This window comes from Enhydra lutris, unplaced genomic scaffold, assembly GCF_002288905.1.
Source record: "Enhydra lutris kenyoni isolate GAN:26980312 unplaced genomic scaffold, ASM228890v2 scaffoldscaffold7, whole genome shotgun sequence".
In the NCBI taxonomy this organism is placed as follows: Eukaryota; Metazoa; Chordata; class Mammalia; order Carnivora; family Mustelidae; genus Enhydra; species Enhydra lutris.
Genome location: NW_019154091.1, coordinates 16,675,650 through 16,747,738, shown reverse-complemented (window position 1 = coordinate 16,747,738; position 72,089 = coordinate 16,675,650). Strand labels below are relative to the sequence as shown.

Sequence of the window (72,089 nt, the reverse complement as noted above, 5' to 3'; positions counted from 1 at the left end):
GGGACTCCATCCCAGGACACCACAGATCATGACCCAAGCTGAAGGCAGATGTCCAACCATCTGAGCCACCCAGGTGCCAAGCTTTGACTCTTAATCCAACTGTGTAATAGCTAAAGCAATGGTTTATGTCATAAAAATAATTTGCAAAGTCTAATAAAATAAAATTGCATATGTAGTTCTTTAGGTAATAAAATATTAACCATAACTGAATATTGACTGTTTACTTTTTGATCCTCACAAAATTCAACACTATATATATTATTATTAAGCCTATTTCCAAATCACTTTTGTTAAGTAAGTAATAACTGTATTAAATGACTGAGTGGAGGAAGAAGTGAAAGATGACAGATTGTGTGAGTAGATTCACTTAAGAATGAACTGCAAATTGCACTTGTACATTATTCATAGGTCTTTGTCATCAACTACATTTTTATATAGGATGAAAATAAAGCATAATCAATTTGATTAATACTGATATTTTTAATAGATATAAATAACTTACCCATTAAAAAGACCCTTACTTTTACTCAATTCAACTGAAAACAAACTATCATGTAATTGACTGAAAAGTTGAATCAAGATATTTAGCTATTTCCATTGATGATGTGAGGTATTTGTTACTTAAGTTTTTTTTCTTACCTCATAGAAACATTGCTTAAACATCTAGTATTTGCTAGAGTTAAAACATTGGTCCTTTCCAACAGCAAGGTGTCTTATAAGAACACAATATATACTTAGTAAATTCTTTATAACAACTGTCCACAACAAATATCCACATACTGAATTTGTATTGCCATTGGAAAAATAGTTTTGCTTTCTGGGCTATAAATACCTTGTGTTGATATAATTATTTGAGTAATTCCAAATGGTTTCTCAAGGTTGTTACAAAATAAAATCTTAAATTTTTAAAGTGAAGGAGTTGGATTTTGATTTCTCCTGATTATTTCAAAAGTGTGGATTTTTCCATGGTTTTTTGCTTGTGGAATAATTACAACAGTTTTGCATAAAAAAATCTTCTTGTACACAACTCATGCATACTTAGTGATTCTTAACCACTTGGGGGTCCTGAAACTTGAAAATATGCTGAAAGCACAGACATTCTTTCCTGAAAACACACACACACACACACACACACACACACACACACACACACACAGAGTTTGTTTTAACTTTTGAAAATTTAAAGACCCAGTGTTAACTATGCTTGGGTTTACCTTGAGTCATAAACACCAAGTCACAGATCTTTCGATATGATTCTCAAATGATACATGTTGACAGACCAAGAGATTATTTGCTATTAGCCCTGATATGCTTCTAGAATGTAGCTGTCAATGAAGTAATGTCCATCAGTAAGATTTGAATAGATATTACCAAAGTTCAAAGTTTTTTAATGGTATTGCTGATGTAATTTAGATCATGGTCATTAAAATGGCAGAGAAGATCTTGGATTACTGTCTAAGTAGGATCTTGGAGAGAAAATAAGAAATAAAAATGTGTGTTAAACCATATAAGGAGTTAAAATCAACAGCATAGTGTTACCTCATTGTGATTTTGATGTGAGGTGGGTGAGGGGTTGGGATAACTGGGTGATGGGCATTTAGGAGGCCACGGGATGTGATGAGCACTGGGCGTCATATGCAACTAATGAATCATTGAACATTATATCAAAAACTAATGATGTATTATATGTTGGCTAACTGAATTTAGAGTAAAAATAGGCTTGGGATGCTTGAGTGGCTCAGTGGGTTAAGCCTTTGCCTTTGGCTCAGGTCATGATCTCAAGGTCCTGTAATTGAGCCCCATGTCAGGCTCTCTGCTCAGCAGGGAGTATGCTTCCCCCTCTCTCTCTGCCTGCCTCTCTGCCTACTTGTGATCTCTGTCTGTCAAATAAATAAATAAACTCTTTAAAAAAATAGGCTTGGATTCACTATAAATATAAGAATGTTAATGAATATATACAAATCAGTATTCCCTACTATGCAGCCATCAAAAGAAATGAAATCTTGCCATTTGTGATGATGTGGATGGAACTAGAGGGTATTATGTTTAGTGAAATAAGTCAATTGGAGAAAGACAACTATCATATGATCTCCCTGATATGAGAAAGTGGAGATGCAACATGGGGGGTTTGGGGAGTAGGAAAAGAAAAAAATGAAAGAAAATGGGATCGGGAGGGAGACAAACCATAAAAGACCCAATCTCAAAAAATCTCATAAAAGACGCAATCTCAAAAAAAAGACTGAGGGTTGCTGGGGGGGGGGGGATCGGGAGAGGGTGGTGGGGATATGGACATTGGGGAGTGTATGTGCTATGGTGAGTGCTGTGAAATGTGTAAACCTGGCGATTCACAGACTTGTACCCCTGGGGATAAAAATACATTATATGTTTATAAAAAAAATTAAAAATTAATAAAAAAATCAGTATTCCCAATAAACGAAGAGTATAAATTGTGTGCCTATTCTAACAAAGAAAAAAAAAAAACCAGAGTGAGTAAAACAGAGAAAGTGGTAAGTTAGGAGGGAATTTGCTTAAAATAATGTGTACAAATAAAAAAAAAAGGATTGAAAGTCATTGGATATACCAAGAAAAAATTGAAAAAGAGTCATGCTAGATATATACTATTCATAACAATTGCCCCAATGTTATACTCCTAAAATACCACTGTTTTGTGCAGTTCTTAGGTTATAATTAAGATTATGGCTTAGAAAAATCAATTAATCAGAAAATAAAATAAGTTGGAGTAATATAAAAGAATGACTGGTATTATAATAGAAAAGCAATGCCAGTATCGATCATCTAATGAAAAATTATGAAAAGATAATAAAACTCCAGTGATTAGATTTTATAATTAGACAAATGCTACACATTGATAGAATTTACTCTTCTCATCTGTTATACCACTGAAAAAATTTGTCACAGAAACTTTCTAATCTAACCCCCAAATATTCTATTTTGTAAAAATGTAAGACATGTATAATGTATTTTCTGTGTGGTTCCATAAAGTTTTAACGGTTATATTGGCCATAGAATTATAGAATAATAGTTAAGGAGATAATTTAGAGATTTTTATACTGTGAAGAACTAATAACATCATTCTATTTCAAGACCTTAGGAACTTCCCTAAGAGTAGATTGTTATCTTGAATAAACTATGTTTTAACCATAAGGACACCCAGGTGAGGGAAACTGACTAGATTAGGGCAAATATATTTACTGATAAAGAGAATATTAACCATTTATGGGAGGTAATATACCCTTATCTGATACACAGCCCAGAAAAACTACTCTTTTCTGAAAACTGTAATTACTTTTTTCCAATATTGTAGCTTGGTTTTAAACTTTCACTTACTTTTTCTTCTGACATTTCTAAGGTAAAAAAGAAACAGTTATCAATAGCTATATATATATCTATAGGTATAGATATATATATATAATTTGTAATTTGTTCCTTCAGAGTCAGCCATATGGGTAAGCAGAATTAGTTGCCACTTAGCTAATGTCGTTTGTTAAAAATCTTCCATTCTAAAATAGGTATCCCATCTGTGGGTTGATGTTCCAAATTCCTATTATTAGGCTCACTTTTCAGGTAAGATAGTAAGGCTGTAGAAAGCCCTTGAGAAATGCAAATAAACTATCACTGACCTTCCTCAGATTGTTATGGAGTGCTTGGAACCTTTTATTCTCTGTCAGATGTGGAGGTCACGAATTCCTCCTGGTACCCCAGGTGAAAGCTCATGAAATGTGTATTAACCTCTTTAGACACATTTTTCTCTCAATTAGAAAGAGTTGTCCAATGTTACAAGAGAATTCTTCATAAAATCTATTGCTTTTAACATTTCTTATTGCTTTCTTACTATTATAAAAATCATAAACTTGACAAAAAAGGTCGTTGAACAAGTGGACAAGGAACCATTCTAAGAGCCAGAGAAGGAATAATTATGAATAAATGTGAATTTCATGAAGTGAAAACTTGAATCTGAAACTGAACTTTTGTATGTTGCATGATTAAAACTTTCAGCTAAGTATTAAATGAAACTCACTTAAAATTGTGACAAATTTTTCCCAATTTTTTTGAGTCATGGTTCATGCCAAATCTATAGATCTAAAATTATCATATCTTCATTCATTTGGATGGTTTCCACATGTAAAAATAGATTTTCATAGAATATCTCTGTTTAATGTAGGCACCCAAGACTGTCTTATAAGTCTATAGTAAAAGAGGAGCATGCCTGGAATGCAGAAGGACACTTAAAAAGAGCTGATAAATAAATTACATTTAATTGTATCAAAAAATTGAAAGGGTCAATGCAGTTTTTGTTTTTCCCATTATCCACAAGTTTTGCATTATGGTTATATTATCTGAGATTGTATCCAAAATAATTTCATAAAACATTCACTTTGTATTATCAGAAAAATAACAATAATACTAAGATTAAAAAAGTGATATTCTGGGGTGCCTGGGTGGCTCAGTGGTTTAAAGCCTCTGCCTTCGGCTCAGGTCATGATCTCAAGATCCTGGAATGGAGCCCCGCATCGGGCTCTCTGCTCAGCAGGGAGCCTGCTTCCCCCTCTCTCTGTCTGCCTACTTGTCATCTCTGTCTGTCAAATAAATTAATAAATAAATAAAATCTTTTACAAAAGTGATATTCTATTATTAATTGTGAATCTGAAGGCCATTCCCTATCTATTCACTCACATTTACTCCTATCTAATTTGGTCATATTCTCTCATTTTCTTTTATTTTTGCTAGGCTTATATATGAAGCTGCAGGTTTCTTTTTTCTAAAACTGACATATAACTTTCTCTAACACCCATCACCCATCATTTACTAGTATGGAATTTCTGGGGTTACATAAGAAGATAAGGGTACTTAATCAAGGTAGTCTTTGTAATCACTTATTAGTGAAACTATTAAACCCAACTGTTCTATTCTACTGTGCACTTTTAACTACATAATAAAAGATAGTTCTTTTTAAATCTTAGTTCTTTGAATCATTTTTTTAAATTCACAGACTTGATAAATGGAGCATTTAGATTAGATGCTGAAGAAACTATTGATTTGTGTCTTTTCTTTTATAATAATAAACAATAAATCTTCAGACATTTGTTAAAATTTCTGGCATTTCAGATTCATTACCTATCAATCAAAGGTAATCAACTATAAAGTCTTTGGTTTTAAGTGGTGTTTGACAAAAATGTTTCATTTCATCTTAGAGGAAAATGCTATTTCTTTTAAGTGAATGGGAAGTTTAAAAATTATGTTGGTTATCTTGAGACTGTCAGATAACTATAAGAAATCTCTATACATTATGTTTTAGGTATGTAAAATCCATAAATTTAAGCTTAATGTCTGATATTCCCACTAATACTTGCAAAGACCAACTAAGCGATACAAATGAATGTTCCTGAAACTCTCATTTTATGTAGATCAAATCAGAAAAATCACATGACTCCAACATAAAAAATGACCTCACATTCTTATTTAAGAGATCTTTCCGTTCACGAAAAATATTTCATTTTAACTAGAGATTTTGTGCAAAAAATTATGAGAATAAGACAAAACATCAAAATGTAGTCTCCAAAAGAACAAGGGACCAGATTTTTTTTTAACAAGTAAATTTAATTAGATAGACATGTTTCTTTTTACGAGATAGTATTGAGAATTTGTGAGCTGGAATTGATGTAGGAGATTCCTTGGAACTATGTGTGGATGGATGCGTGAATGTATGCATGTTTGAACATAACTTGTTACCTTTCCTCTTCTTGACTCAAGCAGCCACTACTAATATACTTCATAGGTGTTTAAGTGAACACCTTAATCTTTCTGTTAGGGTATATATCAAGGCTTCTATCAAGTCACCTCAAAGTCTCTAAACATGCAGTGCAAGCCAATGTGTTCTCTGTTATCTAAAATTTGAAAATTTGACAAATACATTTTAAAACACCCAGTTTCCTCAAAAAAGAAACACAAATACATTAGAGATTTGAATAATATGGGCTGTGACTGCATGAAGAAAAACACATATGTTGACAATTAAAAGACTTATGAAAAAAAGTCCACTGGAAAAGTTGAAAGCAAGCTTAACTAAGTGGGAGTTTTTCTCCCTCATTCTTGAATAAGTACACCTAACTTTAAGAGAGGAAGGTACTTCAGCTTACAAAGAGCATTGGATTGAGAAGCATTGCTCTACATGTTCTTGTATTTTAACAAGCGAAAGATATGGCGCCATGAGATTTTATGTAGTAGAATGAAGATCTGTACTTTCTAATTGGTAAGATGTATGTGTCAAGACCCATATTAAAAAAAAAATACTCCTTATATGGTTTTCCTGTAACTAGAATTCCCGATTCCACAAGAAGACATGTACAGTCACTTCAATAAACTTGACAAAAGCAATAGAAAGTTGGCTGATACTTCTATTTTTTCAATCCAACTATAATTATATTGACATAACCTAAAAGAACAGGGAACAATGAGGAAAATCTACACCATTCACCTTGTTTCTTAATCTATGGCCTTTCCAGCATGGATAAATGATGAACTTTGGAATTTCTTGCGGTACAGTGATTCTCAATTTTACAGTTGTTCCTAATTTTGATTGTACATTAGTATCACTTAGGAAGAATTTTCTTTTTAAAATACTGATTCTTCGAACTCTAGAAAAATTATGCTAGACTCTGATAGTAGAGTCGAAGAATGGGTAAAATGTTTCCGCGGTGATGATAACAAGCAGCCAGATTTAAAAACTACTAATTTAGATAAATATGAATAGAGAGTCATAGGGTTCAGAAGAATTGGGTTTAGGATTTTTATAACAAGGTCAGAAGTTTGGTTCATCTCTACTGGGTGAACTTGACCAAACTGCTTAATTCTAACCCTGAGAGACCTCATCTGTGAAGTAGGAATAATAGTCATTTCTACTTGACAGCGCAGTAAGGATTTAATGCAAAAAAGTTCAGGTGCCACCAGGATCAGTGTTGACTGGAATACATTAAAAATGTCAAGACCCGGGGCGCCTGGGTGGCTCGGTGGGTTAAGCCTCTGCCTTCGGCTCAGGTCATGATCTCAGGGTCCTGGGATCGAGTCCCGCATCGGGCTCTCTGCTCAGCGGAGAACCTGCTTCCTCCTCTATCTCTCTCTCTGCCTGCCTCTCTGCCTGCTTGTGATCTCTCTCTGTGAAATAAATAAATAAAATCTTTAAAAAAAAATGTCAAGACCCATCTCAGACCTACTGTTAAGAATTGAGTAGCTTGGCATATGCATTTTCAATAAACTATCTAGGTGATTCTTTTACGTGATGAGCTACTACAATCATGATTTTAATGGGTAATGGAAGTACCCATTAGGAGAATACCCAGTATGTATTAAGCACTCAATAACATGTAAGCTCTCAGTTGATAAATGAAACTTTAGACTTTGTGTTTTCTAACCTAATACATCAGCTGAAATGTTAAAAATTCAGTTAGTCAGGGCTCTTGGGTGATTTGATTTCAGCTGAGGTCATAATCTCAGCATCGTGAGATGGAGCCTTTTATCAGGCTCCACGCTTAGCTTAAGATTCTCTCCCTCTGCCTTTCCCTGCTCTCCTTAAAAAATTCACTCACTCTCTCTCTTAAAAAAAAAAAAAAATCAGTTAATCAACCAAAAATGTTACACAAATGTTGCCAAACTACCAATTTGCAGATTTGAGCCTGGTACTACAAAAGACCATCATTTAATGCATTAATTCAAATTTGCAACTTTTAGAGTCCTTTAATGCACTCAGAGTCCATGAGTTTGCTTTCTTAAATAACTGAAGTTAGGGGAAAAAAAATTAGACTTCCAAGCTGTAGTTGCCTTCAGTGAAATACATTATGGAAGCAAATGTCTTAGATGTTCAAATTTTAAAAATTGAGAACAAATATTGTTCTTGAAGGGACTTCTAATTATCTAAATTCATTTTAAGACTTTATATTACTTAATGCAGTCATGTTATCTAGATAAACACATTATAGCCATATGCATTGTCAATATTCTCTTACCATAACTAGAAGGTGGTTAGGAGTATAGACTTTTGAATTACATGGACCTGAAATAGAATCCTGTCTGTCACTTACTATATGACTTTGGACAAGTTACTAAAACCTAATTTCCCCATATGTTCTTAGGGTTAATAATAGTTATATTATATTTATTTTTATATATTATTATATTATATATAATATATATCATTATATCACATATTATATATATGTTATTATATTATATTAATAATAGTAATATAAACCAGATTACTATCTCAAAGGATTGTCCCTTTACCTGTTATATAAGAGAATAAAATGAACATGTAGTCTTCTCACTGTGACTCCTAGTTGCTTAGAACATGTGGCTTATGTGTGAATGCTATTCTAGATGTTGAGCCTACATTAAGTGATCTGTAAATTAGAGAAGATTTATTTTTGTTTCCTTTTCTTATCAACACAGATGACTTTTCTTTGGCTCTAAATAACTTAGTTTCACTCTGTGGCCTCCACTTCTACACTCCACTAAATATGAATTATTAACATCATGATTTCATTACCCAATTTCTAAAGAAATATTATTAATTCGCTAAAATTAATTAAGTGTTAATAGGCAGAAATGAATGTCTTTCCTAGGTCACTCTTTAATTAAATGGGACAAAATTCAAAAATTCTTCTAGTGGTTTAGTTTGCATAATGACCAACATTTGGTTTTTTTATATTTTTATTTCTCTCCAATAGGTTGACAGGCCATTTCATTTAGAAATGAAGCAACTGATGAATTCTGAATCATCTAGGAGATTGATTAACATAATAAACTCTATTAAATCATAAACTTGAATTTATCATGAAATTGACAGAAATTTTTTCTTGTGAACTGGAAATATAACCTAAATTATTGGGTCAAGCCATTAAAGTGATTATGAATTAGACACATTACTTAAAAATCCTCCTAGACTACTTTAAAGACTTTTTTTTTAAAATTTGACAGACAGCGATCACAAGTAGGCAGAGAGGCAGGCAGAGAGAGAGAGAGGAGGAAGCAGGGGGAGTGGGAGAGGGAGAAGAAGGCTTCCTAGTGAGCAGAGAGCCCAATGCAGGGGTCCCTGGGATCATGACCTGAGCCGAAGGCAGAGGCTTTAACCCACTGGGCCATCCAGAAGCCCCTCCTAGACTACTTTAAAACCCATGAATGCTTACTTAGTATAATCTCACTGTAACACTACCATATATTTCTTTTTATTTTTAAGTCTGCATGGATGTAATTGTCTTCCTGTGTGCATTCATTTCAATAAATTATCTGTGAAAATTAGTGATTTAACTAATTGAACTTACAGTACTTTGAATATTCGAAATTTGCAATGCTTTTACAATTCAGATAGTAATATGCTTTGAAATCAAATGGGGAAATTTTAAGGAATTTAAACAAAAACAATGTTCTACATTATAGTCCACATGGCTAGATCAATAAACTTATTAATCTAGAACGTTGACATGGTATGTAAAGCTGGTTTCTTAACTTACTAAAAATGTGTTTTTGTACTAAACAATGTCCATTTCTATGACTCCTAAAACCTGTGACTAAAAAAGCAAAACCAACTGCATATGGGATTAAAATAAAATTAAACAGTAGCCTGGTGTGTTAAGTAAAATCACGCCTTGCAAAATCTTATATTGTGAGATCAATTACAATCATTGTTATTAAATTTACTAATGAAAATCAGAAAAACAGTAAAATTTTATATATTTATAATAAATTGCATTATTTTTATAATAATAAATTTACATTAATAGTAACAGTGCAACTATATTCATAAGAATACAATAGGCATTATCAAAGTAATTTAACAAATGTCACTTTCTTCTTCTAAAACAAAATATTAAATGTTAGGGTCACACTGTATGAAGTGTATTCATGATAGTTATTTTCAGTAGTGCATCAGATCATTATTTATTAAGCACCTTTTTACCTGGTGGTATGCTGATTAATGATGTGTAGCTTTAACTACATTAAACTGGTTTGGCTAATTGAAAAATCTACCAAAAAGAAATACTGCAAAATATATTTACTTTGAAAAGATGGTCAACTTAGTTTGCTTTATCTAGAAGGGCACTTACATTTTTTAAAATCAGTTTTATAAAAAACACATGACTGGTTACAGTAGGTCAGCAGAAAATTAGAGGGTAGACATACACACTTTCGCTTGTGGGTTTAAGTGAATGTATCTCCAACCATTAAATTATGGATACTTCAAATACACATCTAAGTCTTAGAAATTTTCTTTACTATAAGTGACAAATTTCTCAAGTAATGGTCCTGTAATTGCTTCTCTTAGATTTTTAAGGACATTAATGAGGTCATGATTTATTACCAAATTATGGTAGATAAAGGTCTTACAAACAATAAACAAAATTCTTGTGTCCAGTCACATATGATTTAGAGCTTAAGAAAAGTTGAATATTGAAGTTAAAATTGCATTAATGGGATTTTTATATTTTTAATTTGGGTATTGACTTCATAGGAGAAAGCCTCTTTACTGTAATTCTATACAAAGCGAAGGTTATAGATATTTTCATGTAAGGAAAAAGTACCATTCACTTTACTAGCACAGATCAGTTTACCCTTTTGAAAATAACTATCTTAGGCTGATTTATAAATCAAGGAAATGACTTTTTTAGGGAACTATCCTTCTTATATTTATCCCTTTATTTACAGTCAAATTATTTGTAGGTAAAGAATTATAATTAAAAAATAGATCCAATGTGATATAAAAAGATAGGTATAAGTCTTCAATATCTTTTTTTTACCTCCAATATCTTTCAATGGTATTAGTTGTTGAAGTGCAAAATGTAGTTTAAGTCATTGAGTTTATTTTGTAATAGTAGGGAATAACTCTTACCAACTATTGACATCATCTCATGTGGTCCCATTATGACCAATAACACATAAATATAAGATAACCAATGTAACCTGTAGTCAAAACCAGATTACTGTAAAAGATAGGCAACAGTAAAGGAATCAAGGTCTCTATTTTAACTTTTTGGAAATGTACTCCTCTCACTGATAAAGTAAACAGTGTGGAATACCAGTGCTTAAGTATGGCAGAATATTAATATATTTAAAAGTAAGTGGGAACTGTATAGATTATTTAAAGATGGGAAAATAGAACATACCAAAAAGTTAAATGTGAAACTTTTCATGGGGGGAAAAGATACATTTAATATTTTAAGGCTTTTTTCATACATAGTTTGGGACATACTGCTGAGAAAATAATACTTTATCATGGTATAAGAAAATTGACTTAGAGGAAATTACAAACCAGACATTTATTAAATGTCTGGTTTGTAATAGAATTTAAAAACTTGGGGTTTGAAAATGGGATGGCCATTTATCTCTGCACAGTACACAGATGATGAAGTGAATGAGGAGATAGAAGAGAAAAATTCCTTATATTTCTTCCAGACTTTTGAGTACACCATACATTAAATATTTTAAAAAGTTCTGCAATAGTTGGCTTTCAATTTTGACTGCTAACTTTACTTATGAACTGATTTATTTATACATTAAAATCATATTTATCTGCAGCTAGGCATAATAATTGTAGGTTACGTTGCCTATTATAGTTTAAGTTGTAGTGACACATAGTATACTGAAATTATAGGCTAAGTTTCTGAATACTGTTTATTCACTGTCATTGTTCATCCTTAAATAATCATTAAATAAAATAATTTCCTTATTAAAATTTTCCTTATTAAAATCAATGAGTATATGGCTTATAAAATTTTTCATTTAATAAAAAATTATCGAGAATCTTATCAATGTATCTTTAATTCAGCTATTGGAAGAGATGGCTATGTAGGGTATTGCTTTTCTTTCAATAAGACATGAAATCTGAACAGACTCTATTCTTAGTGTGATTACATTTTTCTATGAGCGTAAAAATCTTACTCATTTTATCACATAATAAATTGAATTTTTGGGTAAAATTTTGAAGAGAATATCTAGACAGAACAAAATGGGAAACTGAAGCAATAGTTCAAATAAACTACTTTGATCTCAAATATGTAAATATGTATGTTTTTCAGAATAGATGTTTAGATCCAATTATCTAGGAAATGGCCTCAAATCTACATTTCAATTTCAATTCTCAAAATAGAACATTAACCCATCTTAGAAGATTTTGGAATTAATGAAGTGAGTACTACTCTGGACTTCAGTCAGAGTAACTGGGCTGAGCAGATTAATGAGGTGAAAGGGACAAGAATTTTGGAATGGTATGACCTTGTTTTCATAATATTTACAGTTTAGAAAGAGAATGCTTTGCAATGCATGTTTGAATCTTCAATAGTTAAGAAATACAAATAAATTTAAAGCTTAAATTCTAAAGGTCCTGTTTTGAGAGATTTGGGATCTTCTAACAAACAAATAAGCTTTAAGGAATTTGAAGAATCTAAAATGTCCAGAAATTTCTAATGAGTTGTGATTTTTCAGAGAATGTGATGTATAAAATATGTAAGGACACATAATCAAAAGCCAGTTCAGAAGGGAGACACAAGCAGGAAAGCAGTGTTTTAGGAACACTAAAGCCAAAAATAAGTGGAGGTGTGTTTGTCAAAAATAATGCTAAAGAGGGGTACCTGGGTGGCTCAGTGGGTTAAAGCCTCTGCCTTCAGCTCAGGTCATGATCCCAGGGTCCTGGGATCAAGCTGCACATCGGGCTCTCTTCTCGGCAGGGAGCCTGCTTCCTCCTCTCTCTCTCTCTGCCTGCCTCTCTGTCTCCTTGTGATCTCTGTCTATCAAATAAATAAACATTTAAAAAAAATTCTAAAAAAAAAATAATAATAATGCTAAAGATACAGACACCTCTCCTTCTCCTTTTTTCCTCTTTTCTCTTGCTCTCGCAAACACACACACACATACACAAATACACATGTATTCAAATATATACACATATAGTAATATCTACATGTATACACACATATGTCTATGTATACATATAGATATACTCACACACACAGATCTATCTAGACATAGATACACACGCCCATATATGCAATGATACAATAATTTTGGAACATTCAAAAACAAAAAGTTAAAAGCAAACAAAAGACAAAGAGCAAGAACTAACCAAATTACATTTTGTTACAACCTTCTTCCTTCCAAGAATAATACTGAAATTAACAGAGAAAAAATTCAAAGTAGAAATCTAAATAATGAAACTCAAGGTAGACAAGGAGAAAGGAAGCCTGTTTTCAAGTTTGAACATCACAGCCCAGGTAATTTATAGGCTAGTGCACTGATAACTTTTGCCAGTAACGGAAGGAAATAAACAAAAGAATAGAAATATGGTAATGAAAAAAGAAAGACTCGGCAAACCCCAGCTCTGTGAGCTTACTGGAGATTCTGGGCAAAATTTTAGAAATTACAAAAAGACTTTCTTTCTTAATTTTTCAAAATAAATGAGTTTAGATTTCTTAAATAGAAATCATTAATATTTACAATGGGAATATTAGGAATAACTGTTAAAAATTTTGAATGAGGTTTCTAAAGTAATAGAATGACAGGAATACAATAGATTGTGATATTTAGGAAGGTATTTACATAAGCCTACATGACATTCTTTAGCAACATAAATATAAAAAAGTGCTCTGGTTGACATTTCTAGTGGATAATGAAGTTGATGATATTGCTCAGGATGAAGGCCTCTAGTAGTGTTTTGAAGGGCCATGTCCTTTTTTTTAACATATATAACATGGCTAAAAAAAGAAGAAACATTTATTTCTTAATTGATTACTTTGTTATCTTCTTTTCAGCTCTAACAGCCTACAAGGTAAAATAATTTAAACTTCACAGATGAAGGAACTAAGATTCAAAAAGGTTAAATAACTTTCCTCATATCTGGAGGTCAGTAATTGCAGAACTGGGTTTCAAACTCAGGGGTTCATGACCCTTCAACTGTATTTCCTGAGAGGACAAAAGGCACACATACCAAATCTGTGGTACCAGAAAGCTGGGGAGTTATGTTAAAACACTTAATGATGGAATTAAAAGCTGGAAGTAGGGAGTCATCAGTCAAAAGAAACAATGAAATTCTCTGGAAATTAATACTAAATTTTACAAGAAATCTTCAAAAAATCCATTGAACATTTACCAAATGGCAAATCAGGTTTTATCAAGAGATCAAGAAATAAATGTCATGAAATTTGAGTGTGAGCTTTATTAGTAGTATGGTGATAAAAATAAATGTAATCTTAAACAGTATTAATGGAAATACTGATGAGGTAAAGAAAGAGGATCACACTGTTATCTTCAGATGCTGGATGACACCAAGAGTAGAGTTCTCCAGGATAATCCTGGGTGTCATGTTCTAATGGACATGTTGACAAACTGGCGAATATTGAGTGACGTTTGCCATACAGACATTTAGAATAGCAAGTGTTTTCCCTACCATACCTTGTAATTTGTAAATATTTGTTTCACTTGGGTGTCATTATTGTACAGCATAGTTTTTCTATGATAGCTTTATAAAAATTCCCAGAGAATAATGGTTCAGTAAGAAATGGAATGTTCTAGTCTCATAAGTGTAGCTGTGTGAGAAAAGTAGTTCTAAATGATGTTTGGTTTTTAAATTATATTTTTATATGTGGAAAATATCTATCTTATAAAAGTTATATTTTTTGATGATAATGCAACAGTGCTTATATTAACACTTTTAATGTATTTTTATATCCAGACACGTTATTGCTGCTATAACGTGTATTTTCCAAAAATGTATAATTTCCATGTTTTTATTGTGCTTTCTTGAATGCTTTTCTTTGATGTTTATAAATGCTGAAAAGGCTCCCTTCAAGGAGAAGAAATTTAAATGTAAATAAGCTTTTTTGTCAGTTTAAAGTAACAAATTTAGACGTTATTTAAGGTACATATCATATTTTGTGCTTGAACTCTATCAGCATCTTATTCAGGTAGCAATTAAATAACTCAACTTTTGTATTACATTCCAGTGTTTTTCAATGGATATTTGTAACAAAGAAAATAATATATATATATTTTTTAAAAACTTACTGCAAAGAGACATTGATGAGACATAATGCTTAATAACAGATTGAATGTAATTAAACCTAATAACTGACTTTTTGCTCTATGCCTCTGAGACAAGATTATAGTAGCCATATTCAGAATTTTTAAATACAGGAAATGCAACACTGACTCATATAAAGAATGATTGGTCAGATTATCTTTTATAAAGAGAAAGGTTATCTGCCCCCTTGTTCTCCAATGGAGAAGCTTTGTTTGTCAAAGTCTTTCCTTAAAAAGTTGACCTCCACTCAATCTATAAAGAAAACATAAATACATCCTTAGGTGACTGACCAACTTATTCAAACCTGCTTTCCTAATGAAAAGATCAAGTTTAAAGTAAAATGCAACTCCTTAAAATCACTTTGCATTTATAATTCTCTAGCAAACGTTCAGTATCATTGTTACCCTCAGCAATATTTCTGGAAGCATTTTCACAAGCTGATGTCAATGGCTGGTCTTTGGAAACACTCTCAGAACCTATGCTGACTCTATGAAGTTTACAGTCACTTCATGGAGTCTGCCTAAGTCTTGAAATTATATGTCTTTGTTGGTTACCTTTTGTCATTAAAAGTACAGAAAAAAGATTACTTATAATTTCTGAGATATATTATATTATGCAATTAGCCAGTTAATGAAAGAGGATGAGAAAAGCCAAGAAAATAGAATGTCTTTAAACATCTGGCAAATACCCTCCAAATCAAGGCAAAAATTGTAGTTTAGTGGCAGTGTTCATTTTTTATGACTTTAAGACTTAGTTGTGCAACAAAATATTGATATTTATAGATTCATATTTTGTCTTTATTATACAATAGCATCTGGATGCAAAGAAAATACACAGTAGCTATTGTTTCAATAAAAAAAAATTCCCAAATTTTTATGAGTTTCTAATTTAATCAATTTGGATAGCGTGAATAAATACTTTCCAATCTATAGAAACATATGCATTTGAACCTTTCCATAAACATGCATGAAGTACTTTTCATATCGTCATAGTCAACCCTTTCATCTCTGCTGTTTGTCAAAAGATAGAAAGGATCAGATAAGCTCAGGGCATTCTGGACAACCAATGTCTTTAGGATGCACTAAGGTGTCCTGAAATGCTTTAATAGGACACATGGTTTAGGCACAATTGTCCAGTTCCTTTTAGTAAAAGTTAGTCAAGTTTACTCACCATGTGGGTGCATATACAAAAGTATCATTTCAGACACTTTAGACTTACTCCACAGAATGATAATATGACTTATGGAAGAATCATACTAGCCACTTCAAGATAGCATAATTACTATATGAGACTTAGGTAGAGGTGAACAGAAAGCATCATTTATGTGAGGAGTAATCTCTACGTAAGGGAAAGGGTACTATCTGGATATCAGAACATCTGATCGCTCACTTTGGCTTTACTAGGAACTAGCTCTGAATATAAAAAAATCAACTGATTTCTATGTTTCCTACTTTTCTCCTTTACAAGATGTCCATTTAAACTTCAAAAAAAGTATATGATAGATTACAATTTCAATTATATGAATTTTAATACAAAACATATAAAATCAATTTCAAAAATTTTCTGCATTTACTGAAAATGTTTGTAAGAATGAACTAAATATAGGCCTTCTCTAATTTCTTCTATTAAATGTCGGTACCCAATATAACTTGAAAATATTGAGCATAACTATTCTTTTTGCAAAAGGGAATCTAGAAAAAGACTGCTTCCCACAGAAAATTTATTAACAATAGGTGCTCAGTTAAGTGTTTCTATACAATGAACAATGCCCCTTTTTGTATAAATGATCAGGGGAGAAATATTTTAAGTCATTTTTTTTTTCTTTCCATCACTCCACCTATGCACAAAATTCTGTTGTAAAGACATCACTTTCTATAAGGAGGTATTCATTGTAGATGTACAGAAGTCTATGAAAATCTATGTTTACAATAAAAAAAAAAGATTATCATTCTAACCAACTGCATATTCACATAGATGCTTAATAAAAGCTATCTGATGATATAATGAATGTTTTAATTCTTGAGGAAGTGCACACAGTTGGCAACTGTTTTTCAAGACTCACCATCCAGCAAACTAAATTTTCTCACTTTAAATCTTTCATGTCGTATTTTTGACATTTAATTAAAATTTTGGTACTAACATCAACACATTAAAAATATAAATAAAAGTAGCATTAACCATAAACTTTAGGAGTTAAAATAAATACAAGTGTGGATTAGAATAAAATTATGTTGACAATATGAGAATCAAAACTGCCAAAATGATTAGACTTTTCCTTGAAAATATCCCATCCATTGCTTTCCCTCCAACAAACAATAGCAAAAGGGAAGGTAGCAAAAAAGGAAACAGGAAAGCCTGCTTCGATAGCTGGACATATCGATTTAATTGGTTAAAAAGTCCAAATGCTAATGCTCCTAATAATCAGCCATTCTTTTTGCGTTTTGGTAACATATATCCTTATACAATTTATGTCAAATGGAATTTTTTGATTCACCTCTGACATTTCAAAGTTTCCATTTTTGAATTCCCCTAGTCTTAAGTAAGTAACACAGTGTTTACTTTGTTTGAAATCTACAACATTTTCCCCAACATCTAGGGCTCCATGATGTAAAATGTCATTTTGCCGATCTTCTGTTCCAGTACTCACTTTAATTTTTTTAATTAAAATTGGATTCTCAAATATAATCACAAAGACATCTCCTACTGAAGGTGGTTTCCCCCAAAAGTACTCATCAACACTACTATAAGCCTTGCTTGCTTCATAATTTTCGAAAACATTCATATTGGTGTAGAGATTTGCAGGAGGGTTATCAGGGATGTCAAATGACTCTTCTTCAAAATCATCATCCTTCAGCTTATTCTCAGTCCCTTTATACGATGAATAATAACCCATGTGCTGAAAGAGAGATGGTTTAAAACGGATCACATTTTTCTGAGCTAAAAGGCCCCGAAAATGAGTCAATAGCCAATCACAAGGCATTTCTTGATAAAACATTAATAAAAAGTGTGCCAAACGTGGGAGATCATGAGAATGATAAAGTTTTCCGATGTAGCCAAGTTTAGAGAACTCAAGAGTTACCCAGTAGGTTCCTTCTAGGGATGTAATGACTTTCTTGATGGCAGTTAAGAAATTTTTTGAACATCGAACGTCATCTTCGAGCATTACATAATAGTCTGAAGTATTGGCACAAAAATTAAGCAGAAAGGCATAATCTACATTTTGCTTAGAACGAAATCTGACTCTGTCTTCTGGATCATTGTAATTTCTTTTAAGGCCATCCAGGATTGGGTAATATTCCTCTGGAGCATGTATAACTATTAATCTTCCTGCAATAATATGGTGGGCAAATTTCTGTGTAATATCCTGGACCATGACATCACGCCAGGATGAATTAAAGTCTGCCAGGTGAACCACCACTGAAATTTCCTTCAACTCTTCGTAGCTGGATTGCTCAAAAATTGACTTGATCGTCTCAAGTAAATAGTTTCCTTTTTTTCGTTTCACTGATGAAAGTCCAATTGTAAGAAAGCCTGAACAAAAGAATTCAGAAAGAAGACAAATTAAATGTGAAATAGGTTTTGAATAACATATAAAAAAATCTTTTCCCCTTGGGTTTGCTATGATATTAGGTATATCTAGTAAATGATATATGTCGCATATTTTGTGAGTGAAGTCTTATGCTAAATATATAAAGGCTATAGTACTTAATACATAATTGGTTTTTCTTTGGAAAAAAATTCATCTTAAGCCCAATGACATATGAGCCTTATTGATGTAAACATTTGTTTGTGAAATAAAAAATATTATTTAAGGTGTTTTGCAGCTTAATGTGCTCATAAATGCCCATTAGAGAAGATAGATGTTTGGGTAATATCCACACTATTAAAACATGCAAAAGGAGAAGGATGTTAAGGCTGAACAAATCAGTCTCAAATGATAAAAAAGAAAATTAAGCATAACTCAGTCTTTTAATCATCTTTAAATTTTTCATAGAAGACATGTCACATTTTCATTTCTTTTTGATCACTGTCATTATCTTGCACTAAAAAATTAATAATTGGACTTCACAATTTTATTTTGAAATTTACTAGAATGTTAATTAGAATGTAAACAAAATTATAAACTATTTTTAAAGACTGCATTATTATTTGAATGTTTAGTACATTTTCTAATACATAAATATCACTGTTTTCCTTATTTTGAAACACATTTTAGAGCAATTTTCTGTGAGGAAATTTTTATTTAGACACCTAAAATCTAAAATTAGAAACTGGATATTTGTAGGGAATAAAATAAAGCCTTATGAAATGTCAGTTTACATCTAAGAAGTGTAGATGTCTCTTCTTTGAAATATTTTCACTTTATAAAGCTCTGATTCTCACCATGATTCAGAACTGAATAAAATTTCCTAACTACTACTTGAAAATAGGAAAATGCTTACATTTACCAAGATCACTGTCTTAATACAGACACCTACTTGTTGTGACTTATGCAATACTGAAAAAGCCCTTTCCAAGAATAATCTTTCTCACTAGGCTGTCAGAGAGGTAGAGATTTACACATTTTGTTCAAATACCTGGATTTACGACCCTAACTTCTTTTGAAAAATGAATATGTTCTCTGGTACCATTCGACTCAAGATTCCAGCCTTTACTAATGCCCTAGAATAGCCAATACCATGAGAATACTTTCTATATGAAAGACAGCAATCTATGCATTTTGCCCGTAATATGTATCTTGAATATTTCTAACCGTCTTTTGGGATAGTTTTGCACTCGTCATCGTTTCTGCTTGGCAGATGAGGAAAGGAAACTCAATCACAGGGAGATGCATTCACTCTTGCAAAGTGTAACACCCAGTGAGTAGTGTGGAGCCAACATCCAGAGTGCCCTGCGTTTACCCTGTGTTTTATATCACTTCTTTGTATAAAGCAGTGGCATATGTGCCAATACACTTTAGTAAACTTAGGATGGAATGGGAGAATCAGTAATGTTTGCACAAAGGTAGTGTAACAGATGGAGATAAAAATAAACATTGGCAATCTTAAGCAGTTAGAAGAAAGCTTAAGAGCAATAGACATTTGAGATGAAGGAATGAATGGGAAATAGACCTAAAGAAGCCCGAATTAAGTTAAGTTACAATTTCCTCCACCTGGTGATCACAGACTCACTTGTATAAACACTTCTTAATGGGGAACTCAATTTCTGTGGTCCCCACAGACCTATTAAGAAATTCATGATATCACTGGGTTTCATTGATTTCATGAATCATATTTTTCACACAAAAACATTTTTAAAATCAGGTTGAACATTACAATTAATGGCATCTTACAATTAAAACTGATAATGTTTATGGTCTCTTAGTGGCACATTAATTAGATCATGATACCTTCGACAGTCTATGATGTCTTGAAATCCATTAAGTGTGTGTATGTTACTTCTCAGATCCAATCTACTGATAGTGAGTTGACTAGTTTTCTCCAAAAATTGAGGTCTACCTGGAACCTCAGAATGTGACCTTATTTGAAAATAAAGTCTTTGCAGATATAATTATTTAAGGATCTTGAGATAAATCATATTGAATTTAGAGTGGGCTCCAAATGCAATGACTGGTCATACCTGAAGAGGAGGAGAGAACACAGAGAGACACAGAGACCAAGGGAAGAAGACCCTGTGGTAACGGAGGCTGATAGTTATGCCCCCACAAACTAAGGAATGCCAAGGGTGACCAAAAGCTGAAAGAGTCGAGGAAAGATTCTCCCCTATAACTTTCAGGTGAGTGGCTCTGCCAGCACCTTGATTTTGAACGTCTGGTCTCCAGAAATATGAGAGAATAAATATCCATTGTTTTAAACTACCTCGTTTGTGGTAATTGGTTATAGCACCTTGGTAAACTAAAACAATGACTCTCACTACTTCAAAAGCAGTGGCAAGTCATTAAAAACCAAAGCATTAGAGTTGGAAATTGTATCGGTATGAGAATGGTTGTTTTTAAAAGGGAAGTTTTAAAAGTTCAAATAAATTGATTTTTTTCAGTCTTTCTACATGGTCCTACAGCAAACTGTTTGAAAGTTTATATTACAATTAAGCATTTTAAAAGTTTCTTTTTTTTGGCTATTAATGGAGTTGGATCAGTAATTGTAATTTGTGAAGAAACACTGAATTACTTCCCAAATAATATATATTAGTAATGCCCAGAAGTTTTATTGTGATACAGATGAAGCTGGTTGTCATTATTTTAAAATAAAAATACTTTATGTGTTCTTGATTTGAAAGTGTGGGGATACTTACGCTTTCTTTGTAAAGGTGTGGCAGCTAAGTAGCGATAGGTGACATTGATGGCTCCTGAGAAATTAGATAAATCTTTGAAAGTATGCACATAACGTTCTGAATTCAGCTGGTGTGTGGATGTTTCCCTTATAAGTTGTTTGTCTCCTTCCTGAATGCCAAGAAGGAGGCAGAGAAAATAAACAAATAATAGATGTCATGATTAAATAAAATTTCTCCTTACACAGCAAACATATGTTGTTGATATGTAACATGGGTATTATCTAAATCTCAACTACTGGCGCCACAAGCTACAGGACCCCATCTCTCACCTGAATTCCCACCTATAGTCGCTACTCCAGGCTCTCCTACTCTATTGTGCTCTTCATACTTCTCTTCCATTTGCTTTTCCACAATATACACTAATAATGGCATTTTCTAGACAAAAAATTCCCACATGAAAACTCCTACTGCCTTTATGTTAAAATTCAAAATCTTTTCAATAATTCAATGATCTTAAAATTTCACAATAATCTACTTGTATCATGTAAAGCTAATTCTCACTAAGTTTCCCATATTTGAGTCATATTAAGCTATTTCATTTTCTTTAAGCATTGTTCAATAATACCAGACATTATTTCTATATAATTATTTCTGGGGAATTTATTAATCAAGAAGTTTTAGTCAGTCACTTATCAATGGCCACTATAATCAAGGACTGTTGAGAATAGATAGCCGTGGTCCTTGTGATGTCAGTGTTCTTTCAACTGTCCTCAAGATATCTTCATACACATTTGTACCAAGTTAAGGAAATGTCTTCAGAACTTGCACTAGTTTTTCCCATGATTGTTTGCTTGGTGTGTGTGTGTGTGTGTGTGTGTGTGTGTGTGTGTGTACATGTGCATGCATGCATGCGTACGTGTGTGTTTGTGTGTGGTATTCTGTTGGAGTTGAAGTCTGGTCCTTTTATGTTTATGATCCCTCTTATATTAATTGGTAATGGACGTATTCGATCTTTGAGAAGGTTTATGCTGAGTGAAATAAGTCAAGCAGAGAGAGTCAGGTATCATATGGTTTCACTTACTTGTGGAGCATAGGAATAATACAGAGGACATTGGGAGATGGAGAGGAGAAGTGAGATGGGGGAAATCAGAGGGGGAGACAAACCATGAGAGACTGTGGACTCTGAGAAACATACTGAGGGTTTTGGAGGGGAGGGGTTGGGGGGGTTGGGTGAGCCTGGTGGTGGGTATTATAGAGGACACGTATTGCATAGAGCACTGGGTGTGGTGCATGGACAATGAATTTTGGAACATTGAAAAAAATAAAATTAAATTAAAAAAAAGAGAAAGTTTATATGAAAAAGATTCATATTTAGCTTAAAATATATCCTGTTAATTATTAATTGGTCCCTTTTTCTCTCTTTAGTATAAGTTCAATAGTAGATTTTGATTATCTAATCATGATTTGATCAAGTCTTTATTGGTTATACATTATTATCAAAATATCGACTTGCTTGGTCTTTGTATAAGGTTTACTACCACAGGTAGAATATATTCAAAGATAACCTATTTAGAAAGAATTCTGTTGTTTTTGGCAAGTGTCTACTGTACTGTGTGATGTTATATGGATCTATCTCTACTATTCCATATACAATGGCAGGTCAGGCATGTGCAAGCGGTTAAGACTATAAAGAAAGTAAATGCGTCTGAACCAATTTGGTCCTCATGTTATCTGACTGTAGTCAATAAAACTTTAATTAAACCCTGGTTATAAAAAATTAGAAAGGATTCAAATACAGACCTTACCTCATCTGGAATATTCAATACTTTGTATCATGTTCAAATGTCAATAGAGAAAAAGACTGACTCAAAACTTTCATTCAATGGCCAGACTGGAATTGTCTTAGAATAAAAATTAAGAATAGTAAATCATGACTGGGAAGAGCTTCAATCTGGTCTTTGCTAACTCAAAATCCTTTCTGAATATCTCTTTTGTATATTCAATTATGTTTATAAACCTATACTTGGTCTTTACTATATTTCTACATTTTATATTGTCTTAATTGAGAAAAAGAGGTTAGTGTTTTACAATATTTATAACATATTTGCCATCTATCAGTTGTAGACTTTCAAAATATTTAGAGTTATATCTTGAATTCTCTACTTCTTATAAATATACTAATTGCATATCTATTGAGTTCTGATTATTGTAATTTCTTTACACATAAATATGTTCATCTTTGTCTTTCTGAAAACTTATAAAACATTATTAGAGTTTTAAAATAAATTTAGGTCTACTAAAAAGTAACTAAGGCCTCAGCTCAGTACCAACTTCTTTAAGAGTGATGTAATAGGGTCCATTATCAATAGGATCTAGAAGAAATATCTATAAAAATCACAGTAGTCACAATTCTGAGTTCATTTTGCCATTCTGCTCTTATGTGATGTTACATTCTAAAGGAAGTGCAGGATCTTGGATATTTCTTTAACAATTCTATTTGGAATGTGTAAAAATCCAGACCTTTTCTGAAGATAGAGTACATTCATCCTGATTGAAGGACATAACAGAAAATAAAATGAAATGGAACTTATATGAAAGCACTTTATTAAATTCTCAAGAACAAGCTTCTTTACACTTTTTAGCATAAATAAATAATGCAGCCTTCACCTGAGTCAGCCTTGTTGGCTGCTTTCCAGAGGCATCTACCTGAACAGTTAGGCTCTCCCTGGATACCTTCTTTCTGTAGCTGCTATGCTGGCGTGTATTTCTCAGTAATAAGACAAAGCTTTATGACAATCATTTTCTGGATAGGAATGCAATTCCATGGACCAGCTGCAGACTAAGTGTATACCCTTGTGGCTACTTTGAAGATGCTCACAGCCCAGAGGCTAAGTTGATTGGGCATGTAGCGTCTCTCCTACTTAGTTTGCCTTGTAATAGCATTTGTCTCTTACACTGAGCTTGGCTTCCTTTCCCAATGAAAGGCACATATGTCCCGGATATGTAAGCATACATTAAACTGCTATATGCCAAGGATTTCAGACCACAAATGGATTTTCTAGCAAAAACAGCAGAACAGAATGTGCTAAGTAACTCCGGAGATCTTTTACTTGTAATTGTTTATCTGATTTCTCTGAATTATAACTGTTATTTCCCCCTGAAATAAGGAAGGCAGGAAAAGAAAGATCAACTAATGTTTATGTTTTAGCAATAGTACACATTGTGGCATTCTAGAGTCAAGAGAAAAAAAAAACTAAATGATATAATTTTGTGAAAACTGAAATAAACACAGATAAAAGGGTCAAAAGAGACAAAGGTTACAAAGAAGCTACATTATATACTAGTAGGTGGCTGGCTTTCCGTGGCTATTAAACATTTTTAGAAAAACAATTTTAATGTAGTTTTACATTAATTATTTAAATGTTTTAAGTCTTTATACATATTAAGCCTTGGGATAAAATTTAGCTCTGAATACATTTAGGTTAAAAATAATCATCTAGTAAATAGTGAGAAACTAAACTAATAAAAATACTGTCATTAAATTTTCAGTAAGGAGGGGTGCCTGGGTGGCTCAGTGAGTTAAGCCTCTGCTTTTGGCTCAGGTCATGATCTCAGGGTCCTGGGATCAGCCCTCATGGGGCTCTCTGCTCAGCAGGGAGCCTGCTTCCCTCCCCCCTCTCTCTCTGCCTGACTCTCTGCCTACTTGTGATCTCTCTCTGTCAAATAAATAAATAAAATATTTAAAAAAATAAATTTTCAGTAAGGGGAGTGATTGTGTTTAACCATCATTTTAACTCATTTTTTCCAACTTAATATAAGTATTTAAAAATAATTATAAATTTTAAAACGAAGGAGCAAAATCTCCTCTACTCTTGGGCTGATTTGCAAATTTGGCTAAATATATATGTAATCTAGCCAGAGAACATTTCACTAAGAAAGTACTCTTTATTAAGCATTGCTTCATTAAATCACACCTTTTACATTAGATACATAGGACTGAAGCTTGGATAGAAATGTGCAAAAATCCACAAGACAGGGCAAAAGTATCTGATCCTCTTACAGATATACACTCTATTACTTTTTATACATTTTATAATGAATTTGAAGAGGTTCTATATCAACAAGATATAAGGATGTTTGCTGCATACGATGGTCTTTTGTCTGTTTAAAATGAAACACTGAAATTGGGTTTAAAAGTGTCTCACAAATGCAGCAAGTCATTGAATACAATAAACATCCTGCCAACGCCATGTGTTTGGTTTACAAGATGTGATTTACTGCTGCCAGTAATCACAGATGCAAGAAATAAATTTTTATTACAAAATTAAATCATTGATCAAAGGCTCTCCTTGTTAATTTATGACCTTTAATTTCATCCAGAAAAAAATAGGGGGATCACATGGGCCTTGTTATATTGTCGTTAAGTCTCATAAACCTAATAATCAGGTTTAAAGAAAGGTCAAAGTGCATGCCATTAGTAAGTTTCTCCAGTTTGCTATGTTTGCCTACATTATGCCTAGTCAAATTCTATTCGTCTATGGAGATTTTAGCCATTGTGAATTGTCTATGGAAAACAGAATGAAGGAACCACAAGATCAAGAAACATGTATGAATGTAAAAGGCATAGGCATAGTCAAGATCTAGAATCTGGCAGAATTTTGTCATCAAAGAACAATGCTAACAGAAGCAAGATGCTTTACAGAAGACCTCCTGAGAGGATCTGTCCCAACTAAGATCAAACGGTTGGCTTATCATTATAGAATAGTACATGGCAAATAATGCGTAGGTAAGATCATGTTCAATTAGTGAAATAAAATATTTTACTGGGAAATGCTTTTTGTGGTTTTTGGCAGATTTTTCTCTTGCTAAGATAGTCATTGAAACTTTCAGCATGCTTGCCTGGTGGAAAGTACTTTTCAGTCCTCTCTGTGTCCAAAGATTTTGATTTTCTGAAATATGTGAACAAGAGCAATAACATAAAGATTGGGATTTTTCCAGATATCTTAAACTCAATTCAGAAATTGAATTAAAAAAATGTCCATGTTATTCTCATCAGACATGAACTGGTGTGATACAGTGATAGCAAATAAAGAACAAATTGAGATCTCAAAATTAGCCAGAGTAAGTCCTTTTGTGTGTTTCTAGAATTTACTTAAAAATTCATTTGCATATTATATACTAATTTATCCTTTTTAAACTACTGAATAGTTTTCACATCATTATCTCTAGTTCTTGAGGTTCTATACTACTTTTCACTGAATATAAATACATAACATGGTGGCCATTTATGACTATTCAAAATCAAGTGAAGTGTCATACATTATAATAAAATATTATTTCTTAACAAAATAGCATAATTAGTACCATTAATTAAAAAATAAGACTTTAAAAACTTTGATGATATATAAAAAATTGAGAAAGTAAGGACTGATATCTTTAAGCAATTTTTAAAAATTCTACATATTTCAAATTAAAGCTCAAAAATTATTATGGCTATACATAAAATTAATTCAGCATAGTGATGATAGCTAATTTACTTATAGCCAAATATACATCCCTGAGCTACTATATGCAGCATTAAAGAAAATATTGCAACATAAATCAAAATAATTGTAATGCTGGTATTCTAGAATTAATACAAAAAGTAGCTAGATAGAAAGTATACATGTTAGAGTTTTGCTCAAACTAAGACTATTTCAGCAGCCTGGGATTGAAGTTTCGTTAAAATTGGACTAAGCTTAATTTGATTTAGACCTTATTTGTAACAGCAACAACAAAAATAATCCCCAAAACTTACCAGAACATAGCTGTCTTCAATGTACAAGTTCATAAAGAGAAGGAAAATGACAAGAACTCCCAAGAATGACACTGTGGAACGTTTTCGCAGGCATCTCATTTTATCAAGTATTTCAAAAATGTGCTTCATTTGATAAAATTTAAACATTCTATCCTGGGGAAAAGGGGCACAGAATTACTGACAATTAACTTTGGATGTAAGTATTTCTTTATAGGTATCGAAAGCCAGACCTTTATAACAAGTCACCCTTCACCTGTTTACTAAAGTTGTTTCCAATTTCACACTTTGACAGATTATTAATATCTTAACATATGATCAATGTACTGCTTTATATTGATGTGGAGTAAATAAAAATAAAAAGCAAATCTTAGTTTTTTCTGAACAAATGAACATTGACAATGATAATGCCAAAAAAAAAAAAAAGTCCTTTGATGAGAAACAGCACAAAAATAAGAGAGAAAGGCAAACATTAAGGTAACTTCTACCTCCTCGTACTACAATGTAATGAAAATGGAAGAAACTAGAAGGTTGGGCCTAATATTGATCTTGGAGTAAGTGCACCGGAAAAAGCACCTGGGAGGGGAACCTGGGTCAAAGAAAGAGAAGTCATAAAGGAAGTTAAACTTTTGGGCTAAATCCAAACATATCTTTGAGAACTTGAGTTACAGTTGGTTTGGTTACTTTTCAGTAATTCTTGTTAAATCAGAGTAAATCCTAGAGTGACATATCTACATGGCCTTTCTTGATTTACTAACTAGAAGTTTGGCTGGTTAAAATAATTCATGAATTGCAAAATAGCAAAATGAGCATCAGCAAGATTAGTGGAGATCTATTTTTTTCCCATTCTACTCTTCTACATTGTGTGTTATCTTCTAATCATTGATTTATTTAGATTACTGATCATTTGTTTAAAAACTATAAACATATAAAAACATATAAAAAATCAAAAGACTAGTTGAATCATATTTTGTCTAAAATCAAGGATAATCTGGAAACTGTACCACGTCTAGCTGGGTACTGGGTCTCCCTGAGCTCAGTGTTAGGATGAAGTATTTATATGAATAAAGAACTTCAGGAAGTGAAAATGGCTTCTTAAATGATGTCTAGGACATAGCAATCAAACAATGTCTCTTCGCAAGAAAGAATTTATGAATCCTTATAAATTATAAGAAAGACTATTAGGAATTGGGAAAAAGGGTTAACAAAGGGGAAGAATGGAAAAATTCTCAAAGAAAATATAAGAATTACTGTTCATTTCCTTTAGCCATATTTTTCTCTAGGGTTATTTTTATTTTTCTTGTTGACTTGTAGAAGTTTTAAATATATGTGTAGAGATGCACACATATACATTTATCTTTGTTTATGATGAAAATATTTAGGTATCTTCCCCAAGTATTATATCTTCTATTGGGTTTGGCCAACCCTGAGGTGGAGAACGAAATGATTACTCCAGTCACCTCAGTAGGAGAAAGGAGAGGGTGTGGGGACAAGACACACTAGGGGCAAAATGTCCCAAGCTAAACTCACTCTACTTTTATTGTGAATGTTGTCAGTACATCAGGGAATAAGAAAAACAAAAAGGAATGTGAAGCTATAATAATCAGGACAGCGGCATAGGGAGTAACCTCAGAACAAGCTGTGATCCTGATGTGTGCTCAGGCAAGAAGTGTGTGGAGTACTGACCACAGAAGATAAATGTTTTTGAAGTTTAAGCATTTACTCCCTGGATGAGCGAACTGAGCCGCAAAAAGGATCTGGCTGTTTTCAGCCCAGAAACTGCAAAGGAGGCCCAGTTTTCCAGACACTCCTTTGCTTTTCAACTAGTTTCACCCAGGGAGGCATGTGTTTATTAAATCTGATCTAGCCAGGCGTTGTGAATTCTCACAATTTTCCTCTTCTTGGTCTGACTTTTGCAGTGCAGAGTTTTTTATTTCAAATTTATTTCATACATAAGACTTTTTTTGGTATAATGTTTTGAAAATTCTTCCCAATTTTGATGTTATATGGACAATCTCCTTAATTTTTTTTTTATGGATAGATCTTTAATATATCTAGGATTTATCTTTTTTGTCTTTTATCATGTACTAGAATAATTTTATTTTATTTTTATTTTTCATCTGGAGAGCTGATGGTCTACTTATAGTGCTCTAGTCATAACTACTAGTCACCTTACCACTCCTGACTTCAAGGCTGTGGGGAAGTATAATCGCCCGTATAATCAGAAATAAAAGGAACGTTACTATTGTATATCACACGTTATATCAAATCAATCATTTTTTGATACATGATGCCACTTTTATAATAGGGTCATTTTCTAATTTGCATTTAGAGGTTAAAAATGTATTTATAGATCCATCATTTATAACATTTTTCAACAAAAAAATACATAACAATTTTAAACCAGAGCATTATAAGTGAAATTCTGTTATCTGGTAATGGTTTCGTAGATAAAACCGCATTATGTTTGTAAGATTTTCATCTGAATTTTGAAAATTGACAAAAATACAAAGGATTAGAATCTAATCATACACCAATGGACACAATATTTTAAAATATTTTTAAATGTCAATTTTGGAAGACCTATCAATGGCATAAAATGCATGTATTCCCTTTGACTCAGCAATTATACTTCTAAAAATCTATTCAAAACCAAAAATTGTATTTGTGAGTAAACGTTTAGCTATGGTGTTACAAGACAGTGATGTCTGTAAAATAAATTGGACACTATTAAGATGTTAACAGCTGTTATCTTAATATAGAATTATCAAGAATTTTCAATCCTGTTTTTACTTTTTTCAATTTCCATACTTTCAAAAGTACATATATTCAGTATTATTTAAAAAGTTACTTTTAATTTTCAAAATTCTCTATCATCTGTTGGAAAACAAAACTGCATTTTATTTCTTGGACACAAACATAAACACAGACTTTTTTTTTAAGAAAATAAAATTTAAAAATATGTAGCACTGTATGGTATGTTTTGGATGCTCTGAATTTGAATGTTATAAGTTCAATAAAAATGCTAAGTCAAGAAGTATATTCTAATTCTATTCTTTTGAGACAAAGACAAAATGTAAAAAATGTGACTACAAATTGAATTTGCAAAGTTCAAATGTAGAAATTACATATAAAGAAAATAAGTCTATCTATTAAAAGTTATTAAATACTTACTAAATACTAGGCAATATAGTTTGCATGAGTAGCTCATTGACCTTTCATAACAATACTGAGATTTTAATACTCCCATTAGTTTTACAAATAAAAAAAAGAAAGAAAAATCCAGGGTTTTCTTGAGGTGTCTCTAAAAGGAATAATTCCAGTTTTTAAATATTAAAATTGATCAGTCTGCTTGATTAACCACTATTGGTATACAGTTTACTAATTAGGTTTCATATGACATTTTAGACATCATGTTGCCAACAAACTATCCCACATATATGATGATAATAACTTGTGATACCAATCTCTTGAATAAAATAGAAATAATATAAAAGACATAAATTCAATTTTTTGGCAGAAAAAATTTTAACTAAATCTATTTAGCCTAAAAAAACATGCAAATATATAATGTGAGGAGGTGGGTGATATATGGTATTTCAAGTAATATGAGAAGTAGGAAGTATAATACTTTGGAGGCAATACTTGAGAGCACTCTGCAACAATGCAAAATAGTACAAAACAACAACAAAACCACAAGTTGTAATTCCAGAGTTAACAAAGAAAGAAAGACAGAATCCCAAGAGAATAATGGTGACCACCTAAATTCTAAGATCCAATCCTTCAAATTAGAATCCTCCAAAATCCACTCAGAACAATCAGAGCATGAATAACCTTCCATAGTATACACCCTGAGTATACCCATGAGAAAGATGATAGCACAAATTTCACTGTGTATATAAGTGAAAACAATAATACCCAGAACAGGCAGAACTGGCTGAGGACCCCAAACCAGAGTAAACAAATGATTGGAAAACAGATCAAAATATGTGTCATTTATTTAAAAAAAAATACCAGACAAACTACAGTAAAAGAAAATTAAGGAAGATAATTATTCATACAAACTTCTTTTCCATCTGAAACAGGATCATCTGGGTCCAGGAAAACCCAAATAAATATTTTTAAAAAAGAAAAAAAAGACAAAAAAGACAAACTACAGTAAATTAGATATACTGAAAGGAAAACAAAATAGCTGATTTCAGGTAGGGGGAAGGGACTCTATGGTCACAACTTTCTGTTGTGTCATGAGGCAAGAAAACTCTTAGAGATTAGTAGGAGCATTTCCAAAGGACATAGAAAACAGCTTGAAGAGGATTCTATTGAGAAAATTTGGGAAAATCTATCCATCAAAAATGACTGTGATTGATAGTAAAATATTGAATTAATATAAATTCATGTATATAGAGCAATGATAAAAAGTAGAGAAAGAGAAAGTAAGAAACCTATCTACCAAAATTAGAGGTGATCACTGCATCATCTGATTTAGAAACTGGTCTTTGAAAGAAAAGTATTAAGGTTTCCTGCATTTCCAGGAGGAACTGTATTTCATCCACATTTAATGACTGGTATTTTCAGATACTGGACAACAGGCAGCACAGGGCAATAATCTCTGAGGGAAAGGAAATGAAAGAAGTAAATGCCAGGATTTTTCTAGTTTGTTGCCAGAAGGCAGTTTTCAAAAGCCAGGGCAGGAAATTGATGAAAGAATTTGAAGAAGTCACAAATAAAAACATAACCTCTGTTCATGTACTGAAAGAGTTAGTATCAATAAAAAGCCCATATTACTCAAATAGATGCAAGAGATTCAATGCAATACCTATCAAAATTCCAATGGCGACATTTTTTATAGAAATAGAAAAAAAATTCCAGAATTTGTCTGGTGTCACAGAAGACCCTGAAAACCCGAAGCAAACATAAGAAAGAATAACAAAGCTAGAGGTATCACACTTCCTGATTTCAAACTACTGTATATTACAAAACAATAGTAATCAAAATGATACTGTCATAGAAACAGACACGGTTCAATGGATAGAATCAAGAGCTCAAAAATAAGCCCACACATTTACAGTCAACTAAATATTTGACAGGAGAGCCAAGAATACTTGATAAGGAAAGGATAGTCTTTTTAACAAACCATGCTGGGAAAACTGGACAGCTATACGCAAAAGATAAACTGGACCCCTATCAAGAATTAGAACAGTTTCTGGAATGCAAAGACAGAAATAATTCATGTTCCCTTCATCCAGAATAGAAAAAAAAAATGTAATAGATTGGGCATCAGATGGAGTACTCAGAAGAGTATTCCCTTAGTAGGTAAAATCAGCCTGAGACTGGAGGCTTCTCTGAAACCAGCACAACAATGGCAAAAATGGATAAAGGGAATTACTATTAGAAAGGGAAATTATAACTGGAGGGTATTATGTTGAGGGAACTAAGTCAATCACAGGAAGACAATTATTATATGGTTTCACTCATATGAGGAATATAAGAAACCGCATAGAGGATCATAGGGGAAGGGATGGAAAAATCACATCCCAGAAACTGTTCTAATTGTTCTTTCCAGTGATTCCTTACCAGTGTTGGATAGTGTTCTCACACACATAGTTCAACTAAGTGCTCAGTTAAAGACATGAGGAAAACCCTTTGCAGATCTCTCTCTTTCTGTCTCTCTCTGCCTTCATTTGTAGTCTCCATATAGCTTTCTCCTCTCTGGTACTCTGTCTGTGAATTCTAGCCAGGTCAGAATCTCAAACTTCTCAACTATGTCTCTTCATCCTAAAGAGCCCACTGTCTAATTGGATTCTCTCTCCCCATACTGCAGCCTAGAAACTCTAAACAGTTATCTCATTTGTTTCCCTTCTACCAGGAATCCTGCCCTTTTCTGCTTGTTGTACAAAGTGTGAACATTTGTTTCACATATTTAGTCTAATTTTTCAGTTAAGGAAAGAGGGTAAATCTGCTCCCTGTTTCTTCATCATTGTCAGAAATATCTTGCTGGTGTTAATTCTTCGCCTATGCTTTCTTCTCTTTTTCTTGAGAAATAGTATTACATTATTGTCTGCTTTTAATGTTACTTGGGATTTCTAATGGCACCTGTTTTTCTTTCCATTATAAATGATTTGGCAAATGTAAAATGGATTGGTTGTGCTGTCTAGAGACTTGTTAATTTTTTTTTTTTTAAAGTAGGCTCCATGCCCAGTGTGGAGCCCAGTGTGGGGCTTGAACTTGGACCTGAGCTGAGAACAAGAGTCGAATGACTAACTACTGAGCCACCCAGTTGCCCCTGGGCTTAAGTCATTTTTTAAAAGAAAATATTTTCTAACTATGTTGCATGTGTGGGTAAGCACACATGCATAGATACACACAAACCCAAACTTTAGACTGTATAAAAGAAATATGTTTAAAAAACCATTATTCAAAAAAGCTAATGATAAAGGGATGAACAAAATACTTTGAGCAAGTTCAAATAATGAGATACTATAGTTTCATACCCCAATATACAATGTGAGTGAATAAAGACCATAAAAGCATAAAACTACTTAAGTCTACTTTGTAAAGCTAAACACTGCAATTCCTGACAAAATACCACCAAATAACACAACCAGCAACTTCTTAAATCAGAAACAACAGAAGATTCAATAAGTCAAAATGTCTAATGTTAGGAGTATATAAATGCTCACAGCCCAAGACAGGTCAAGAGACCAAAAATTGTGAAACATCAGAGCAGAAACTTGTGTAAATCAAGAACTTTTAGAAACATAAGCACATGTTTATGGATCTGCGAACATAGTGAGGACTAGTAGTAGTCTTCTCTCATAATCTGACAGTTTAAATAGTCAAAAAAATAGGAAAGAGCGTCTGGATAATCCAAGATTATCTCTTAATATTTAATTTGTGTGTGTGTGTTTTGGTCAACAAAGTAAATATGGTTGACAGGAATTTTAAAGAATGTTTCCTGTCTGGCCATAAACCAATATAATACAAAATAATCTAATCAAGGAGGAGACAACCACATCTGATGAAAGAGATTGATGTTTTAGGTAGAAATGTGATAGAGAAGTAGAGAGATTTAAAAGCAAGGCAACTCCTAGATATCATGGTAGCTTTAGTGGGTAACGATTTTTATTTTTTAAAAGAATTATTTACTGATTTTGGGGGAAGGGAGTCAGAGGAAGAGGAAGAGAGAATCTTAAGCAGACTCTACCCCGAGTGTGGAGCCCAACATGGGTCTCAGTCCCACCATCTTGAGATCATGACCAGAACTGTAAAGAGTTGGACACCCAAATGACTGTACCACCCACACACTCCAGGTAGCCATTTTTAATTCACAGACACTCTGCAACAGCATTTGTCTCTCAGGGTCCTAGTGTGAAAAGAAAGCATGTTGATACAAGTAACTGATAAAGGTATCTATTGAAAACCAATAAATTGAGCTTGACAAACTCAAGTTCACCATCCTTTACAAACTGGAAGTATTAAAAGAAAGTAAAAACTTGGTTTGAAATTATTAAATAGGTAAGCACAGCCTGATAACAAAAACTGCACTAGCATGTTCCTGCTTGAAAATATCAGTCATACAAGTGAGGACAGATTATCTGAGCAGTCGTTTGGTTCCCTGTTCAAACAGTGTCTTATTTGTTAGAAATTTTCCACTTAGTCTTTGAATAATTTTAGAAAGGTAAAAAGTATTTTTCAGAGGTCGTGGGTTGATTATTACAGATTAGGTTCATTTAGAAAAATGATAACTCATATTATCATGGTTTGAATTATTTTCTTCAGATGACATATATCATCTTTATATACCCTGAATGTCATGAGAAATTTATTTGCTAACAATATATGCTATGATACACTTTATCTCTTGCACGTATAATGAGACATGTTTTGTTTAGTAGTTTTACTGCAAATGTTTTAAAAAATAGCTTCTTTGTCAGAAATTTATAATAAAACACTGTTGATTGTGAATATAGTTATGGAAATAAGGATATATAAAAACTCTACTCCTCTGCTCCAAATGTATGCTAAGTTGGCACATCTGGTTCAATAAAACTTCTTTTTTTTTTTTTTTTAAAGAATCACATTCTCTGGCTAAAATGAACAAGTCAAAAAATGACAGATGCTGGCGAGGATGCGGAGAAAGGGAAACCCTCCTACACTGTTGGTGGGAATGCAAGCTGGTGCAACCACTCTGGAAAACAGCATGGAGGTTCCTCAAAAAGCTGAAAATAGAGCTACCCTATGACCCAGCAATTGCACTACTGGGTATTTACCCTAAAGATAGAAATGTAGTGATCCGAAGGGGCACATGCACCTGAATGTTTATAGCAGCGATGTCCACAATAGCCAAACTATGGAAAGAACCTAGATGTCCATCAACAGATGAATGGATAAAGAAGAGATGGTATAGGTGTGTGTGTGTGTGTGTGTGTGTTTGTGTATACACACACACATATAAACACAATGGAATACTATGCAGCCATCAAAAGAAAAGAAATCTTGCTTTTGTGACGATGTGGATGGAACTAGAGGGTATTATGCTTAGTGAAATAAGTCAATCGGAGAAAGACAACTATCATATGATCTCCCTGATATGAGGAAGTAGAGATGCAACATGGGGGGTTTAGGGGGGAGGAAAAGAATAAATGAAAGAAGATGGGATCAGGAGGGAGACAAACCATAAGAGACTCTTAATCTCACAAAACAAACTGAGGGTTTCTGGGGGGAGGAGGTCGGGAGAGGGTGGTGGGGTTATGGACATTGGGGAGGGTATGTGCTATGTTGACTGCTGTGAAGTGTATAAAGATGGCAATTCACAGACCTGTACCCCTGGGGATAAAAATACGTTATATGTTTATAAAAAATTTTAAAAAATTAATCAAAAAACAATGAATTTTGGAACACTGGGGAAAAATTAATTAAATTTTTAAAATAAAAAACAAACATATAAATAAATAAATAAAAATAAAGAATCACATTCTCTTTGGAGGACCCAGGTGTTGAATGTTCACATATATGAAACTACTTCAAACACATAACTATTTAAAAATCATTTGGAGGTAATGCTATATCAAATAATTCATTTTTTAAAAGGAAATAAATTATTTTCACTCTATAATTTCTTTTTGAAAGACTATTACATATGAATATACTCATATATAAAATATATATTACATATTCAGGTATCTACATACAATTTTGAAATTATAAATAGTGTGGCATATACTCCTATATACTTATAAACACATAATTATATTAAATATAGCTATACTCACAATGAAACAAGTCAATCAGTGAGAAGGTATTATTCTTTTTACACTATTTAATACTAATCCTACCTGAATTTTGTTTCCTTAACTTTACAAACCATCTCCAAAGAGGATACAAGACATTCTTAGTAATCTTTCCATCCTATGACATTGTTCTTTCCCACAATTCTGTCCAATCTTCTTCTTCTTCTTCTTCTTCTTTTTTTTTTTTTTTTTTTTTTTACAACTTTTGGCATTACATGACCTCTCTTACAACCATTTTTTGAGCAAAATTCAAAATTTAGATCTTCAGCTAGGACTCCTTCCTGAACCTATTTCCAATTCTTGAATAGGACTATTATCTCAAGGCAGATTTCCTGCTATTCACGCAAACACAATGAATCTAAAACTACAGGTTGGTTTTCCATTCCAGCTCGCTGGTCCTTGCAGTCTCATTTTTGGTGGGACTAGATCTCTAATTGCCAAGTTAAATCATCCAAAAGTTATTTGTCTCCTGCTTTCCCAAAGTCAGAAATATTCCAAGTTCTGTCTCACCTGCCACAATTTCTCTCTGCTGCCCCCCACTCCCCCATTCTCACTGCCATTATAAAAGTTCAGGTTAAATACTTCCGGACGCTGATGGTTTTTCCTACCCACCTGCCATTCATCATTTGTTGCTGAAGTAGCAGCCCCTGAACCGGAAGAGGGAAGCTAGTTTGTGAGTTCCGCGGCTGGGGTGGAAGTGAGAAGATCCACATTAGATGTCAGGATGCATTTCTGGGCAGGGGGCTGTCAGTCAGGTCAAGTTAGTGGGAAAAAGGTAACAACAGGGCTTTGCTGTGTCACAGGAGAGAAATCAAGAAAGCTGCCTGCAAATGGTCTCAGTCATCACAGTGATAACACAATGCCCGGCGGTAAACCACGTGTTAGCAAAAGCACAGCCAGCTCTGTACTGAGGAGTCCATTCGGACTCGGACTTCCCATGCCACCCAGACCCCAAGTATTATGCAGTGAAAACTGTATAGAGGCCGAATCCAGTTGGTCTATTTCAGTCCTGCTTTTTGCAAAATGGGGGAAGGGGAACCTAACGACTGTTAAGAAGTATTTTACTTTTCAAGTTCTGGAATTAGCTGTACTTTTAGTTGTACTTTGCATTTCCTGAGAAAGGACGCTTGGAAAACAGCCAAGGAGCACTGGACAGGTAGAAAAGGCAGAGAATTTAAACAATTCTTTTGGATCAAAACTACAATTTCTTCATCCTGTGTCCTACTTCTCCTTCCCATTCCTGAGATAAAATAACCAAAGCTTGCTCTGTTTTGTAATAATAAAAGTAGTTTTATATTAAAAGAAAAACAAACAAACTTCTTACGGGAAATACAAATGTCCTTGTGTCCACTACAGTGGGAGTCCCTGTTTCAAGTACTATCTCCCTTTGTTGTCTCTCTACCACCTGTGTGTGCTGGACCCATGCTAATCAGTGGGACTTGGAAGAAGAGCCCCAGGAGCAGCAGAGAATCCATTGCAGGCCAGCACCACCCTTTTTGACTATATGAAAGGAATCCCCTGTTTGAGGACACTGAAGTTTATACAGGTTGTGACTCTGCCCCAGATCACCTAAACTGGAAGAAATGCTGCAAAGTTGCCAACGCAAATAAGCTTAGATTGGTTGAGAAAGGAGCTTCAGGATTTCCTCTAATAACTGGCAGAAGAAGTATGAAACTTAGTAGCTTCATTCAGATAGTTTCAAGATGGCACCTCAGGGATCTGAGCTGCTACCTCCCAATGGCTTCCCTCTGACCTTTAACGAAGTTAAAATACTTACTCCTAATGTTTTGCTTGTATGCAGTTCTGCATCTTTTACAATGCAAAAAGCAAGTGATCACAATTAAAGACTACAGATCAACTAACTTTGAAGTTCGACAAGACTGACTCTCTCTGAATTTTGGATACATGGCAGTGTGTGTGGTTGTAGGGACATAACCCAGAAATGGGCTATATCCTTCTTCATAGATGCAACCCTGAAACTACTGCAACCACAATGAATACAAGTGGAAGGACTGAAAACTTCCAGACAGTCCAGAAAAAAGTAGCTAAAAAATTAGATTTGCATGGAGGTCAGGCAGATGGGGGTGGGGGCGTGGTAAGGATTAAGCAAAATTTAATAACCCTTTCTGGAATAGAGTTCAGAAGTTGCATCTACAGGTCAACTAAATGCAAAACAGCCAGTCAAGCAGGACAATACTGTTTTTAGAAACAAATGTTCATACAGTTTATTAGAACTTTTCATTCTACAAGTCTGGTGCTATCAAAGTTTTGTCACAGGGTTGAAGTCACCTATCTCTGAGCAATTTTAAATTAGGAGGATTTTTGAATACCCTATTTGAAACACAGGAAGATAGCTTCATAGTGCTAAAACTTGAACAAGTTTGGCAAAACCTCTGGCTGAAGCTAGACCCTAGGTATGGAAGCTAAATTTGCATGCAAATGGGATGGATCCAGCAGAACTTTGCAATTGCCAACACCAGTGTCAGCATCCCTGTGTCTGAATATAGTTCCTGGGGAAATACAACAGAGCTCTAAGAAAACTTTGATGGACCCTCCTTTGGAAAACATCACTGAGCAGAATCAGGCCCGCATTAGAGGTATAGCTGAGAAGTGAAAACCATTCTGCATGTTAGTTCTGGAATCCCTACCCCTGGTTAGAGACATGTAGGGATTAAACTATTTAGAAGTATGTAAGGCCAAGAAATGTGAGACACTATTTCATTTCTCAAAGGATCAACAGTAAATTGTCTTATATGTGGACATGCTTTCCTACATAATTCCTTTCCTCCTTAGGCTCATTCTGTGCATCAGTTTAAGAAAAGTACTGTTCTCTACATTTGCCTCACATTTTCATCTCCATGGATTTGCTCTCTTTTATTTCTAACTTCCACTTATTGAAATTTAATTTTAGATCACCAAAATGTTGCCTTCTTGCTGAAGATTTCTCTGAACCCCATTTTCAGTCGTTTGGTTTTCACTTTCTTGAACTCTTACTATTTTATCTATACTTCTCTTAATTTACTTAATACTTTCTACTTTTTTTAAAAAGATTTTATCTATTTGACAGTTTACTTGACACAGAAAGAGAGAGAGAGATCACAAGTAGGCAGAGAGGCAGCCAGAGAGAGAGGGGTTCCCTCCTGAGCAGAGAGCCCGATGTGGGGCTCAGTCCCTGAACCCTGAGATCATGACCTGAGCTAAAGGCAGAGGCTTAACCCACCGAGCCATCCAGGTGACCCTACTTTCTACTTCTTGATAGTGTTTTTATATGTTTTATTTCTCTTTGGATTCTGAGCTTCTTGTATGTGGAATGTTTTTTTAAAAACTTCTTATCATGTGGTGCCTGTGTGGTTCAGTTGATTAAGTATCTGACTCTTGATCTCATCTTAGGTCTGGATATCAGGGTCATGAGTTCAAGCCTCACATTGGACTCCATTCTGGGTGTGGAACCTACATAAAAACCAGAAGAAACAAAAAATCATATCACTTTCATACTTGGAGAAGTGTCTTTTTTTTTTTTTTTTGAAGGACAAACAACTACTGGTGTGTGTGCATTGCATTACAGAAATCTTGAACTTGAGGCTATGAGAAAACTACAAGTCAATGAAATTGGTATTTCTTTCCACACCACTCTCACATCTCATCTAAGAGCTTCCCTGCCATGACCTAGACCTACAATGTAATCTCTAGGCATTTTGGTTGCAAAATGCAAAACTTAACGTTGTCCGTTATCAAAGCACCATAGACTCTTCTGTGTTTATTTTATAATTTAAATGAAAAATAAGGATAACGCTACTTGTTAGTTTTAGTATTTGGTGGATTGAAATGTTTCACAACCGAGATAAATCAAGATCTTTTAGAAAACTCAAGAAATGCAGCAAAAAAAAATAATAATAGTAATGTTGACACTGTGGGTGATTTGAAGAACACTAGCAAAATAGAGTAATTAGTTTGTGCCAGGAGAGCCCGAGACAGATGTAATCTGATTTAATATCAGAAATCAGATATGATGGAAAGTTTTAGAAGCCACATAATATTGGGACAGATATTTGGATCTGTTGGACCACCTGCTTATCTATACTACCTCACACATATGCACATATAGGTATAGAAATAAAGACTCTGACATTGTAACATTATAAATATGTATTTCGAATCATTACTCATCGACACAGACAAAGTATTTGTTGCACAAACACTTCATTATTTTTCTTCTTGGAAAGACACTGTGGAAATTTTTGTGCTAGTTTTGATCAGCTCAGGAAAAATGGTCATTTATTAAAGAATTGATGCTGATATGAAGTGACAAGTGAATTATTATACCACAAAGCAGTTTGCTTAGAGTGCATATGCTTGTGCATGTTACCACAAATTCATCATCTTTCTAGAATGTTACTTGGACTGTATGCAACAAACCACCAAATGTTAATGAGCTCAGTTCTCTCTCTAGCTCTTTAGGGTAAAATCACATGTCCCCAGTGCAAACTATTCCATGGCTATATAAAAGATTGGGAAAAAGGGAACCCATATCCCATCTGAATGAATGTGGCTACACTGTCTATCCCAAGGCACTAAGCCTTAGTTTACATTTTATTTAATAGTCTATTTTTAAATCAACAAATGGAAAAGTAAAATTACATTCTCACATTCTCCAAATCCTATGGGCTTGTAGACAACAATTAATCCCACATTAAGGAAAATCATGAAAGAAGTCTTGCCATCAACTGTTCATCTGTCTGACATGTGCCTTTATGTGTATCTGACTTGCTTGGCTTGCCTTTTTTAATGCTCGCCCAATTTATTTTTCTACTTTGTGGAAGGCTGCACACACCCTCAGGGCAGTATTCAATACTTTCTGATGAAAAGAAAGAATGTTGCTGACATAGCAAAAGCTTCAGGAAGTCACAAAAATGAGAAGGGTTTTACAAAACTGATTATCTTTACATTTTGTACATAGAGCTCAGAAGTTGATGGAAAAATATAATTTTTTTTTGTAATTGTTTTTTAATGTAAGATTTTTTTCTTACAGTCTCCTGTTGTATGGTCTACTTGTAGCTATAGGTGGTAGCAAAGTAGAAAATTAGAGAGTCTAGATTATTCCTTAGGGTTCACAGTGATGATCAGCAAGATTTATTTTCTGGTTTACTTTAAGCAGATAGAAACAAAGAAAATGTGTGACATTGACAAATGGGAGGTTTCCTGTCACTGACTATTAAAATAGTAAAACTTGAGATGAGGATTGGGAAGAAAGAAAAATCTTTTCAACACTGGAGCTAAGACCAGAAATATGCAATATTTACTGACTCCTTTTTTAGACTATCATTCTCTTATAGGTTTTGAGTTTCTTTCCCTTGAGCTGAGAAAGGCTGGCTGGAGTGGAAACAATAATGGCCAACATGGAACTAAGCACTTTAGCAAGAATATAGGGACTAGTACTTTGGCAAATTATGGTCATGCGAGTTGTTTTTTTTTTTTTTAAAGATTTTATTTATTTATTTATTTTATTTGTCAGAGAAATCCATATTTGTCAGAGAAATCCATATTTGTCAGAGAAATCCATTATTTGTCAAAAACATCCATAAAGTGTTAGAATATGACATTAGACATGTGTGCTTATGTAGAAACACGAAACACAGAAAGAAGGAAGTTGCCTTGTCTACTTGGAAGTTGATGCCTTCAGGAAATGTTCCACAGGTGAGAGGATGGCAGATGGAGTAGGGTAAGGCTGGGGAAGATTCCAAATAGGGATACAGCAGAGAGCAGCATGTCATATAACATTTGTTTTTGAAGTTATTATTTTTTCTCCTTTCTTAAAATCTTATAGCCATCTAAGCAGAAACAGTACACATTAATAAACTACTAAGATATTGACAAATGAAATGAACAGACTGGTTTCAGACTTGTAGTCCATAATAATTTTATTTAAAAGGAAGATAATGAGAAAATATCTTGGGACTTTATGCCCCAAGGGAAATGCTCTTGTCTCATAACTGCCACTTGCAAAAGCTCTCTTTATTTTCCAGGGGCAAAATAAAATATTTTATTCTGATATGTAAAGTCGTGAGAAATAAAACTCAAGTATTTTTTCTTCTTAAAAATACTTACAGATACCCACTAAGTCATTTAGAGATGAATTAAGAGCCAAGAATGGAGAGACATGGTGGAAGCCTGCAGCTCTTCTTTTGCCTAGTTGTAATTCTGAATTTAAGAAACCAATAGGAATTAGAGGTTCTCATATTGAAATTGAATCTGAACAGTAAACCTGGACTTTGTATTCAATACTGCAAATCTTAGGCGCCTGGGTAGCTCGGTCGGTTGAGCTTCAGAGTCTAGGTTTCAGCTCAAGTCACGGTCTAAAGGGTCTTGGGATTGGATTGAGTCTTGTGTCAGGCTCTGGGCTCAGCGGGGAGTCTGTTTAGAGATTCTCTCTATCTGCCCCTCCCCACACTCTCGTGCCTCAGTGCCCTCTCTCTCAAATAAGTAAGTAAATCGTAAAACAAAAATAACAAAAAAAAACCCTCCTCAATTGCCTCCTAAAATTTAATAAAGTCTGACCTTCCTTTTGAGTCTTCAGACTTGCCTATGGTTTACCATAGTTTGTGTCGAATTGCAGTTCTTCTGCTATTCCCAAATAGACTCAATATAAATAATAAATATATGCATACATACACACTACAAAGTTCAGTTCTCTTTCATACCTTTGAAGTTTCTAGAATCAAGAAATACATTAATAGAACTGTATCCAATGTTCAATTAGAATACATTAGTCCTTGTTTATAGCCACTAGAAGTGGGAACTGAATATCATCCATTCACAAACTGTGTATGCTTATGATGACTATAACATTTACATAGTTTGGAGTTTACAAGGATAAGTGCCAATGAATTTTGGTTCTGGTTTATTCCCATCAGAAAGGTAGAGTTGAGGTGGGTAACTTACAGATTACTGCAATATCAAGAAATCTGAGAAATGAATATTTTTCTGTATCTTTAAAACTCTTCCTAAATGAAAATGTTCAATATAATTTGTCAATAAATCACCTCCACATATTCTCTTTTATCTAAGACCTAAAAATGTTCTTGTTGTATATTTATTAGTCTTATATATGTGAAATTTGAAATATGTAAAAATGCATAGAGAAAACAAAGAACTACAATGACATTAATATTGGTTATATGTGTTTCATACAAATATCATGAGTGGTTATTACTTCCTTATACTCATCTATACTACCTAATGTTCTGTAATAGACACATAACACATTTAAAACAACATATTTGTTTTAAAAAGCAACTAAAATTCTACATATATTTTTAAAAATATGCAAAAAGCATGAAGTAAAAATGCTAGAACATATTAGTTCTGAAGGCAAAAAATGTGTTCTGATCTGAGGAATATTTCAATTCTTTCTCTTTTTATATTTTGTAAAATTACTGTTCACATATTAATTTTATGGGAGATACAGTTTTCGTTTCTAAAAAGACTCATAACTGTACTTCAGTATCTAAATGGACAACTTAGGCCATAAAATTCTACATCATAGTTCTAGACAGATCATAATTTCAGGTCGACCAGAAGTGTTAATTCAGATATAAGAAGACAAATATCATTAACCATCCTGCAGCCTGCTCTTGATGAAATTGAATAATCATTTCCATAGTTAAATGCTCAAATGGAAAGCCTGTAGGTATCTGTGGCCTAAGGATTCTTATAGCAATGGTATAACTGACATTTGAAAAAATATATTGTAAATCTAAATTTTACTCATTTATTTTGTTATCAGAAATCTTAGAAAATTCTAATGTATTAGTTTAATTTTTTTTTTCAATTACCAGGTTCCTAAGGTTAGGATTAAACCTAGTAATATTAACAGTTGTATAACAACATTAGTTCATCTGGTTTACCCTCAAATGAAAATAGAAGCAAAACTTTGCCTTTTCCCTGTGGCTACTGATTTCTTAAAATAGATTGTTAAGTGATTTAAAATAAATAAATAAATTTAAATCTAGATTCATTACTAGTTCCTTAAACATAATTTTTATACTAACCTTTCAGTCTCTCTTCCTTTTCATTCTCCATGGTAGGAATTACTTTATTGATTAGGAAGCTATGGCCTGAGTGCATAATGAAAATCTGTAATGAAAAACTCATTTGAGAAAGAAATTAATAATTTCAACAGTGAAATCCAATTTTCCTATGTTCATTCTTGTAATCTATTTTGCATTATTTCCCATGTGTATCCTGAATATCACTGACTCATGGCATTGTGCAGATAATCGATTAAAATGAAAGAATTACATAAAATATGTTTCTTCAAGGCTAACCTCCAGCTCTTTTATATTAAAATAATTATATTTCTATATTCAATAGCTATGAATTTAACAGTTTTGCAAATATATTCATTGTTGAGAAATTTATAGAATAATATTTTCATATGTTGTTTCAGGAATTCTATAATTTATTGAAGAAAATAGTCTATTAACTAAGAAACCACTAAAAAAAATCTACATGTTAGGGAAATATATTATATGCTAGACACTGTGCTACAGGACTTTTTACATGCACTATCTATGTTAAATCCTCCTAGGACTTCAATAACTAGATGCTATGATATCTATTTTTTAATCAATTTAATCAATTAGGGAATGTTTAACAAACTTGTCCAGGTTCACATAATGGTTGAGATTAAAACCAAATATTTTATATATATATATATATGTATATATATACATATATATATACACACACACACACACATATATATATTATAGTATTTTTATAATATACATTATATATATGGTGATAAATTAGAAATACTGCTTATAATACTATAGATATATTCTGTGGTTGTGATGGCATGTATATGTCCTGAAATCTTATGTTTTTGTTAACATAAAAATTAAAGAAGAAAAACTAATGCTAAAATAAGCAAGGTAAGTATTCAAATTCCATTCATAAAGAGGGAGATATAAAGAGAAGCTATATTGCTTTCATTGTTTAATTACATAGTAATGCAGGAATGTAAAAGAAATAGAAGGAGTGAAATTTTCCTCCACCCCAAAGTTGCTATCAGAAATAACCAGTTCCCCCCATAATTTAAATTTTCAGGACTTTTCTACACACACACAGACAGCACACACAAATCGACTTAAAATAACACAAATTCACTGAACCACATTATGTGTATGGTTTGTATCTTTTTGTTTCTTAACATATGTTGGAGATCTTTCCGTGTCATTACAAATAGGGTTCTATATTATTTAAAATTGCTGAGTCATCTAATCGCAACATTTATTTGACCCTCACACATACATCTGTAAGTTTTTTCTAAATATTCTCTATTACAAAATATACTACAGTGATATAGTGAAAATTCTTATAGCATTGTGTGTGATTTTTGGATATAATCTATGAATGAAAAGCTGGGTTAAAGATTAGCTACATTTATGATACATACTGCTAACCCTCTTTAACCTTGTAATATATCCCTGTGTACTGAACGTAACAGTATTAGAACTGGTTTTGTGTTTCTTGTCAGCATTTCAAATAGATCTTCCCGCCTCCCGATAAATTTAAGCAGATCTGAGAGATTGCTGTTGACAGCTTAGTTAAATAAGCTTTCTTAGCTCTTCCAATCTGTGTGTTTATAATTCTTCCAGAGCCAGAGACATTACTAAAAAGGATCCTTTCCAATTGAAGTAACAACAATGCATTTAAGTATGGTGCCATTTACTGAGTAGAAGGTGATCTCCATAGAAAATATTCATATTTCCATCTGCATTGAATTTGGTTTCTTAAAATCATTATTAACCAGTTCGCAGTATATTATAAATAAATATGTCCATCTTCTTAAAAATAGTAACAAGGCAGAGCTATCATGAACCATTATTAGGAAACTCTCAGGAAATGGAGGATTTTTATCTTTGAAACTACACACCCCACCTCATAAGCAAACTGAACATATAGCGTCATAACAGGAGATGAAGGGGCTACAAAAAGACCCTTGGCAAGCATTTTCATAGGTATTTTTCTGACTATTGGCTTTGCTGATAATTAAGCATTAAAAGACTTCTCCTATCTTCCATGTATCCTCAGAAACCATGTCTAGTGACTAACTCGAAATATCCTAGCAAAAAGCATTATTTAGAGATAATTAGACATTATTTTATTTTTTAATACATTTATTAGATTTTTATTTTGTGAAAATCATAATTTAGAAATCACCTATTTCTCATTTGTACTCCATTGGCTACTCTAATATTTAATTAATTATTTAAATCAAATCATATAGTATAATATACTTTATTTCTTGTTGAGAATTTTTGGATGTTTTTCCATAAAATTCATATGGTGAAAAACATTAATCGAGAATATAAGTCTTTAGAGACTACACATTTTAACTATTTCCTATCCCATTAAGAATGCTGGCCCAGTAGTAAAATATTCTGGTTAATGGGAAATTACGCATTTCAACAATTAGCCAAAACTTGGAATTTATGTGAATACCTCTAACACTGAAACTATGTTAAACGTAGCCATGTATTATAATTTGTAAGAGTTTCAAATCTTCCTGTGCTCCATGGCCATCCATAAATTTTCCAGTATAATTTTCCAGAGATTTGACTAATGCTAAAATTCACTTCACTTTGCTAAGCACATCTTTGAAATAACAGTCTTAGACCTTAATGTGCTTATTCATTTTTTTCTTGAAAAATATTGGATATGTGCAATAATACTTCATCAACATAAAAATATATCTGTAGTTAGTAATTGCATATAATCAGTATAATATTTGATTTTATACATTCTCCAGTGACCTAAGATATACAAATTTTCCAGGCCTTAAAAGCAAGTGTATCTAGTCCAGAACCATCAACACAGGCTGTTAAAACTCTTCCATCAAGTGCCATCTCTAAAGAATATCCTATATCCTTCATATCCCTCTGTCACACTCTGCAGTCTCTCCTTAAATCTGACCATGTCATTCTCAAGCATGAGACATTCCATAATTCCATTTACTGATGGTACAAAGTTCAAATTCTTGTGCATGTCATTAACATCTCCTGTCACTTTCTTCTGCCTTAATAGACGACAATACGCCACCCCAACAACGTGTTCTATGCCTGCTCAAAGACTCTCCACTCCTCCACTGCAGTAGCTCAAATGCTGCTCCTTCTTTGCAACATTGCCTGATTTTCCCTCTTCTACGTAGAAGTGATCGGTATTTTGAGTACCTTTGTGTAACTTGTCCATTGTATCAGCTTTAACCCCTTTATGGGTGCGATTATTCCTTTAGGCAATTTTTCTCTTAATACACTATGGGCTCACTGAAGGCAAAGTATTTCCTGAGGAAAATGTATAACTCAGAGATGTTCTGGAACATTTTTGAGTGGATTTTTAATAGATGAATTTGAAATTTGAGAACACAGACAAAAGCATCTCTTTAATTAAAATTTAAGAAACTGTTAGTGGAGCTTCAAAGAAAATGCTTCTAATTACAAGACACTATTTCATTAGTTTGTTTGCTATGTTGTATACAAAAGTGTGGGTGGGAGTTTGATCTCAAGGGGAGGTTCTGGGAGTTGGGAACAGGATGATTGCATTAAAACAAAAGACCCTGGTGAAGGAAATAAGAGGGAAAGAGCCATATTATGGCCATAAACAGCTAGATATGACCTATGATTTCTCATCACACACCGTCATTTAACTATATTTTCACTCTGCATGTAATTATTGCAATTTTTTACTATTGTAGTTTTGATCATTCAAACTGGAGTACCAAGCACTGTGTTTTCAATTTTGTAATTATTGTCTGCAGTATTTAACATAGTCAGAGTCATATGCTTAGCACTTTAAAAGACTGAAGTAATTAAAGACAAGAAGTAGTGAAATACCTGATTTTTTTAATGGACAATGGTACAAACATTAAAAGCTGATCTCCAAGCTTATATATAACCAGCATATTGAGGTTTTCGTAACTGCTGGCTCACTGTTAAGAATTTTATGTGCTATATAATTCATCTGATCATCAGAGAAAACTTGTGAGATAGGCACCATTAATATCTTTGTCATTTTACACATGTGGAAACAAGTTCATTTCTTCAAGATACGCAGTCTGGAAGAAATGCAGTAGGGAACTCAGAGGCAGCTGAATTCAGAACCCAGGATCTTAACCACAACACATTTTTCCTTCTCTGAATTTGGGATGAAAGGAGTTTCCTGTTTATTTCAGCATAGAATGGCATATCACAAAAGTTTTATTACGTACATTTTTGAGGTTGGAGATTAATCTGGAAAAGGAAAAATGAGTTAACATGAGAAAAATAGGCTTAATAAGTTAGCCCTTAAATCTGGAGACATGGAAAAATCACTCTAAGTGAAATCTTAAAAATGGGTTAGTAACGGAGCAACCATTTTACTTGAGGTTCTGTCTTTGGAAACCAAAGAGCTGGAATGGGAAAATAATGAAAATAAAGTCTATTAGTTATTGAAGATTATCTCTATTTTTACTGAAATGGCTAGACATTTGAATGAGAAGTTTGTCAATACACAGGGAGATAAATTAATTGGATACAAGTCAAAGTTCCAGTAAAAATTAGATTTTTTTTTCATTTTCCAAGAATTTTAAAAACATTGTGTAAAACCAGTTTGAATAATCCAAAGCTTCAGTATATTATTTTGTTCCATATTTTTGTGAAATGGTACCTACTAAATGGTACAATTACTTTAAAATCATTTTTGTGATTTAAATTGAAAATATTCATTGTTATATCTAAAAAGATGTCTAAAAGTAAGATCTCTTTACATCATATACTCACTTATTTTCAATACAGTCAAATTTTAGTATCAGAATTACATTTCCAGAAGAAATCTTTGTAATCAATTGTTTTTATTCAGATAGGATTATGTGAAGAATTACAATTTGTTTGGGGGTATCCATTTCTTTGTGTGTTCATTCATTCTTCATTTATTAATTTGTCACATTTTTTGTGCTTACTGTGTATCTGGATAAAGCAAATATAAATATAATATTTCCCACCAATAAGCTTAAAGTCTTTTAATGGACAATCTTTAAGTTCTGATTAAATACCAATGTATGCTCTGCTTAATAATATCTCTGCTTAGCAGAACTATAATTAGAAAAGAAGGACAATATTGCTCTTACCCAAGGGAACCTGTAACCTCAGCAATTAGACAAACCACTCAAGGTGTTTGTTCCTTGTACCTATCTGAGAGGTGATAGAGTCAAATAACAGCAAAGACAGGAAGAAGAAGGGAATTTCTTCCTCATACTCTTCCTGCAAGTTACTCATGGAGTTCCAAACAGTATTTTCCTCAAAATATGCATTAATTACTTTCCATAACAAAATTGTTTAGTCCATGTTCAATATACACCAACATTCTGCTGGGGGTTGGAGACAGAGGAATAACCAAGACAAAATTGTTTCTGCTCTAAGACAGCATACCATCTATAGGAACCAATTTCCAGAGCCCATCATCTCTACCTGGATGTACAGACATCTGTAGCTGGGTATGTTCTAAATCAAATTCATTTCCTGCTCCTCACCTCTCCTCTGCCCACATGTGTTCTTGGATCTATCTTTCTTATTTCGGCTAATGACAAGACAATGTCTCTGCACTGTTGCCTGAGGTAAAAAAATCTCAGCATCATTCCTAATTCTTCCTCTGTTGTCCTCGCTTATGACTTATGACGCACACGATCCCACATGCAGTATGTAATCAAGTTCTGTCAATTCTATCTCAGAAATGTCTCTGACATTTTTCTGGTGTTTTTTTTTTTTTTTTGTTTGTTTGTTTGTTTTTTCTTTTTTTTCCTGATTGGCTTCCTCCTTCAAGCTAATGTAAGCTGTGTAGAGCAAGGACTTGATCTCTTTTGTTCACTGCAGTATCCCTTGTTCCTAGAAGAGTTCCTGGCACATAGTAAGCCTTCAATAAATGTTTGTTAACTGAACTAATGACTACCTATTTCCAAAATAACATAATAACAATAAATATTTTTGGAGAATCATTATTTGCCAGTCACAGACCTCTGTCCTTTGTAAAATTTTACATTTAATTTTTAAAATTACTCTAGAGTAGATTGGTACAACAGGATTGATTGGACTCAGAACCCCTTGTTTGTAGCCAGAGGGTTTTATCTGACTACCCTGCCCAAACCACTCCTTCCTACAATTCATCTCCCATATTATTATTAGCATTACTTTTCTAAAGATTTATTATAATTCTGTTTACCTATTTGAAATCTTTCAATGACATAGCTTCTTGTCATTCCATGTTAGGTATATTACAACTTGGCCACAGCCTATATTTCCACTCTATTTTTCAGAGTTCCATTTCAGGAACCAATATTATAGTTAAAGGGCTTACTTGCTTTCCAAATTATGCCATTCACTTTATTACCTGTGCCTTTGTTACTATTGTTTTCATTGCCTGCAATCACTTTCTGCTTGCCTCCTTGATTAACCTCTATTCATCCTTCAAGCTCAACTCCGAATCTCCTCCAGCATCTACTTGAAAGAGATAATTTGGAAACCAGATACATCTTAATTTGCATTCTGGATTTTCTACTGATGGCTGTGTGATTTTAGGCAAGGTCTTAATCCTTAGGTCTTCACCATAAATTTGGCACATTAATACTTGATTTCAAGGGTTATTTCCCTGATGAAATGAAATAACAAAGGAATTAGAACTGGGTATACATTCAAAAAAAGTGTATCAGATCAATTCCTTATCCTGACATCATCAGTTGAATAAACTGCTCCTCTTAATTCACATTTCTATGTCAAAGCTTGTAGAAATTGTATATATTTAAATTTATAAATCTAACCATGTGCCCATTACCAAGTAAATTGTAAATAACTAAATGTTGAATTTATTGATGACTCTAAGAATCATACATAATAATAGTACTCTACACTTTCTTTAGCCAAATATAATTTGTGTAGCTTATTTTTATTTTCTTTACTGCTAGGAATAAAGAGTTAACTGATTTGGTGCTTATGTAAGCTTTGTACACCTTTTACATCAATAACACTACACATTTTTATTTGTTCAGCATTGGACTCAAACAATGAATTAAATAGAATGACTCAATAGATTAGAAAGGTTTCCAGCCCTATCATGCCTTATCATAGTTTAAGACAAATATAAATGTCAATGTCAGGTCAAAAAAAACAAAAAACAAAAAAACAAAACAGAGTTAAAAAGTAGGGTGAGTCATGGGAAAGAAGAGTACTCCAAGGCAGTGTATAACCAATTCAGAGCGTGGGGCTGGATCTGCTATCACATGGGAGAATTATAATGGGAATGTTGCTGATACAATATGAGTTTAGTATGCTTTGTCTGTAGTCTATTTAAATACGTACAAACTGCTATTCAAATACTTGGACAGAGATCTGGACTGGTAAAACCAGCAGGGTCTTTCGCTGTGTGAGAACACAAAATTTCCTTTCTGCTTCCTGTGGCCATCACAGTTTCTGGCTTTATGAAGTGTCAGGAAGCTGAGTCCCAAGAAAAAAGGGGAAGGGAAAACTTGCTGAAATGTTTCTTGAAGATTATTAGTTAATTTATTGTTTCTTTGGATTCATTTTTTTTCAGAGAGGAGGGATCTACTTATCTAATTTAAAACCATTGCCCATGATGTTAGCAGTAACACTTTATTTACACCTAATATGGAACTTTATAAAACAGCTGTATTGAAATATGATTCATTTTATTCATTGATGAATGAGTGTAAGTCTCATTAACATTAAAAAGAATTGTGAATGCTTCATGATTACAGCATAGAACATGTCTGGGGTTAATTTTAATTGCGTATATCTGTATTTGGATGAGTAATTTAGAAACAATCATTTAACAAAAATAACCACATTTCTTAATTACAAGTAGCAATTGACTTGGGCAAGCATTTGTTGTGCCTATGATCCTATAAAAAGAGCACTCTGGAAATCCGAGTTAATATTTTCCTATGTTGGAAATACCATCTTTCATCACAACGACTTGCAAAGGAGGGAAGAAAAGAGATGACAGTAGCTATAAGTCATGTGCCACTTTACAGAAAAGGCAAAGGAGGCTCAGGGATCTAAATAATTTGCCACATTCCCACAATTATTAAATTGTAGAATAAAAATTCATACTTAGGTTTGTGCATTTGGAAATCCAGTGCTAATTAATGAGAAAAAGTGTGTGTGAACCATTTTTATGATATATGTGTGTTGTGGTTTGAATATTTGTGTCTACCCCAAACTTATATGCTGAAAATCTAATGCCCAAATTGATGGTATAAGGACCTGGGGTTATGGGGAGGTGATTAGGTAATGAAAGTACAGTCCTCATGAATGGATTAGAGAGCCCTTATAAAAGCCCTGGAGAGCTGACTTGTTCCTTTCATCCTGTAAGGATATGACCTGAAGTTTGCAACCCTGAAAAGGATCCTCACTTGCCCATGCTGGCACTGTGATCTTGGACTTCTAGCTTCTGGAACCGTGAGAAATAAATGGCTGTTATTTATGCGCTTTCCAATCTGTGGTATTTTGTTATCGCAGAATGGGCTAAGACATTGAGTCTGTAGATTGACATAGAGGTTGAAATCGGTATGATTGTGTAATAAAAAAGATGACAGTCTATGGCAGAGATCTTCCTTTGGCTATGTATTTATGAGCTGAGGCTTGTAATGTGTCTTAATATTTGGGAGTGTGACTACCTCTACAGACAGTGCCACATAGATAAAGTACCTTAAATGGAAAAATTTGCTAGTATCAATGATGAAAAAAATGAGAGAAATCTGGTTGAGAAATCTACTATGCACAAAGCATTGTTTTTTTTTGTTTGTTTTTCTTAAGGGTGATTATAACCATTTAATTTTTTTAAAGATTTTGTTTATTTATTTGACAGACAGATCACAAGTAGGCAGAGAGGGAGGCAGAGAGAGAGGGGGAAGCAGGCTCCCGGCTGAGCAGAGAGCCTGATGTGGGGCTCACTCCCAGGACCCTGAGATCATGACCTGAGCTGAAGGCAGAGGCTTAACCCACTGAGCCACCCAGTTGCCCGGGTTGTTTATTTTTAAAAGAAGATTGAAAAGGAAAGACTAAAAATTGACTGGATGTGATACATAATTATGTGCTGTTTTCTAATAGAATACTAGTTACATTATAATCTGGAAGAAAACATTTATCTTAACTTGGGTTCAAGGCATACTTTATTTTTTTATTAAATTATGAGAAAAATGACCCTAAAAGTCAAACTAATAATCATAATATTCAAGCTACAAAGAAATGTAAAGATTATTAATCAAACCATAATTTTATGCAGAAGAAAAAAATCAGTGCTAGACTGATTTAACTTGATACTGATAGGACAAGGACTAGACTGAGGTTTCCTGTCAATGTAATACATTTGAAAGGATTCAAATGTCCTTAGAATCTAAGATCATGGTGTTTCATGTTAGCCATTAAATTCAAAGTCACCAACCAAGGCATAAAACATGGATAAACCAATATGGGAGAAGTAGACCTTTCATGCCACACTTAAGATCAATATTCTAACATTTGATTTACCATAGTCAATGGTTCTCCCCACGTTATAAACATTGTTCTTTTCCTCTTGAGTACCAAAAGTAATTTTTTAAAGTTTAGACATCATGCATGAAATACATGCATTTTAAACTCTAGAATCACACCCTATTTGGTAAGATGTTCTTACATAGGAACTAATGATAACTGAGGGAATGGTGACTTATATCTCCCATTTAATTCTCAGGTTCACAGTGGGGTAGACCAAGTAAAATGGTGAGCAAGACTGCTTACATGAAATGTATATAGTTATTTCTGTTTCTCTCCCATTTTTCTCTCTCTCTGCTTTTTGCTGACCTTTTACAGTTTTATTTATTTGAGTTAAATCTGCTTAAGGTGTTCCTACACTTTAATGCATGAGAGCAAAAGACTGCATAAATTTTTAAAGAGAGAGCAAGACAAGATTATGAATATGTATGAATATCAATATTCATAAATTAATATCAATATGTATGAACATAAATACAAACCACTATATCAATTGAAACAAGGCCAAAAACCAAGAACTTCATGGCATCATCTGCAGTGTTCAGATGATGTAGGTTTCACAATAATAGCCACCTAAGGGAGAATCTGGGTGATTGACTTGGTCCATACAATAGACAAAAGAAAATTTTAAATGAATATCTAGAATTATTTTTAAATTAGAGTATACAATAATAATGGACTTTCATTTCTACATGGCAACAACTGGCTAGACCTAAGTAATAGCCAATTCCATTTAGATGGGGAATGTTCTCCAGTTTCATGCAATTTCCCCTCCCCCCAATTTGTTATATTTTAATACTGAACAGCATCACTCATTTACCTATATGATTCTAGACCAGCTGAGTATGCAGCATCTGATCCAGAAAGGGACCTCAAGCTGAAAAAAATGGTATGGTTATCTTTGAGGTGGAGAGAGATGCAGTTCACTTTAAGCATTTTCCATTCTGTTAGAAAAGAGAAATACAATTATCAGATGGGCCTCTCTTGGTTTAATGTCATTAGACCTTTACTCATCTAATCTATTGCATTTTTGATAATCAGAGAAAGGCATTCTGATTTCTATATTTGTCTGTTTATAAGGAAGAAATGTGCGCAGATTGTGTATTTTGGTTATTTCTGGTCTTTGCAAAAGTGAATTTTTGATGGCATACCCATGGTATGATTAGTATTACTTGGCTATAGTGAGAGATTTTGCTGATTATGCATATATATGCATATATGCACATATAGTTGTTAAGAAATTATTATAAATTAAGAAATTTGCAAAGTTGTCCTTAATTTCAATATCATATATATTTCATTAAGTATGAACCCATCTCTTAGGTCTGTTATATTTGACACACTGGTTGCACCCAAGCATTTGCAGGGTAAAGCCAACAACACTAATAAATTTTAGATGACAGCACTATTACTTCTATATATATGTCCTTACAGATTTCTGTAATATACACAACAGAATTAAATCAACTGAAAGTTAGACAATGAATTACTTTTACCTTATACTTTTGTTCAGAATCTAGGATGCTATGGTTGATGGGCTAACAAAATGTCACAAAATCTTCATCCTTCCTTGTATGTACCCCTTCTTCAATATGACTTTGTAGTGTCTTCCATTAGGAGATGGAGTCTGGTTTCCCACACCTGAATGCTGTTGACTTTTTATATATTTTGGCAAAAAGAATGCTCTAGAATTGATAGTGTGTAATTCTAAGCTTAGAAATGAATAGGTCCTTCATGCTTCAACTCTCCCTCTTGGGATCCTCATTGCCATAGGACAGGCCCACCCTAGCTTGCTAGAGATGCAGAAACCATACAGAAAAGGTCACTTTTTTAGTTCTGTGGCATTTCTCCATTGTAAGAACAGAAGTTGTTCTTTAAGTAAAAATCACTGTTCTTTGTCCCTCATGACGTGATTCCTCTAGCATGTTGTGTACTTATAAAGCCTTGAAGTCATACAGCATGGATATGCTTTCACTATTCTTAGTAATACTGCTGAGTCATTCTTTTGCCTTATTTTAAACTTGCAAAATAGGCTTACTCCTTTTCCAATACACAGTCAAGAATACTGATTAATTTTGATTTATCTAATCTGTAAGCAAATATTTACTTCCTGATTTTATGCAAAGCAATAACTTCTATGGAACATGGAAACATAGAAACTAAGAATTTTAACTAACAGAGTGTCCATAAGGTTTTTCACAATTTAGCTTGAGGTTGAAGGTTGAAGAATCTGACTGGAGTTGTGATAATGACGCACTTGGGAAGGTGAATTGCTCATAAATTTTATTATACTAAGATCAAAATTAAGACATTTTGAACTGAAAATGTCTCACTACTGTAAATGTTATGTAAAGAAAAAAAATCAAAAGCAATAAGATGACTACTCAGCTCCTGAGGAGTCCATGTTGATCAGAAATATGGCATCACATATCTGCTGTGATGATAGAATTAGGAACGGCTGAATTTTTCTATAGGCTGGTATTTCATACTACGATACAGCTCCCTAAAATATCTCCCATGAAGCTGGCTAATCCCACTATATTTGAATAGCATAGCTTGTTCTGCTTCGTACTTTGTTATTAACACTTTGGATTAGCCACAGAAACCTGTAGTGGAAATGCAAGAAGTAAAAAATGTAATTAAGGAACCCTAACCCTCAATTTATTAAAAGGAAAAATGAACCACATATGCTACAAATATTTGGGAAAACACAGATTATTTTGAATTCTAATTGTTACTGGACACCATTGTAAAAACAAAAATTAAAAAAATAAAACAGCTTATGAAAATGAACTTGGTACTGACAGACTGAAATTTGGTTTGAAAATCTCTTCCTCCCTCCCTCAAAAGTTATAAACTGAATGTTTTTGTAATGGCATTTTCACATCTTAAAAAAAAAAACAAAAAAAAAAACAGGAAAAGAACATGTGGTATAGTTTAAAGTTAAAAAAAAAAAGATCTTACTTAAAAAAAAAAACACATAAACATTATAATGCTATTTTCTACAAATAAATTTGTCTGATTTAAACCAGTATGAAAGTGCCAGGCTCCAAAGGTAGCAAACAGAAATTTTTAAAATGTTTACACCAGGAAGTGTCACCAACAGCTGCTTTATATACATACATCTTCCATCTAAATAAAGAGAAGAAAAGCCTTGTGTACATGTGCTGCCATTTTAAGCTCCCTTTTCCAACAACCATATGGGTAACTTCATTAGAGAGCCTGAATGGGCATTTTATGAACCTCCCACTTGGTTAAACAGTAAACATTAATGATAATTACAAGAATCTCAAAAGCTCTAAGATTAATATTGTGCATTTGAAGAGTCTAAAAGTTTAGAAGAGAAACACAAATTATGCTTTTTATTTTTCTACAAAGGCAGAATCAAACAAAAACCATACTCATTTTCTCTGGTGACAGGGCTTAATAATTTAGCGAGATTAATGTGATAAAGTCCTAGCTGCAGAAAAGAGAAAGAAATAACAGAAGCATATCAGAAGATGGAAGAAAAAGGTTGAAGACTAGGTAGGAAATTAGTTTGAATTAAAGTTTTAGCAGAGGTTTTTTTTTCTGCTAAGTATTACCTTTTACACACTGCAAAGTGTAAAGAAATATTAGCATCTCTATAGAACCATCTTATAGAAAATCAATTAACACTTGATTTTTTGCTTCAAGCCAGTATATTGGATCTCTACAGCCAGTGTAAACTTTGATGAAAAGATAAATACAATTAAAATAAAATTATGTATAACACATATATATATATTTTAAGAATCTTTGATCTGACATGAAAAATATATATCTGCAGAGACTAATATAAAGGTAAAAGCAAAAACCCTAAGAGGTAAGTAATCTCCAAAGCCAACTTTTAATATAAGAACTTATAGCAATTATTAGAAAGCTTGATTTTCCCTTTTGACTGCTTCATGAGGAAGAGAGTGGAAAGCATAACTGAAGCCCCTTTTTTCCATAAAATGAGAAGTGAACCCTATGGAGAGAGTGATTCTGAAAGGAAATTTTGTCTTTGGTGCTGGCTGGAGAGGGGAAAAAAAGAGAATTCATAACGAGTTAGTCCTCATCACAGGTCTGAAATGCAAAACCATGCTATTTGTTGGATTAAAAACTGAAAGCAGAGCATTTAGCTTAAACATGGTCCTGACTTGATAGCCTCCTTGCTCCCTGCTGGGGATTGGTAAAAGCAAGTACTTTAAGAATAGAACTCCAGATCTAGCCTTAAAGAATTCCCATTGATAATATTCCACATGTGTGAGATCATACTCAAAAATAAAAACACATAATAAAATAGGATTTTATAACTGAATACAAGCAGAAACAAAAGAGAGTAAAATCAGAATCACAAAATTAGAGGTTTGGTTTTGAACATTAGAAAAGGAAAGAAGAGACTTAAATCTGTAAAACATGCTAATGGAATTTATTGACACCAAAGTTATGAAAATTAAAAGAGTAAAAAGAGATTAATTTAAAATGAATCACAAATGCAGATTATCGCAGTGAACTGGATATAGATTCAAAGAATGTTGCATTAAGAAACTATGAGATGATTCGAAAAACAATTAAGGGACATAAAGGATAGAGAAAAATGGAAAAGGCCCCTTTAAAGGAGATAATGACAGAGTAGTTTAAGAATTGCTGAAAAACATCTATTCTCGAATTCAGGAAGGCCAATAAATCTAAAGTGTGATATTAAAAAATTGAACTGGGGCGCCTGGGTGTCTCAGTTGGTTAAGTGACTGACTTCAGCTCAGGTCATGGCCTTGGAGTGGTGGTATCATGCCCTCTGGGTCCTGGTATCATGCCTGGTGTTGGACTCCCCACTCAGTGGGGAGCTGTCCTTTTACCCCTTGCTCTGCTTATGCTTTCTCTCTTTATCTCTCTTTCTTTCTCTCAAATAAATAAATAAAATCTTTAAAAAAAAAACTGTACCTAGACACATCATAACTAGCTTCAGACCACCAAAGATCAAGAGAAGATTTTAAAAGCAGCTAAGGAAAAATAGCAAATTACATACACCAGTACAATAATAAAATCTTAAATGGTGTCAGAAAAATTATTGACAATTTAGACTCACAGCCGGGGAATATTAATTTTCTAGAATGAGAGCAAAATGCAAATATTTTTAGACAAAAAGGAAAATAACCAGACTTTTGTTCACTAGAGGAAAATCCAAAGAACATACTTCAAGCAGAGAGATAAAGTGGAAGTTCTGATAAGAAGGGATGTTGAAAAATAAGTGATAAATATGTGAGTAAATAGGACATAATATTAATTTATAATACAATAATTTCAACTTTTGAAATAATAGAGCCAAAATATGTAAAATGTTAACACAAAAATCTGGATGACTCATGAGAATTAAAATATTCTAATATACTTGTATTTTGGGTGGGAGTCAAAGATACTAACCTGCCTGTGTCTGCATGTGTGTATATACACACTCTGGAAGATACCTTAGTTTTATTAGTTGTATTAGGATATTTTAATTTTGTTCTATGACCTGGATTTTCTTCAAGAATCAATATATTTCCAAGCTTAAATCAAAACATCAAGCTACATGCTTTGATAAACTCAGAAATTTCCAATAAACATAGGGTTTACTGTGAAAGTAGTATTATTGAAAAAACAGAAATTGCTTAAATTAATGAGGAAATATCTTCAATTTAGGCATGAGTAGCTACCCCAAAATGATTTGACTTTATGAAATACCTTTGACAATATATGAACTATTTGTAGCTCCTCTGAATTCTACTGTGAATGACAGATACCCAATCTCACCTTAAGAAAGAAGCTGTCATAATCTGTCCTGTACAGAAAATGTTGATACACTGGAAAAAAGAAAGTCCAGTATTACTAATACAAGCCTCTATTTTATTATTAGTAAAAGTAAAATAAAAAGCATTATAGACGATTTGTTATTTCCCATGCAGTTTCATTATGCTCGTATTTATTAAGTTTTCCAAACTAACAGAAAATATACAAATGTTAACATTTCATATATATATATATCACAGACTATCCCTTTATATGAAGTAAAATTATTTAAAAGTTGTCAAATGTTTGAAGTATATATTATATAATATAAAGATATATACATTTATTTATCTTTTAACATTACCCTTGATATTTTTCATGGCAGTAAATAAATTGCTTATATTTTATAATATTCCATTTAAACACAGAATTTTTGCCCTTTGGAAGTAACTTCAGTCCATATTACTTAGTTTTCCTTCACCTAAAAAGTACATAGGCTAGTTTGTTACAAATGTCTATTATTGATTTTTCCATCATATATAAAGACTTAAACAACATTCAAGGATTGTTTCTGCTACAAAATTATAAACTCATTGCCTGGAACACAGTTTCCTATAGCATATCTGCCATGCCATGTAACAAAGATAATCAAAAGAAAACTAGCTATAAGAAAATGAGTAACATGGATAGCATAGACATTTTCACAATATTTGTTCTTCTAATCCATGAGCATGGAATATTTTTCCATTTCTTTGTGTCTTCCTCAATTTCTTTCATGAGTATTTTATAGTTTTCTGAGTATAGATTCTTTGCCTCTTTTGTTAGGTTTATTTCTAGGTACCTTATGGTTTTGCGTGCAATTGTAAATGGGATTGACTCCCATTTTTTTCAAAGAAATGGAACAAATAATCTTAAAATTTATATGGAACCAGAAAAGATCTCGAATAGCCAAAGGAATATTGAAAAAGAAAGCCAAAGTTGGTAGCATCACAATTCCGGACTTCAAGCTCTATTACAAAGCTGTCATCATCAAGACAGTATGGTACTGGCACAAAAACAGACACATAGATCAATGGAACAAAAAAGAGAGCCCAGAAATAGACCCTCAACTCTATGGTCAACTAATCTTTGACAAAGCAGGAAAGAATGCCCAATGGAAAAAAGACAGCCTCTTCAACAAATGGTGTTGGGAAAATTGGACAGCCACATGCAGAAAAGTGAAATTGGACCATTTCTGTACACCACACATGAAAATAGACTCCAAATGGATGAAAGACCTCAATGTGAGAAAGGAATCCATCAAAATCCTTGAGGAGAACACAGGCAGCAACTTCTTGACCTCAGCCGCAGCAACTACTTCCTAGGAACAATGCCAAAGGCAAGGGAAAGCAAGGGCAAAAATGAACTATTGGGACTTCATCAAGATCAAAAGCTTTTGTACAGCAAAGGAAACAGTTAACAAAACCAAAAGACAACTGACAGAATGGGAGAAGATATTTGCAAACGACATATCAGATAAAGGGCTAGTATCCAAAATCTATATAGAGCTTATAAAACTCAACACCCAAAGAACAAATAATCCAATCAAGAAATGGGCAGAGGTGGGCGCCTGGGTGGCTCAGTGGGTTAAAGCCTCTGCCTTCGGCTCAGGTCATGATCCCAGGGTACTGGGATCGAGCCCTGCATCGGGCTCTCTGCTCTGCAGGGAGCCTGCTTCCTCCTCTCTCTCTGCCTGCCTCTCTGCCTACTTGTGATTTCTCTCTGTCAAATAAATAAAATCTCAAAAAAAAAAAAAAAAAAAGAAATGGGCAGAGGATATGAACAGACATTTCTGCAAAGAAGACATCCAGATGACCAACAGACACATGAAAAAGTGCTCCACATCACTTGGCATCAGGGAAATACAAATCAAAACCACAATGAGATACCACCTCACACCAATCAGAATGGCTAAAATTAACAAGTCAGGAAATGACAGATGCTGGTGAGGATGTGGAGAAAGGGGAACCCTCCCACACTGTTGGTGGGAATGCAAGCTGGGGCAACCACTCTGGAAAACAGCATGGAGGTTCCTCAAAAAGTTGAAAATAGAGCTACCTTATGACCCAGCAATTGCACTACTGGGTATTTACCCTAAAGGTACAAACGTAGTGATCCGAAGGGGCACTTGCACCCGAATGTTTATAGCAGCAATGTCCACAATAGCCAAACTATGGAAAGAACCTAGATGTCTTTCAACAGATGAATGGATAAAGAAGAAGTGGTTTATCTATACAATGGAATTCTATGCAGCCATCAAAAGAAATGAAATCTTGCCATTTGCAACGAGGTGGATGGAACTAGAGGGTATTATGTTTAGTGAAATAAGTCAATCGGAGAAAGACAACTATCATATGATCTCCCTGATATGAGGAAGTGGAGATGCAATGCCGGGGGAGGGTGTTAGGGGGCTAGGAAAAGAATAAATGAAAGAAGATGGGATTGGGAGGGAGACAAACCAAAAGAGACTCTTAATCTCACAAAACAAACTGAGGGTGGCTGGGGGGAGGGGTGTAGGGAGAGGGTGGTGGGGTTATGGACATTGGGGAGGGTATGTGCTATGGTGAGTGCTGTGAAGTGTGTAAACCTGGCGATTCACAGACCTGTACCCCTGGGGCTAATAATACATTATATGTTTATTAAAAAAAATGATAGGGAACTGGGTGATGGGCATTAAGAAGGGCACATGATGTGATGAGCATCATGGTGTTATACACTAATGAATCATTGAACATTATATCAAAAACTAATGATGTACTATGTGTCAATTAATTGAATTTAAATTAAAAAATAATTTTAAAAAATGAGTAACATGGAGAAAAGACCCTAAATATAATGCCTTGAAGTCATGTGGGTATTCTTTTTTTTTTTTTTAGATTTTTTTATTTATTTATTTGAGAGAGATCACAAGTAGACAGAGAGGCAGGCAGAGAGAGAGAGAGAGAGAGAGAGAAAGGGACACAGTCTCCCCGCCGAGCAGAGAGCCCGACGCGGGACTTGATCCCAGGACTCTGAGATCATGACCCGAGCCGAAGGCAGCGGCCTAACCCACTGAGCCACCCAGGCACCCTCATGTGGGTATTCTTTGAGCAAAGATAGTTTGAGAAATAAATATGCTGTTATGTTGCTTTACTTTTCTTGACTATACTTAAAATATGTATTTATATTTAAAAAAATCAGCACTTCTCTGGGCTATTTAGGTATTTCCAAGGGGACAATATTATTGTTTTCTGGAGTTTGAAAATTCATATACTCTCAAAGCTCAAATTCCTTTGTCTCCTCTGATATCTCCATCAGCTTTTTTCACCTCTACTTAGACATACTTTGATCAGGTACTGTGGTCAACAACAACCTCACCCTCGCTGGTATTTCTGTATTTTTCCTCCATTTTTAATTCTGTAGCTTCCGAATAGGGCAAGAATAGCTGCGATTGGAGATTGATCTTTTAAAATGGTAGTAGTCTTCTTGAGGCTTTTATTTCAAATAAACTCATTTCTCAATATGGAAGTATTAACACTTAATTGTTAGGGTTGGGCAGAAAGGAGGTAGTATTTAAAGAGGCCTCACTATCAATTCCAAGAAATTTGGTCTGCAGAAGGCTATAAAAACAGTAAGTAAATTCTAGCAAGCATTTGGTCTTTGGTTACAGCAGGGCATTTAGACTATGGACTTCATGTTTTTTAAACTTATGGATGGAACACATTGATGAAGGGAGTCCAGATGCTAAAAGTGGTAATCAGATGATAAGGTGATCATGAATGAGTTTTATTGATTTTAGAATTTTATAATATCCTTCAAGACCAGGATGGCTGATAATGTTTTGGAATGAACTATGCCTTCTGACTCCCCTAGTGATATGACTTTTTAGTTCAAGATAGGTTTTAACAGATCTGATTTTTTTTTTTTTTACAGTAAGTTGACGAATTTTCTGAAAGGCTGATTAACACTGGAAATTGCTGATTTATCCTTGTATGCATATCACTAACTGGAAACTTAAACATACACAGAAAGCACAAGATCTGGGCTCATTAGTGGCTTTTAAAGATTATATTTGGTTGATAATTGCTTATCTATACTGAGGAAAAATATTATAAAGGTATACTTGTACATGAAACAAAATATTCAATTAGGTGAAAGGTAATTAAGCAAAGAAAATTTTCTCTGATTGTATTAAGTCATACATTTTCTTTCTGTAAATACTATTTTGACAAAAAATAAGATTATTAATATAAGAATTTATCCTATTTGATATTTAACATACTAGATGGCATTTTCAGTGTAACTTAAATTATATATATGATTTAGTTGTATTTACTTTCATATGGGGGTGATTATCTTCTTTCTAAGGCACTATTATAAATAATAGCTAATTTTATATATTCCTGTTTTTTAATGTGACAGAATATTTTGAATCACATTACAAATCATTATATTAGCACAGAAATTTCAAAGAATTAAAAAAAATAGTTGATGGAATTATTTTATTATTTTCAACAATTTCCAATACTCAAGCTTCAAATATTCAGATATTTAATATTATAGATATTTAAATCTATAATATGTAAATATACATTTATCAATATATAATATAATTATTTAGGTTGTCATAATAATAATAATAATAAATTTCTAGTATCCTTAAATTTTATAAATGCAAAGTTTGTTTCTGTGTAAAGTGAAAACATATGTTGGAAATACCTCAAAGTAATGTTAATTGACTAAGCATTCTGCAAAGAGATAGTAATGTTAAAAAAAATCAGAAATTTGTAATGCCAATGGAAGGATTTTTCAGGATAACAAAATCTCAGCAGATGCAAAATATCTGCACGTTGACTGTATTCTGAAAAATACAAAGTCCTTTGTTAATGATATCTACTTGAATACACATTCAACGCATCCCTAATTTTTGGATAAATAAATTGCTTCAGTCACATAAATGTCAGGTATTACTATATTGTAGGTTAACTAATAATAATAAATATGTACTTTTGGTATCATTCTCAAGCAATTTTCTTCATGAGCACAGGAGCTCCTTCAAGAATCAAATCAACCAGGTGACATCATTCAGTGAAATTTACAGCAGATAAGGAACACAAAACATGAGAGAAAATGAAAGACAGAAAAATTACCTTTCTCAAGAATATCTATGCTCATCTGAATCTTAAATCATGTATTCTTTTCCCTTCATATCATTCTTGATGGGGTTCTTACAGAAAAACGTAACAGGTTAAAGTGACTGAGCTTCACTGTCCAGAGAAACCTATGGTCAGGGATATATCGAATTCCCAAAGCTTTCATCATTAATATTTTATGAGTCTCCCTGATCTGTCCTATCTAGAAGAAAAATTTATCTTTCATTTGTGCAAGCACTGCCTGCCGAGTAATAGATTTCGTCCCTCTAACCCTCGAAGCCGGGTGGCAAAATGCGAACGGCAGCAGGGGCAGGAGGAAGCAAAGTGTTCCCTGATTTCTTGTATTTGAGTCTGGCTGCACTCTCCGGGACTTGCAGAGTCAGCCAAGCAAAGGGAAAGATCTTTGGGGAACTATGAAGAGTGTCAGTTCTGGGCCAGCATACTCTGCGGCGCAGAGTGCGCAGGTGAATGCCCACATGCTTAAGCTGACTTCTAAAGCAGACGGTTAGCTACGGTGATTTTTCTGTTGTTACTGTCACTTAAGTGTTTACGAGAAAGTGTGGTGCCTGCAACATCAGGAACTCATTTGCTCAATGGTGAAAACGGCCCTCCTTAGAGATGAGATGACCAAACAGTAAACCGAAGATCTTCAAACACTTCGAACTGAAAGGCGGCATGTATTGCTTCTTGGTAGGCTGTGACTCGCCTCCGCTGAGCCTAAGAATGCCCAGGATGCTCATCTATGACCCTGGAGCTGAGTATTCCTTGGGTAGAATTCAACCACAGAAAATTAAAGCAGAGGAGGAGGGTCCAGGACACCTTGTCACAGTCAAAACCCCCACACTGTTAGGTCCACTTAGGCTGCAGGTCCATCTGGGTTCACAGGAAGTGGATATGGTTCTCTCATGTGGTCGAAAAGAAAATCTCCGGAGAAATGTATGTAGTGTAAAATCAGGAGAAAAAACATACAAGCAAACAAAAAATTATCCTGGTTTTGAATGAGTATTTTCTTTGGCTGGAAAATATAAAATTCAAAAATATGCGAAACAACCGTGCTTCTTTTCTTCGGAGCTCTTACCTCAATTTCTAATTACATATTAACTACTATGATTATTTAACATTTTTCTGATCGTTAGAATAAAAATGAGACCCTGTTCATTTTGGTGCATACTGGTATCCCCAGTGTCTTGTACCCTGTTGGCAGGCAAGAGGTGTTGAGTAAGTTTTTGTTAAAAGATTTGCATATTTTTCATTTTCATCAGTGCCTGCTAGTATGTTTTACATAATAATCCTCAATAATATTTTCGGTGGGAGTAATGATTTATTCAAACTGCATCAACAGATTATAAATTTACATGAAGTCCTACATTAGAAAGAAATTTCATACTAATTAGTTTAAGATTAATTTCTGGGGCTCAAAGAGTTGACCATCTAGTTGAGGGATAAAGAATATGTGTAAAAATTATATAAAATGTGAATTATTAGTGACAAAAGAACATGTTAGCTGTAACTGTAAATAGGTATCAGACACACAGAAATGAACGGACATTCTTGATAATGAGAACTATATGAGTAAATGCATTAGAATCAAAAGGATATAAACCACAAATCATAGAAAGTGTTGTTAGGGATGATACAGTTTAGAATGACCAATAAGAGAATATCACCCTTGTCTGTAAGAACCATCTAATCCTACTTCTCTGATTGGTTTGTTTAGTTTTTATAGCAGGAATACACATGATTACTATGAACTGAAAGGATCTATATTCAACACTCATGCTAATATAATATTGCCAGAGCTATATAAGGATGTTTCTTTTCCCAAAGTCCAACCAGTATCTTGCTTTTATTTGACCTCTCCTTGTGATTTAAGCATCAAAAATTTTGATACCTTTATATTCTCTTCTCTAAATATCAGTTCTTTTCTCATTCCCCTTTTCCTCAATTTGTTTGCCCTACTCCTTGGCATCCTCACCCAGATCTAACAAATGGGAGTGGAGTAGATAGTCATTTTTAGAAAAAAGTAGTCATTTGTAGATACTCTCTAGTGGAGTAAAATTGTTGCTAGTTCTTACCCATCAGTGGATTTGCTCTACCAGTAATTTCAACAAATATTTTTTTCCTTTTAAAATTACTTCAAGCACACTTCTGAATAATTTTAACTAATTCAGTACTTGTTTAAGCTTTTGTTTTGCCAATAACTCATTAGTCCTATTTAGCTATATCCATCTTAGTTAAATTTGATGTCAGTTTGTAAAAACAATATTATTTTAACAAAAAATATGCAGTATGAAGTATGTGGAATGAATAATCTATTTAAAAAAGTAATTTGAGAACTAAGTGTTAAATAAGCAAATACCAGATGCTGATTGGGAAAATTTTCTGGACTTCCTTGACTTTAAAATCAAAATAGTTTTCTTTAAAGCTAGTATCAAACTAATTAAGTTATATCATTTTGTATATATAAAAGATCATTCTTTATACTCCCTAGACCTTGAAAATTCTCTGAACTTGATGATACCATATTAATATATCTGATAAACTCTTTCACTAATTGTTTTTACTCATATCCATGAAGATTATTTGGTAGCTTTTGTGTTGATATAAGTCACCAGTAATTCCCACGTTCTTCTTTCCTATTCAAAACATCATCATCTGGATTTAGTTTTTAAACCTATTCACTTTTTTTCTTCATGATTTCTATTACCTGCTGTAATGCCTGGCTTTTTATTCATGTCATATTTTACTAAGTAAAATAATGTTTTTCTCTCTTCATTTGTTTGCTTGTTGATTCCCTTTTCTTGTTTTTTTTCTAAAATTATTTCACAATAGTTACACTTTATTCAAAGACCAATGGAAATTTTTAAAAGTTAAATTTAAGTTAGAAAACTGGGGACTTGGCTAGGTATATTCCCCTAGTGACTCATTTTTTTCTATCAGCCTTAAAGCATTTAAAATTTGTGTAAAAAAAAAAAATTACTAGACGATGTGGACTTTCATGGTCTTTCCATTACTACTGAAAAACCGGGAATGTTAATTCACAAATTCCAAAGAGGAACCATATAGTGAAGCCCAGAAGAAGGTCAGAAAGTTCATTGGGAATCTGGGGTGGAGAGAGGGGGAGTAACATGGAAACCTCTTTTGTGACACAATAGAATATAACAACGACCTTCAGGAAAGGTCATGAATTAAGGGCAGATATTTCTGGCATTTTCTTGTTAAAACTTTGGGAGCTCTCTTTTCTACTCCAAGCATCCAGTTTCTGAGTAATATTCTTCTTGTCACAACTACTGTCTGTCTTTTCAGTATATCCCTATATAAATAATGTCTATCATTCCTTCTGGCCAATTAGATAAGTGAATGTGGTAACGTATTGCCACAATAAAGTCTGAAAATGCAAATCTGATCAGATCACTCTCAACTCACATCCCTTTATTAGTTTCTCAATGTCTATTTGGTTAAATAAAGTTTTTAGCCACATGTTTTTCTCCCACCAAGAATTCTATGCCTCAGCCACACTGAAATATCTGACGTTTGTAAACACATTTCATGTGAATTTTCATGCTTCAGTGCTTTTGAACATGTATCCATTTTCCTAGACAAAACTCTGATCGTGTGCCACTCTGTTAGAAGCTCTGTAAATCCTATAGTGATGTTGGTCACTCTCTTCTTGAGACTACAATGAAAGGAGTTTGCATCTTACTGCAGACTTTCTGTGAATGTCTATTTTCCTAATGCTGTGAACTCAAGGGCAGAAATCATATCATGTCATTTTTATGTTTAGAACATCACAGATATTCAATAATTGCTAAATGACAAATGTAATGAATTAATATGGCATTTTCTCACTAACTGGAGCTATTAAAAAAAAATTAATGATGGGGCACCTGGGTGGCTCAGTGGGTTAAAGCCTCTGCCTTCGGCTCAGGTCATGATCTCAGGGTCCTGGGATCGAGCCTTGCATCGGGCTCTCTGTTCAGCGGGGAGCTTGCTTCCCTTCCTCTTTCTCTGCCTGCCTCTCTGTCTACTTATGATCTCTGTCTGTCAAATAAATAAATAAAATCTTTTTAAAAAATTAATGCAATAAGATTTCTCCAGAAGACAGAATTTCGAATTCTATGCACTGCTATTTGAGGAATTATTTTTGGTCTGGTAGTTCTTTCTGGACCTGTTAAATAACCGATTGCTATAGATTTACTTATATGTAAGGACTTTTGAAATCTAGATTTTTAACTTATGTTGCCTCACTTTGCTTAGTCATTAACTAAACATTTGCTTAGATTGTTTAATAAGAGAAAAGAGAAACAAATGAAAATCTACATTTAATGAACACTGAGTACTTTATATATTTTAGCAATTAATAGGATTTGGGGATCTAAATTATCCCCAAATTGTAATATTCCTTCATAATAATTGACACATAAATGCTATAATAAATCTACTAGAAAAATAGTACAATCATGCTAAAAAGCCTCACCAAATGATGACATCTCTCTTTCTGACCATTCCTTATAGTGGTTTGTGCAAATAGTACAAATCCCTACAAAATGTGTAAAATATTTTGTTTCATGTCAAATAAAATAAATGTTCAAATTCTTCCAATAACCTCTTTCAGTAAGAAAAATAACCTAATGGTCTACTCATAATGAGGAATATTTTCCCCAGTAGCTTACATAATATTTAATAAGACTTACAACTCATTTATACTTTAAATTTTATACTGTCTTAATTCAGTAAAATGTTTTAAATATATTATTATCTTGGTGTAAGGTAGTGATCAGTTTCTTTCTTTTGTACGTGTCTGTCCAGTTTTTCCAGACAGTTTATTGAAGAAACTGTCCTTTAGCCCTTATATTTTCTCGGCTCCTTTGCCATGAATTAATTGATCATATCTGCATGGGTTTATTTCTGGACTCTCTATTCTGTTCCATTAATCTCTCTGTCTATGTTTATTCAAATGCCATAGTGTTTTAATTACTATACCTTTGTATTCGAGTTTGAAATCAGAAAGCATGATGCCTCTAGATTTGTTCTTCTTTATCAGGATTGATTTGGCTATTAAGGGTTTTTTTTTTTAATAGTTTCATGCAAATTTTAGAATTATTTTATTTCTTTGGAAAATGCCACTGGAATTTTGATAAGGATTGCACTGAATCTGTAGATTGCTTTGGGTAGTATGGATATTTTGACAATATTGATTCTTCTAATCCATGAGCATGGAATATTTTCCATTTATTTGTGTCTTCTTTAATTTATTTCATTAGTGTCTTGTAGTTTTCAATATACAGGTCTTTGGGTACAAAGGTATAAAACCCTTTTCCTAATGGTTAAATTCATGCCTAGATATTGTATTCTTTTTAAAAAAGATTTTATTTATTTTTTTGTAAGATTTATATAGAGAGAGCACAAGCAGGGGGAGCAGCAGGCAGAGGGAGAAGCAGGCTCCTGATGAACAAGGAGGCTGATGCAGAACTCGATCCCAGAACCCAGGGATCATGACCTGAGCTGAAAGCAGACACCTAACTGACTGAGACACCCCAGCTTCCCTTATTCTTTTTTTTTTTGTAAAGATTATATTCAGAGGCACCTGGGTGGCTCAGTTGTTAACCGTCTGCCTTTGGCTCAGGCCATGATCCCAGGGTCCTGGGACCAATCCCCACATCAGTCTCCCTGCTCATTGGGAAGCCTGCTTTTCCCTCTCCCACTCCCCTGCTTGTGTTCCCTCTCTCACTGTGTCTCTCTCTGTCAAATAAATAAAAATATCTTAAAAAAAAATATTTTATTCACTTAAAGAGAGAGAGCGCCCAAGTTGGGGCCGGTCAGAGGGAGAGGGAGAGATTGAACCTCAAGCGGACTCTGTTGAGTGTGGAGTCCCATGCAGGGCATGACTTTACAATCCCGAGATCATGACCTGAGCTGAAATCAAGAGTCCTGTGCTTAGCTGACTGGGCCACCGAAGCATCTGGATATTTTATTCTTTTTGATGCAAGTGTAAATGATATTGTTTTCTCTATTTCTCCCTCTAATAGTTCATTATTAGTGTTTACAAACACAAGAGATTTTTGTGTATTGATTTTGTACCCTGCAACTTTACTGAATTTATTTGGAGTTTTTTGATGGAGTCTTTAGGGTTTTCGAAATTCAGCATTATGTTATCTGCATATTAGTAACAGTTTTACCTCTTCTTTTCCAATTTGGATGCCTTTTATTTATTTTTATTCCCTAATTCCTCTGGTTAGAACTTCCAATACTATGTTGAATAGACGTGGTGAGAATGGGCATCCCTGTCTTCTTCCTAATCTTAGAGGAAAGGCTTCCAACTTTTTACCATAGAGTACGATATTAGCTGTGTATTGACTTTTTTTTTTTTCAACAACTTTTGATATTATCTTTACTTTTCTTTTTTATTAAACTTTTTTTAAAGGTTTTTATTTATTTATTTGACAGATAAAGAGATCACAAGTAGGCAGAGAGGCAGCCAGAGAGAGGGGGAAGCAGGATCCCCACTGAGCAGAGAGCCCAATGTGGGGTTTGATCCCAGGACTCTGAGATCACGACCTGAGCTGAAGGTGGAGGCTTAACCCACTGAGCTACCCAGGCACCCTTCTTTACTTTCCATATCAAAAAGGATACCACAAGAAATTGGGTAACTTCCCATAAAATATGTCTTTTTAGGTTTGAATTAGAATTACCTCATGATATATAATGTAGAAAAATGTCCCTGACATTTTTTTACGTAGTCTCACTATGATTTTAATCAAAATGCAAGAGTTCATTCAACTCTAACAAAACATGTTTTGTATCAAACTTAATATTTTCTTTATCTTTTAGATGTAAGAACATTGTTTTCAAGTTTTTTCCTTAAATTCTTCCCAATTTCAATTTTATTAATGAACAGTCTTAACTTTACACAAAGCATTTACAAATATATCCACACTTTCTAGGAATACTATTTGATTTAGAAGAAATATAACACTGCACACAAACATTTTATTCAATTCAGAAGCCACCACATTCTGTTTCCTTGGAAGAGTGAATATCTCTTTATGTTCACACAAGCCCTTTCTTTGTGTTCTGTTCTTCTCTTTGTTCACATGTTTGTTCATCCCTTTGTTTATTTCTTCTCCCTTCAGA

General features: G+C 33.4%; 1 protein-coding gene across 2 annotated transcripts; it reads right to left on the bottom strand.

Annotated features, from left to right (window-relative positions):
* Positions 1-16,888: 16,888 nt before the first annotated feature.
* Positions 16,889-48,741, bottom strand: LOC111142256 (MGAT4 family member C). 2 transcript variants are annotated; one of them, XM_022495301.1, is made up of 7 exons: positions 48,705-48,741; positions 44,485-44,550; positions 39,629-39,633; positions 37,049-37,122; positions 27,150-27,297; positions 21,374-21,521; positions 17,453-18,613 (listed from the first exon to the last, which is right to left on the bottom strand). In XM_022495301.1, exons 2-7 carry the CDS (start codon positions 44,513-44,515, stop codon positions 17,472-17,474), a joined length of 1,548 nt encoding a protein of 515 aa, XP_022351009.1. In that variant the 5' UTR covers positions 44,516-44,550; positions 48,705-48,741; the 3' UTR covers positions 17,453-17,471. The 2 variants fall into 2 exon arrangements, with proteins under 2 accessions (XP_022351010.1, XP_022351009.1); XM_022495302.1 differs by lacking the exons at positions 37,049-37,122; positions 39,629-39,633; positions 44,485-44,550; positions 48,705-48,741 and adding an exon at positions 29,304-29,359 and having other exon boundaries at positions 16,889-18,613; positions 27,150-27,318.
* Between the last annotated feature and the right edge of the window lie 23,348 nt (positions 48,742-72,089).

What these genes read in the sequence shown, in the direction of transcription:
- LOC111142256 (XM_022495301.1), bottom strand. Translation starts at nt 44,515, where the DNA reads ATGGAGAATGAAAAGGAAGAGAGACTGAAAG. An exon ending in CAACAAATGATGAATGGCAG is followed by an intron (nt 27,298 to 37,048) that starts GTGGGTAGGAAA and finishes TCCCCAGGATAG; the next exon opens with AATGTTTAAATTTTATCAAA. An exon ending in TTGAAGACAGCTATGTTCTG is followed by an intron (nt 21,522 to 27,149) that starts GTAAGTTTTGGG and finishes CTTGGCATTCAG; the next exon opens with GAAGGAGACAAACAACTTAT.